Source organism: Nicotiana sylvestris, chromosome 11, assembly GCF_000393655.2.
Source record: "Nicotiana sylvestris chromosome 11, ASM39365v2, whole genome shotgun sequence".
Classification (NCBI taxonomy): domain Eukaryota; kingdom Viridiplantae; phylum Streptophyta; class Magnoliopsida; order Solanales; family Solanaceae; genus Nicotiana; species Nicotiana sylvestris.
The window spans coordinates 30,099,661-30,171,749 of NC_091067.1; the positions used below are offsets into that span (position 1 = coordinate 30,099,661).

The 72,089-nt window shown below is 37.9% G+C and overlaps 1 protein-coding gene across 3 annotated transcripts; it reads right to left on the reverse strand.

Annotated features, from left to right (window-relative positions):
* Positions 1-20,140: 20,140 nt before the first annotated feature.
* Positions 20,141-34,808, reverse strand: LOC104224514 (DEAD-box ATP-dependent RNA helicase 10). Of its 3 annotated transcripts, none has more exons than XM_009776189.2 (14): positions 34,686-34,808; positions 33,803-33,961; positions 32,737-32,860; positions 32,582-32,651; positions 32,295-32,357; positions 30,582-30,656; positions 26,114-26,233; positions 25,507-25,548; positions 25,345-25,419; positions 23,296-23,442; positions 23,076-23,213; positions 22,191-22,302; positions 21,993-22,081; positions 20,141-20,460 (listed from the first exon to the last, which is right to left on the reverse strand). In XM_009776189.2, exons 2-14 carry the CDS (start codon positions 33,936-33,938, stop codon positions 20,329-20,331), a joined length of 1,323 nt encoding a protein of 440 aa, XP_009774491.1. In that variant the 5' UTR covers positions 33,939-33,961; positions 34,686-34,808; the 3' UTR covers positions 20,141-20,328. The 3 variants fall into 3 exon arrangements, with proteins under 3 accessions (XP_009774491.1, XP_009774492.1, XP_070018959.1); XM_009776190.2 differs by having other exon boundaries at positions 34,690-34,798; XM_070162858.1 differs by having other exon boundaries at positions 33,803-33,976; positions 34,690-34,755.
* Between the last annotated feature and the right edge of the window lie 37,281 nt (positions 34,809-72,089).

Consider the following 72,089-nt stretch of genomic DNA (forward strand, 5'->3'; position numbering starts at 1 on the left):
ATTATTATTTAGGTATTATATTGATTTTTATGTTTAATTACTAAATTCGGTTAACCGTGAAAGTGTACATCAGTTAAACATTATTGTCAGACGACTAAAAAAATAACTATTACTATTTTTTACTAAGAAAATTATCTCATAAGAATATTTTAATATATAATATGTTTGTCAATTTTTATATTTTCACTAAACATATATATTTACTTATAAAAAATTTAACATAGTAAGATTGAAATAATATTTAAGTAACAAAAAACTCAAAAAACCCGTTCGTCAAAACCAAATCAATCCGAACCGATATAGTTGGTTTGGTTCGGTTTTTGAACCAACCCGGTTCATGTACACCCTTACCTAGAAACATGGGAAAAAGTTGGAAATCCATAAGAAGGGAGATGATGGATCAAGGAATGGGCCAACCTACTAAGCCCAAATCTCATAGTTTGTGGATCCGTGTACCTTCGGATGATTTTGACAATAAGCTGCATTTTCGGCCAATGATCAAAATATATCCACTATTTATAAAGTAACCGAAAATAGTCACTACTTAAAAATATAATAAAGTAATTGCAAAATAGTCACAGTTCATACTCCAATATTTTTTTCCCTGGAATTCGAACTTTACAAGTAGGGGTGTGAATGGATATTCGAAAACCGACTAAACCGATCGAACCGTACCGTATCGTACCGAACCGATTTTTAGGTTTCTTTTTAAGAAACCGTAGGTTTTTATATAAATCTATAACTACACCGATAATTAGGGTAGGTTTTTTATTTTATAAAAATAAACCGAAAAAATACCGAACCGTACAGAATAAATTTTACATGTGAAAAATATATTTATTTAGTAAGTTTAAGAATAATAATGCATTAAATTTTCTTTGGGCCATGGAATTATGAAAACTATTACAAGTCAACAAGTAATTAAACTCAAAATACTAATTCCTAAAACCTATTATGCTACTTCTACTTAAACTAAGTTATTTCAAGTATCTTTATTAGCAAGACACAGTATTCTAGCGATTATGAGCAAACTACAACGTATTGAATATGTTTCCTTTCATATAATTTAGATTTATCTTTTTGAATATTTAATCTTCTATAGACTCTATTCTTGAGTCCCAGCTTGGTATATCTTTCAACTCGTGTGATTATATTTTCTTTGCCTTTGTTTGATTTCTTTTACGTTGTTGCAGAATAGTTGATGGATCTATGCTCTAGCCATCTTTCTTTTTCTTTTTTTTTTAATTCATCACCTCTTAAACAGTAAAAATGTCTAGAGAATTTTTCTAAGTCCTATAAAAGAACGTATGTTATTGCATTCTACTTCTACTGGTAAATTTTACATGATATTAAAAAAAATACCGACAATTAACCGAACCGTACCGATACCGAAGAGAAACTAACATGATTGGGACGATTTCGTAAAGTATAATTTTGGTTATACATAATAGAATAACCGAAAAATTGGTATGGTACAAATTTTATAAAATAACCAGCCGAACCGAACCATTGACACCCCTATTTACATGTGAACACGTCATGAACTTCGAATTTCTTTTATATGAAATTTTACGTACTGTGCAGGAATTCAAACTTTAATACGTAAAACAACCTAACAAATAGAATCAAAGATAAAAGGTATGATAGTGAGAATGCATCCATGAAAATCATCCTATCACACTGGATGGGTTCAATTGAATCCATAACTTTTGACGCGGAATAAAAATTTATATGTAAAAATTTATTAAAATTACAAAATAGTAGATATGAACTCATAATTTTAAAAATATAATGGGTTCAATGTTAAAACCTCAATAATCGAACTCATACGTGCAAAAGCAAAGTAATGAAGTTGGTTCAGTCGATGCCACTCTATGAAAAAAAACATGGAACTTGGTTTTGTTTTAGATCCTTCTAACAGTATTTATTTTTCTAATTCAAATAACTGAAAAAAATTCAATGGGAAACATTTTACTCCCTTAATGAACTTATCCGAAAAGAAATTGAATTAGTTGCCAAGTTTGAATACTGGACGGTTGGAAAAAAAATTAAAAAATAGAAGCAAGCTCGAAAGCACACATTTGTCAAAATAAAATGCATTATCTAGCATCCCTTATAATACATAAATTTTAATTTTACGAAAACATAAATTTAAGTAAAGTTATGATTATAAATACCACCTACTAAACCCAAGCAAGAGTCTAACCTTTAGTCTATGTATAAAAGGTTGCATAACAACATGGAAAAAGAATATTGTATAGTCGCTCTTAAGATAATTGTTGAAAAATATATTTTTTTTATATAAATATACATTTATGTATATTATATACAAAAAATATATAAATTTTATACACGTTTACGATTACAACATATAAATAGTTTCGACCGCAGGCTATAAGTAATCTTTGCCCTAATAACACCGGGCCTAGTATTATATGACCCATTCTATTGTCATTCCCAGGTATTTGTTTGATTAGAAAAATAATAGAAGTTGAAGAGGTATCGCCATTTCTCAGTGCAATCTATAGGAATGGACTTCTTCGAAAGAAAACTAAAATTAAAGAGTTATTTGTATGATATACTAGCGAAGGTGAATCACGTACTGCGCACGAGCCCAATATTGAAAACCTAAAACTATGTTTGAGGTGCTCAGATATTTTGTATTTTGTATTTTTTATGAAGGTCTGGAAGAGAATGGTGGAAGCCAAGGTGAGGAGGAGCATGTCTATTTATGAAAACCAGTTCGGATTAATGTTAGGGCATTCGACGGCGGAAGCTATCTATTTGGTGAGGAGACTAGTGGAGCAGTATAGGGAGAGTAAGAAGGATTTGCATATGGTATTTTTTAACCTTAAAAATGCATACGATAAAGTCCCGATAAAGGTTCTATGGAGGTGCTTGGAGGTTAGCGGCGTCCCGGTGGCGTACACTAGGATGATTAAGGATATGTGTGTTGGTGCTAAGACTTGGGTGAGGACTATGGGAGGATAATCGAAACACTTTTCAGTTATAATGGGGTTGCACCAGGGATCGGCTTTTAGCCCGTTCTTGTTTGAAGTAGCGATGGACGTACTAACGCGGCACATCCGAGGGGATGTACCATGGTGTATATTGTTTGCAGATGATAAAGTATTGATAGACGAGATACGAGACGGGGTTAACGCGAGGTTGGAAGTTTGGAGACAAACCTTGGAGTCCAAAGGTTTCAAGATGAGCAGGACCAAAACTGAGTACTTGTAGTGCAAATTTAGCGACGGGACCCTTGAAGCAGACGTGGATGTGAAGCTCGATACTCTCGTTATCCCAAAGAGAAGTAGTTTCAAGTATCTCGGATCTATTATACATGGTAACGAGGATAACGACGAGAATATCACACATCGTATTGGAATAGGATGTATGAAGTGGAGGCTTGCATCCAGTATTCTATGTGATAAGAATATACCGCCAGAACTTAAGGGTAAATTTTACAGAGTGGTGGTTCGACTGACTGTGCTGTATGGGGCGGAGTGCTAGTCAGTCAAGAGCCCCCATGTGCAAAAGATGAAAGTAACTGAAATGAGGATGTTGAGATGGATGTGTGGGTGTACCAAGAGGGATAAGATTAGGAATAAATTTATTTGGGACAGAGTGGAAGTCGCCTTCGTGGAGGACAAGATGCGAGAGTCTAGGCTGAGATAGTTTGGGCATGTTAAGAGGAGAAGCATTGACACTCCAGTTACGAGGTGTGAGAGTTTGACCATGACGGATTTGAGGAGAGGACGAGGCAGACCTAAGAAGTACTGGAGGGAGGTTTAATTAGGCAGGACATAGCAAGGTTTCATCTCACTAAGGACATGACCCTTGATATGAGGGTGTGGAGGTCGAGGATTAGAGTAGAAGGTTAGTAGATAGTTGAGAGTTCCCCCTTTTCTTACCAGTTGTACTAGTACCACACATGTTCTTTCATATTTCTCAGATTCATACTACATATGTCACGACCCAAAAACCGACCCGGTCGTGATGGCGCCTATCGTGAAACTAGGTCAGCCGACGCAACTCCTGAATCGACCATTTTCCAATAAAAGTTATTTTTATACCATTTATAAATTAATAATCTCATAATAAAATTTAAAAAAGAAAAATGCAGAATAATTACACAAGCCCGACATCGGAGTGTCACTAATCATGAGCATCTACCAAGGTCTGAATACAACAAGAGTCTAAAAATGTACTAAATACAGTAATGAAAATGAGGGGAAGGAAGGAAATGATGCAAACATCGGGCAGCCACTTTGCTAACTCCGATGACTCCGCCTCTGAGGAATCAACGCCCGCTACCTGGTTCCAAAATACCTGAATCTGCACATGAGGTGCAGGGAGTAATGTGAGTACTCCAACCCAGTAAGTAATAAGAGTAAATAAAGACTGAGCAGTAGGAAACGATGAATCCACATTTATGATAAACTCAATAAGCACAATTGGCTTTCAAATCAGGATACGAGTCAATCGTCTCATTTAAAATCCAGCTTTTGGTAAAAATCATTTGAAAATGCTTTCCAACAGTTTTAGTAGGGGTTCAATACCATTTATAATAAAAGAGATGAAAACCATAATCGGCCCCTCGGGCGAAACATAGTTCGTATACAGCCCCTCAGGCAAAACTGGAATCATAAACACCTCATAACATAAAAATCTTAGTGGAAATAACAAAGCCAAATCAGTGATCGAATTCTGAACATCTCATAAAAACTCCAACTTAAATGAAAGTTGTTTAAAAGTATTTGTTCAACATTTTCAACAGATGTTTAGTATAAAGAGGAGTGGAAACAGCAATTACATAAAAACAAGCCCCTCGGGCAAAGCATCACTCACATATGTATACAGCCCCTCGGGCAAGTCTCTCAGTCACTCGAGACTCAACTCTCACCAATCAGCACTCACACTCAATAAGTACCATATAGTGACTGTTGCGGCATGCAGCCCGATCCATATATCGATGCGGCGTGCAGCCCGATCCATATATATATATAGTCGACTGTGCTCACCGGGGGTGTGCAGACTCCAGAGGGGATCCTATAGCCCAAACGTTATATCACTGCGGCGTGCAGTTCGATCCAACATATCGCTGCGGCATGCAGCCCGATCCATATACATATATACATTATATTGCTGCCATAATACCATAGTGAGGTTAAACTCAATCTTTCATAAGCTTGTGGAACACAGACCATCTGGTACTTTATATCTTCTGCAAATCTCGCATTCACTCTCGTAATAGTCGAGCCTACTCTCTTGAGCAACCCAAATTCAAATTGTAAAACATATATTTCCCTGGTAACAGAGATTTTCCAATAAATGAAATAAGGGATTACGCAAACTTCAGAACAATCCGCAGGAGATAACCCACCCGCGTCGCCTCAGCTAACATCTCTTTATACCCTTCCACCAATATAGACACTACACAGTCACTTAATCTTTCTGAGCCTGAACTCATACCGCAACATGAAATTTACTTCACTCCGAACTAGGACATCTGAAAAGATTCTTCACACACCCATAACTCGGGGCTATAAATCAAGATGGAAATCAAGCACCTAATAGTTTTTCTATCCTCCAGCAGACCCTTCTCGTCGCTTCCAAATCATATGAATACATCTCGCAGTCATAACATACTCATCGCATAGCCATCTAACCATCACTTCTACTAACAGGGACACTATCGAACATATAAGTTCAAAAATATGTGCTCACACAATCAGCACCTCGGTGCTCAAGCTGCAAGCAAAACCCGGCCTCAAGTCCTTCAGACTGGCCCAACATTAACGCACAGAAAATCACATCTCATCCCTTGATCAGGGAATCACAAGCCATCGATGCACATCTGATACTGAGCGCTCATGCGAGCATACAAATGCGTGGAAGGAATTCAAAGAGTTATATTTTAAGCTGAATCAATAATGTATGATAAGAATTCAAGAATGTGAAGTTTTTCCTAAAGGTTCTGCAGCCTCCCGAGGATAAGTACAGACGTCTCCGTACCGATCCGCGAGACTCTACTAAACCTGCTCATGACTTGTGAGACCTATATAACCTAGGCTCTGATACCAACTGTAACGACCCGGGCCCACATTGTGCATATATTGTCCACTTTGGGTCCCACCCGCACGGTTTTGTTCTCCCCCAGTCCCACTGGGAAAAAGGCCTATGCACATGTAAGTCCAAGTCTTACTAATATAGCCCAGGACTCCCCCTCTCTTTTCCGATGTGGGATTCCTGCGAGCTACAGTCTCACTGCACAGTTGGTATCAGAGCCGACACTCACCTAGTACGATGGGTGGGTACCCACAACGAGGACGTTGTTTCCTATTGGTGGGGGTGAGTGCAGTGGGACTGTAGCTCGCAGGAATCCCACATCGGAAAAGAGAGGGGGAGTCCTATGCTATATTAGTAAGACTTGGACTTACATGTGCATAGGCATTTTCCCCAGTGGGACTGGGGGAGAACAAAGCCGTGCGGATGGGACCCAAAACGGACAATATATGCACAATGTGGGCCCGGGTCATTACAACATGTTGTATAGTTTGTTTTATTTATTATATTCTCTTGTTGTTACTATTTTGGTACTACTGATTCTTTTCTCCCCTCCCCCTTTCTTCCCTTTCCTTTCTTTGTCTTCTTCTTTTCTCCCTCTGCTTCTTCTTGTTCTTATTCTTCTTTTTCTCCTCTTACCTATCTGAGTCGAGAGTCTATTAGAAACAAGCACTAGGTAGGGATAAGGCACGTGTACACACTATTTTTTTCAGACCCCATATGAGGGAATATACTGGGTGTATTGTTGTTGTTGTAATATATTCAAGTATCTTATGAGAATTTTGCAAAAATTTTAACTTCTTAAGTGTATTTTGTATATATTAGCTGATGAATATTTACTCCTTAATTCTCTATATCGTATGTCTTTTTTATTGAATACATATCATATACTAAATAGTGATTCAAAAATTTTATCCAGATTTTTTTGATAAAGTTATGCTACTTGAATTTCGGGTGCGATATTAAAAGTAGTTATCTATAGAAATTTGCTGATAGCAGCACAAATTTGCACTATTTCTTATTATTGAAGGATAGTGAAATCGGTTTTGAGCGCATGTAATACAAATAGACATATCACTTGCAACTCAAGAGGTAACTATACTAAAATACTGAACATTGTTGGATTTTTTTTCTATAGCGTAACTATTCTAATGGTCCATTGAATTTAGGGTTAAGTTTGATTATGGTGAATAATTTCATATCAAATATAATAATATATATTAAATCACTAATTGAATTAGTAAGTAAATTAAATATTACTATGTTAAAGTTAAACTAATTAAACTTATGACAGCGTAAGGATTAATAGGTTAGGAAACGAAGAAAAAAATAGATTGGAAATTTTATTTTATTTTTAAACTTTGTATTCAATGAAACATTATCACACAAGTTAGAACAAAGAAAATAATATACTTGAAATCATAAAATTTTATATATATTCAAAATTTTGAACAAATTATGCTGTATAAATTGAAACAAAAGGTGTAATATTAAAAATAAGAACAAAAGGCAATAATTTCAGTTGAATTTTCCTAAATTCATTTATGAAAAAATACAAATAATTGTATTTTTTTGAAAGCACTATCAACTACTTAACTTGCAAAATGTTATATACATTATTGTTACTAACTTTCATGAATTCATACTGTAAAATATTTTGATGAATATGAATGTAATTATTAACTTATTAATGTAGTTAAACTTTATCCTAGTATATATTTATATTCATATATTATTTTTTATTTAGTGTATTGTTTCTTCTATGCTTTAACTTGTTAATTTTCTTATACTCGAGCTCAATTGTTGGTTTAATATTTTTGCTGTTAAACTTAGAATTTTAGAAACTAGCTAGGACACTCTTCAAACTCTGAATGCATTAAAATTTCAATGAATGGTCTCAATTTTAAAAATAATAAGTCAGTAGGAATAAGACATTCAACAATCTAATCTTATTATCTCATTGCACGGTGGCATTATTCACAGAAAAATAATAAAATCCTAGTAAAATATTAAAGAATCAGTGCAACAACAACAACAACAACAACAACAACAAATCCAGCGTATTTCTATAAATATGGTCTAGGAGTGTAGCCTGTGCGCAGACTTTACCCCTACCTTTAAAAGATAGAGAGGCTATTTTCGGTAGAGCCTCGTATCACACCCCAACCTTGGGAGGTGTGGCTGGCACCCGATGCCCGAAGGCCCGAGCGAACCAACCATGAGATATGATCTGAAATATAATAACCTGCAGGCAGAAGAGCCCAACACGACATATATATATATATATATATATATATATATATATATATATATATAACCTAGGCCAACAAGGCTGCAACAACAATATAACAGCTATCCAGGAGGCCGATAGGGCCATACGAAAAATATATATATACAATGACCGCTAGTCTGCAAGCCTCTAAGAGTGTAAGACAATCTCAACAGGGCGGGACAAAGCCCCCGACATGCCCAAAACCACACATATACATCTGTAATAGTACCTATGGACTCAAAGTCAGCAACTCCGAAGAAGTGGAGTGCGAAACCCAACGCTGATCCTGGGGGTCCTACTGAGGAGGCACGCCGCTCTGTCTATCCGAACCTGTGGGCATGAACACAGCGCATAAAAATATGTCAGTACGAAATATGTGCTGAATATGTAGGGCGACAAGTGTAACATGAAAAATGTAATTAACAAGAGAAGAGATATAGAGACAATTTGAATTCTGAAACTAGCCTCGGTAGGAAACTAAAATTCAACATGGATATAAATGTATGCTCGTGAAATCGTCATTCACTATTGCTACTTATAATATATCACATTATATAATAATAAATCCCTCTGTGGGGCTATAATATCCATAACATACCCGGCCACGTGAAGCTCGGTAATCCCAACTAATCAGTGGTTACACAATATGTGTCATACCCGGCCGTCTATAGTGCGGCTCGGTAATGAAAGTAAATACATACATATACTAAATCATGAATTATATAGGTGCAATGCGAAACCAACCTTAAAAGACGTATTCTAAGAAGAGTCAAAGTAGCCTACCATCAATATTCCTCAACTATCATGGTTGTTGCTAAAATATTTAATTTTTTTTACTACGAGCCAACAAATACTAAGAACATGAGAGTTATGTATTATGAATACCTTTGAAGTAAGTGTTACTTATTCATGATTTATATGAACGTTGAAAGGAGAACGAGTAAAAAGGCTCTAGTTCTTTTTAAGCAAGGAACAAGGAAATCCGAGAATTCATAGATATCCTCTAGAGTAAGCAATCTATGAGAAAGGATCGGGTCTAAGCATCTTTATAAGTTGAAGGTGAAATAACTCGAATCCGACGAGACAATTCGATAAACGTTTATTCGAATTCTAGTCATGCCGAAAAGTATAGTGAAAGCCCTACATACCTTGTCGATGGAGTTATATACTGTTTCCAAAACCTCGAAAGCCTTAAGAATGATTTCCTATATAATACGAACCACTCAAAATCAAATTCAAGCTCATAGCTTATATAATTCTTCATTTAGACATTTACGCGAACAACTTGTGGCCATGAATTTATAGACTCTTTTGTAGATTAATTTTCCCCCAACACACCACCAAATTTTACTTTACTACATCTACTCATCGACAAGATTCCATCCATGTCTTCACAGTTCCAAACAACACAATAAAATCATATAGAACAGCCCCAACAATCAAGCCATATTAAGAGAGGTTTCTTAAAAATATCAAGAACATTTCTATAGAGGTTTCAACTATTTATTAGGAATTCTTATGGTAGAAGTTTACAAAGATCAAAGAGGAAGTTAAATCATACCTTATTTGACCAGAATTACTCAAAATTCGAAATTACTTCAAGGCGGAGTCTTGCTATGAAAAGTGAAACACCGAAGAATTCACGATTCCGAAGTTACCATGGTGTTCTCCATCTTGAGGATGACTAAATTGTTGTTATCATTTGCTAGATGGATGGGAGGAGTTTGAGAGGAAATTCCTAGGTGTTAGGTTCTATTTTGGAGAGGATAAAACGCAGGGGTTTCAGTTTTAAAGAATGACTTAAATAAATAAAAATTTAACTAAACCCTACTAAGCACATTGTTCCCGTAACAGTGTGCACCCCTGTACGAAAAGGTTAATATCTCTCTACACTGAAGTTGTATTAATGAACGGTTTGTTGCGTTGGAAACTAGACTCATAGACCTTCGATTCTGTAGGTAGAACACACCATAAATCCCAGTATATTGATAGAAAAGCTCATCAATATTTTATCCAAATTCCAGTGAAATTTAAACCCGTAACTTGTGGCGATCTTTGTCGAATTTTTAATCACAACTCAAATGACTTCCAATCTTAATGTATAACTATCGCATCATTTAAATATCTCATAGAAATTATCTTCCTATCGAATTAGCCCATTTACAGCATGATAACGCCGAATACACAAGGTGTAACATTCTCCCCTCCTTAAGAATATTCGTCCTCGAATGTTAACAGTTAACCTAACTTCTAAGTTTTTTTTTTAAAAAAAAAAATTCGCCAGAGTTTTCCCTATAAATAGGACTATCCAAAACCTGTCATCAGCCCAAACATACATATCTAAGGCCACACAGGGCTACACATCATCTTAATAACATCAACTTGGCCTCACACGACCATTTACTTATACAATAATGATAATAAGAAGGTTAGCCGTAACTTAATTACCTCAGTTGTCACTGGTTGATATCTGTGCAGCACCTGCCATATTTGTCTCAAGCATATCACCTGAAGACTCAAATAAATGAGGGTATCTGGACTTCATGTCCTTCTCGGCCTCCCATGTCATTTCCTCTACATTATTGCTCCTCCAAAGTACTTTTACTGAGGCTACCTCTTTAGTCCGTAGCTTAGGATTTGACGGTCAAGAATGGCAACAGGTATCTCTTCATATGACAAGTTCTCGAAAACTTCAATATCCTCAATACTGCTGATGCAAGAAGGATCACCTAAGAATTTGCGAAGCATGGAAATGTGAAATACCGGATGGATTGTTTCTAATTCCGGTGGCAGGTCAAGTTTGTAGACTACTCGCCCAATTCTCTGAACAATCTGATATGGCCCGACATATCTAGGGCTGAGTTTTCCCTTCTTGCCAAATCTCATTGCACCCTTCATAGGCGACACTTTCAAGAATACCCAGTCTCTCACAGCAAATTCCAAGTCTCGGCGTCGGTTATCTGAATATGATTTCTGTCGACTTTGAGCTGTACGCAACCTTTCCTGGATCAACTTTACCTTTTCTACAGCTTTTTGTACCAATTCGGGTCCTAGCAACTTTGTCTCGCAAACATCAAACCAGCCAATAGGAGATCTGCATTTCCTTCCATATAGTGCCTCATAAGGTGCCATCTGAATACCGGCGTGATAACTGTTATTGTAGGCGAACTCAATAAGCGGTAAATGATCTTCCCAACTTCCCTTGAAGTTTAAGACACAAGCTCGCAACATATCTTCGAGTGTCTGAATAGTGCGTTCGGCTTGTCCGTCGGTCTGCGGATGAAATGTTGTACTAAGGTTAACAAGAGTACCCAAACCTTCTTGAAAAGACCTCCAGAAATTAGCTGTAAATTGGCACCTCTGTCAGATATAATAGAAAACGGAACTTCAATGTAGCCGAACTATTTCCTTGATATACAGGCTCGCATAGTCTTCAGCTGAATAGGTGGTCCTAATTGGGAGAAAGTGAGATGATTTCGTCAGCCTATCCACAATGACCAAAATAGAATTGAACTTATGGCGAGAATTGGGCAATCCTGTAATGAAATCCATATTAATCGATTCCCATTTCCAAGCTGGAATCTCAATATCTTGAAGTAGCCCTCCAGGTTTCTGGTGTTCAGCTTTAACCTGCTGGCAGTTAGGACACTGAGCCACAAATATGGCTATATCTTTCTTCATGTCGTTCCACCAGTAAAGCTGACGAAGATCATGATACATTTTGGTTGAACCAGGATGAACTGAGTACCGAGACTGGTGCATCTCTGTCATAATTTGCTTACGAAACTCCCCAACATTAGGTACACACCATCGACCTTAATATTTTAGAATTCCATTATCAGATTGCTCAAACAACTGCTTCTTCTGAAAAGGGATGCTCTCTTTAATCTTGACTAGCTTCGGATCCTCAAATTGACGCATTTCTACCTCAGCTACCAGTGATGACCCCGCAATATTTTGGACTACTACACCCTGGTCACCTGTATCATGTAGCCGCACACTCAGGTTAGCCAATCGATATATCTCCTTAGTCATTTCTAATTTTCCAACTTCTACTTGTTTCAAGCTGCCCATGGATTTGCGACTAACGCATCAGCTACCACATTCGCTTTGCCCGGATGGTACAAAATATCCACATCATAGTCCTTCAGCAATTCAAGCCATCTTCTTTGTCTCAAGTTCAAGTCTTTCTGCTTAAATATATATTGTAAACTTTTGTGATCTGTATAGATATCCACATGAACACCATAAAGATAATGACGCCATATTTTCAAGGCAAATATAACGGCTGCTAACTCAATATCGTGAGTCGGATAATTGTATTCGTGCTTCCGCAACTGCCTCGAAGCATATGCAATAAATTTTCCATGCTGCATTAGAACACATCCCAATCCCACCCAGGATGCATCACAATATACCACATAACCTTCAGATCCTTCCGGAAGTGCTAGAACAGGTGCTGATGTTAAGCGTTTCTTCAACTCATGAAAGCTCCTTTCACATGCATCAGACCATTGGAACTTAACGGCTTTGTGTGTCAATTTTGTCATGGGAGCAGCAATAGAAGAGAAGTTCTCAACAAATCTCCGATAATAACCAGCTAAGCCCAAGAAACTACGAACTTCCGTAGGAGTTGTGGGTCTAGGCCAGTTTTGTACTGCTTCAATTTTCTGACCATCTACCTTAATACCTTTATCGGAAACGATATGCCCAAGGAAAGCCACTGAATTCAACCAAAATTCACATTTGGAGAATTTAGCATATAATTTCTGATTTTTCAAAGTCTGCAACACCACACGCAAATGATCCTCATGTTCTGCTTCTGATCAAGAATATACCAGAATATCATCAATGAAAACAATTACAAATATATCTAGAAATGGCTTGAAAACCCGATTCATTAAATCCATGAAAGTTGTTGGCGCATTAGTAAGACCAAAAGACATCACAAGGAATTCATAATGGCCATATCTAGTCCGGAAAGCCGTTTTCGGAATATCTCTCTCCTTAACTCGCAACTGGTGATAGCCAGATCGAAGGTCAATCTTTGAGAAATATTTGGCACCTTGCAACTGATCAAACAAATCATCAATTCTGGGTAAGGGGTACTTGTTCTTGATAGTCACTTTGTTGAGCTGACGATAGTCAATACACATTCTTAACGAACCATCCTTCTTACGAACAAACAACACTGGTGCACCACAGGGAGATGTGTTGGGCCGGATAAAGCCCTTATTCAGAAGATCCTTCAACTGGGCTTTCAATTCTTTTAACTCAGCAGGAGCCATTCTGTATAGAGGAATAGATATTGGCTGAGTATCTGGAAGCATATCAACAGCAAAGTCGATTTCTCTTTCTGGAGGAAGACCAGGAAGTTCATCAGGAAATACATCGAGAAATTCATTCATGACGGGAACCGATTGAAGAGTTGGAGATTTCACCTCCATATCATGCACTCATACCAAATGATAGATGTACCCTTTCAAAATCATCCTTCAAGCTTTAAGGTAAGAAATAAACTTTCCCTTAGGCGCTGCAGCATCACCTTTCCATTCAATAATAGGATCACCCAGAAAATTAAAACGAACAATCTTTGTCCAGCAATCTACATTGGCATAACAAGAAGCCAACCAATCCATACCCATAATGATATCAAAATCAACCATTTCTAGCTCATGCAAATCAGCTAACGTATGGCGGTCATGAATCTTCACGTCACAACTTCGATATACCCGTCTAACTATAACAGACTCACCCATTGGTGTAGATACCTCAAATGACTTATGCAACAATTCAGGCTCTCTATCCCATTTACTAGAAACAAAGGGGGAGACATACGACAATGTAGAACCAGGATCTATCAAGGCATACATATCGATAGAAAAGACGGATAGTATACCTGTAACCACGTTCGGAGATGACTCTAAATCCTGACGACTCGATAAAGCATATATGCGATTCTACTGACCTCCTGAACCAGAAGCGCCAAATCTTCCCCTACCCCTGACAGTTGATGTCTGTATACTCTGCCTAGGAGGACGTACCGAAGAAGAAGAAGAAGCCCCTGCATATGCCGTCGGCTGAGCCATACCCCCTCCACCTGTCATCGGACAATGTCTCATAATATGACCTGGCTGTCCACATGCATAACATGCATCAGAACCCTGGCGACATGGTCCAAAATGATTTCGGCCACATCGATCACATCTAGGAAACTGAGGCCTCATCTGACTGAACTCGCCTCTAAATTGTGAACCTGGGGTACGTGAACTCTGACCTAGACCAGAATAAGTGGTCTGATCATGTCGTTGTCCCTGAAACTGTGGCAGCGCACTGGCTACCGAATAAGATTAACGTCGGGGAAACTGTGGCCTAAATCCACCTCGAAACTCTCATGTGTTACCTGCGAACCGCGCCCTCTTCTGCTGACCTCTATCATGCTCTCAATTGGCTCATTGTTGCCTCTTGCGATCCTCTAGACCCTGTGAATATGCTTGAATACGGGCAATATCCATTCCTTGGTTTAGAGAAGCTGTAGTGCACTCATTTATCAATTGTACCCCCAAACCACTAACAAACTAGTGTACCCGATCACTCATATCAGCAACAATCGTAGGAGCATACCTAGCCAAAGAGTTGAACCGCATGCTATATTCCCGAACGCTCATATTACCCTGTTCTAAGTGTAAGAACCTATCTCGTCGGGCTCTTCGAATCTCGATTGGCTAATATTGCTGTAAAAATGCCTCAGAGAACTCCTTCCATGTCACTGGTGACACATTAGGCCCCCGAGTCTACTTCCAAGTCTCATACCATGTCACAGCAACATCACGTAGTCTATAAGAAGTAAACTCCACTGACTCAATATCCGTGGCATGTATAATTTGTAAGGTCTGTTGCATAAGATCCAGAAAATCCTGTGGGTCAGCATTAGGATCAACCCCTGTAAATACTGGAGGATCCAAGTTGATAAAGTCCTGAACTCTCGCACTCACGGACCTATCAACAATACCGAGGGTCTGGTGTTGGGCCTGGGAGGCCACTATTCGAGTCAGCAATTGTACAACACTCCGCATGTCTAGGTCCTGATCAGGAACAACTGGGAGAGGGACTGGAGGTATGTTAGCTCCTCTACGCCCTTCCGGGGGTGGTGGGGGTGCTGCCCCGGAAGCCTGAGAATCAGCCTCATTCTGTGGCTCATGTTGATCTACATTAGCAAGTGGCACCTGACTTGTGCCCTCTCCCGCCTCCTCATCCAACCTTTGAATAAATTTCATAGCCACTTGTCGTCTCGTAGTATTAGGCATCACTGAGAAGGTAAACAAAAAGAGAATTAGGAATGAACACTTATGATTAGGCTCTATTGCACGATCTAGATCAAGAAGAAAGTAATAATCCTAAATGCCCAAAAGCCTCATGTTTATAAGTGTGGTGCACAACACACCATAAATAAGACTCTACTAGACACGGCTTGCAGACTCCCTAGGATTGACCTGCTCTGATACCAAGTTTGTCACACCCCAACCTTGGGAGGTGTGGCTAGCACCCGATGCCCGAAGGCCCGAGCGAACCAACCATGAGATATGATCTGAAATATAATAACCTGCAGGCAGAAGAGCCCAACACGATATATATATATATAACCTGGCCAACAAGGCTGCAACAACAGTATAACAGCTATCCAGGAGGCCGATAGGGCCATACGAAAAATATATATATACAATGACCGCTAGTCTGCAAGCCTCTAAGAGTGTAAGACAATCTCAACAGCGCGGGACAAATCCCCCGACATGCCCAAAACCACACATATACATCTGTAATAGTACCTATGGACTCAAAGTCAGCAACTCCGAAGAAGTGGAGTGCGAAACCCAACGCTGATCCTGGGGGTCCTACTGAGGAGGCACGCCGCTCTGTCTATCCGAACCTGTGGGCATGAACACAACGCATAAAAATGCGTCAGTACGAAATATGTGTTGAATATGTAGGGCGACAAGTGTAACATGAAAAATGTAATTAACAAGAGAAGAGATATAGAGACAATTTGAATTATGAAACTAGCCTCGGTAGGAAACTAAAATTCAACATGGATATAAATGTATGCTCGTGAAATCGTCATTCAATATTGCTACTTATAATATATCACATTATATAATAATAAATCCCTCTGTGGGGCTATAATATCCATAACATACCCGGCCACGTGAAGCCGGTAATCCCAACTAATTAGTGGTTACACAATATGTGTCATACCCGGCCGTCTATAGTGCGGCTCGGTAATGAAAGTAAATACATACATATACTAAATCATGAATTATATAGGTGCAATGCGAAACCAACCTTAAAAGACGTATTCTAAGAAGAGTCAAAGTGGCCTACCATCATTATTCCTCGAACTATCATGGTTGTTGCTAAAATATTTAATTTTTTTTACTACGAGCCAACAAGTACTAAGAACATGAGAGTTATGTATTATGAATACCTTTGAAGTAAGTGTTACTTATTCATGATTTATATGAACGTCGAAAGGAGAACGAGTAAAAAGGCTCTAGTTCTTTTTAAGCAAGGAACAAGGAAATCCGAGAATTCATAGATATCCTCTAGAGTAAGCAATCTATGAGAAAGGATCAGGTCTAAGCATCTTTATAAGTTGAAGGTGAAATAACTCGAATCCGACGAGACAATTCGATAAACGTTTATTCGAATTCTAGTCATGCCGAAAAGTATAGTGAAAGCCCTACATACCTTGTCGATGGAGTTATATACTGTTTCCAAGACCTCGAAAGCCTTAGGAATGATTTCCTACATAATACGAACCACTCAAAATCAAATTCAAGCTCATAGCTTATATAATTCTTCATTTAGACATTTATGCGAACAACTTGTGGCCATGAATTTATACTCTTTTGTAGATTAATTTCCCCCCAACACACCACCAAATTTTACTTTACTACATCTCCTCATCGACAAGATTCCATCCATGTCTTCACTGATCCAAACAACACAATAAAACCATATAGAACAGCCCCAACAATCAAGCCATATTAAGAGAGGTTTCTTAAAAAAATCAACATTTCTATAGAGGTTTCAACTATTTATTAGGAATTCTTATGGTAGAAGTTTACAAAGATCAAAGAGGAAGTTAAATCATACCTTATGTGACCAGAATTACTCAAAATTCGAAATTACTTCAAGGCGGAGTCTTGCTATGAAAAGTGAAACACCGAAGAATTCACGATTCTGAAGTTACCATGGTGTTCTCCATCTTGAGGATGACTAAATTGTTGTTATCATTGGCTAGATAGATGGGAGGAGTTTGAGAGGAAATCCCTAGGTGTTAGGTTCTGTTTTGGAGAGGATAAAATGCAGGGGTTTCTGTTTTAAAGAATGACTTAAATAAATTTTTTTTAACTAAACCCTACTAAGCACACTGTTCCAGTAACAGTGTGCACCCCTGTACGAAAAGGTTAATATCTCTCTACTCCAAAGTTTTATTAATGAACGGTTTATTGCGTTGGAAACTAGACTCATAGACCTTCGATTCGGTAGGTAGAACACACCATAACTCCCAGTATATTGAGAGAAAAGCTCATCAACAATTTATCCAAATTCCAGTAAAATTTAAACTCGTAACTTGCGGCGATCTTTGTCGAATTTTTAATCACAACTCAAATGACTTCCAATCTTAACGTATAACTATCGCATCATTTAATTATCTCATAGAAATTATCTTCCTATCGAATTAGCCCATTTACAGCATGATAACGCCGAATACACAAGGTGTAACACCTCAGCTCAGAAAAGATAATAGGGGAGGGGAAATGGCAAGCAAACAAATTAGAAAACCAAGCCAAAACACAAAACTAACAGTAGGTACTGCAATTAGAAAACCAAAATGAAGGCAACATCACGTAATAGGAGAAGTCTAGGAAGACGAAAACACACGAAAGACACTAAGTGGTGTACTAAAGTTGTTGTAACAAAACAAAGACAAAGCTCGACTACCTAACTCTCTACCTTAATTCTCAACCTCCACACTTTTTTATCCATAGTCATGTCCTTTGTAAATTGGAGCAATGCTATATCTTGCCTAATCACCTCCCCTAATACTTTTTCGGTCTGGCCCTACCTCTCTGTTGGCCCTCTAAGGCCAACCTCTCACACCTTCTCGGTAGTGCATCTGTGCCTCTCCTCTTCACATGCCCGAACCATCTTAGCCTCGCCTACCGCATCTTATCCTCCATCGAGGTCATGCCCATCTTGTCCTGGATAACTTCATTTCTAATTCTGTCTAACCTGGTATGCCCGCATATCCATCTCAACATCCTCATTTCAGTCATCTTTATCTTCTAGACATGGGAGTTCTTGACTGGCCAACACTCTGCCCCATACAACATAGTCGGTCTGATCACTGCTCTATAAAATTTTCCTAAGTCTTGGGGGCACATTCTTATCACACAAGACACCAGAAGCGAACCTCTATTTCATTCACACCGTCCCAATACGATGTGTGACATCCTTTTCGATCTCCCCATTCCCTTGAATAACTGACCCAAGATACTTGAAACTCTCTCTCTTATGGATGACTTGAGAGTCGCGCCAACTGAACTTGCACTCCAAGTATTCTGTTTTGGTCCTACTCAACTTGAAACCTTTAGACTCCAGGGTTTGCCTCCAAACATCTAACCTCTCATTAACACCTCAGGCGCGTCTCGTCAATCATCACAATGTTATCTGCAAATAACATGCATCACGACACCTCCCCCTGAATATGGCGCGTCAGTTCGTCGATCGCCACGTCAAATAGAAATATGCTGAAGGCTGACCCCTGGTGCAACCCAATCATAACTAGAAAGTGTTCTAAGTCCCCACCCACTGTCCTCACTCGCTTCACTCGTACATTTCCTTAATATCTCTAATATAAGCAATAGGCACACCTCTAGGCTCTAGCCTCCAAACATCCCCACAAAACCTTCCTCGGCACTTTATCGTAAGCCTTCTCTAAGTCGATGAATACTATGTGTAAATCCCTCTTTCTCTCCATATATTCCTCCATCAACCTCCTAACAAGGTGAATGGCTTCCGTGGTTGAATGTCCCAGCATAAATCCGAATTGGTTCTTAGAAATAGACACAATCCTCCCCTTTCAGCTCCACCATCTCTCTCAAACTTTCATGGTATGGCTTAATAACTTGATATCTTATAGTTGTTATAATTTGGATATTACCCTTGTTCTTATACAATGGGATCATTGTGCTCTATCTCCATTCTTCAGGCATCTTCTTCAAAACTGATTTTGTTCGAGAACAAATTGATTCATATAAAATTACCCAAATCAAACATGCAATAAATCTCACTGAGATCTGATTTATGGCTTGTTTGGCCAAGCTTCTCCAAGGCGAAAAGCATTTTCTTTTTTTCAAAGTTAAAGTGTTTGGCCAAAGTTTTAAAAGAAAAAATATATTTTTGAATAGAAACAGAAGCTATTTTAGAGAGACAAAAAAAAGTAATTTCTCCAAAAATATAGTATTATTTTTGAAAAACACTATTGAGAAAAATATATTTAAAAGTTTGACCAAACACTAATTACTGCTAAGAAGAGCTTTTCGAATTAATTAGTCAAAACACAAATTGTTTCTCACCAAAAATACTTTTGAGAAACACTCTTGAAAAAAAGCAATTTTAGAAGCTTGGTTAATAGTCGTCCAGAGCTAATTGGACTCGCCACATTGCTAAAAGATCATTTACTATTTTCCCCATTTTGGTGTGCACGTATATTAGTATTAGGAGGCAAGGATCTTCACAAGAAAAGGAAAATAATAGTCCCTAAGATCAAAACCATCCCAGCAGAATTGCAGAAATGTCAAATTACAGCCCAACAAGCAATAATGAAAGAACTAATTAAGTTAAAAATTGAACTAAATAGCTTAATTATATATTCCTCAATTAAGTCAAAATTGGACTAATATAGCTTAATTATATATTCCTCATTTTCTCTTTGGCTTCTTTGATAGCTTCCCAGATAGTTTCCCGTTCTTAACTCCCATGTATCTGTCAATCTCCTCGTCACCATCATCTCCCCCTCTGCGTTTCTTTTTGCCACCACTTTCTTTGATTTTCTGTATCAACACAGATTGGATGTTAATTATCCAAAAACTCCATTAAGCAATGTATGACCATGAAAACATGCAGAGAAAATCCTCCATAAACTACTAATAACCTATACAATAATAATGTATCAGGAGACTGCCACTGGTTGCATGGGACATGTGTTCCAAAACGATTTGAGGCGCTAGATATAAATAGTAGAAAATGGAATATGGCATCAATGGAGAAGCTGCTACGGAAACTAGCAATGAAGCAGGATATTCTATGGGTGAGATGGGTGCATGAGTTGTATATGAAAAATGATGTGAATATATGGGATCTTCAACCACCTCTTGACTGCAGCTGGTACTGGGAGAAACCCCATTCACTCAAGCTGGAAATGAAGCACTGGTACCTTGACGGCAGATATCTGCTGACATCAAATGGAGCTTACTCTGTATCTATGAGTTATAATGCTTTACAGGGGGACATGGTGAAACTGACAAAAGTTTATTTAATATGGACAAGGCTTATGCAACCAAAGCAAAGATTCATAGTTTGGTTAGCAAGCCAAGAGAGGCTACTGAAAAAGGAAAGACTCGAGAGAACACAAGTGCCAGTGACTGAAGATGCATGTTGTTAATGTGAGGGGCTGACTGAAACTCAAAATCATTTACTTTCTGAATGTTCATGGGTTACTCGTTACTGAAGTAAGGAGAGAGTTGTTAGTCTGGTTAGGAATTCAGATACAGAAGCATGGGGTAAGACGAACAATAAGATGGATCAAAATAAGGCATTGGAGACAATTGAAAAAGGAGTTGATCATGGCAGTCTGGGCGCAATGATATACTACACCTGCCAGGCTAGGAATTGGAAGCAGTTTAGGAACATCAATGCAAATACAAGTTTTGTTAAAGAACAGATACAGAAGGAAACTAAGCATAGACTAGATATGATACAAGGTACAAAAAGAGCTCGAGGATGTCAAGTGTTGATACGGAGATTATGTAACTAGTTTTCCAGTTGAGGCCTAGATGACCCCAGCAACCTTCCTAGAAGGTGGTTTGAGCTTTAGAGCATATCAATTTGGTTGTTATGGTAATATTTCACATTTATTACCAAAAAAAATAATGTATCAGCATGCAAACATCAGGAAATATGAGCAACTTCAACATTTCATGGAATAAGTTGTATACATGTCACCTCTCACAACATTCCACAGCCTCTCCAACCGAGAAATGCACATAACACGAATAACAGCTCTACATCCAAACCACACTCGAAGAATCAAAATATGCTCGCACTATCTCTACCTTATTACCTCTCTAACATTAACACCTGAGCCTAATGAAAATGGTGAAAGAGGTGAATTCAACTATAATATTAAGTCCTAAAAAGGGAAACTAATAATAAAAATTAGGGCTCATTTCACTTGATTTAATTGACTAAATTTAAACAGTCTTTAACCCGTGCATTCAGAAGCTGACCACCTAGTGATTGCCGCCCACTGAAGTACACCCTCCCCCTCCCGCAAAGGGAAAAAACACAAGGAGACGAAGATTACCATCTGTGAGATCCTCTTGGCTTCTGTTACACGCTCCAAGAGTAGCAAAACCTCCTCTTCCTCCGCAGGATACTCAGGTAGTTTCTTCCCTGAAGATTATCAGTTTTTAGTTTGGAAAACATGTACCAGATAGACTAGAAGTGCTAGAAGAAGAATATATTAGAATCTCGGAAATATAATACTTCTGTATTTTCATACCAATAAGCTTTTCTATCTGTATATACCACTCCAACTCATACTGATTCACTAACGATATGGCAACCCCAGAACGTCCTGCTCGTGCAGTTCTTCCCACCCTATGTATATAATCCTGCAGGCCATGCATACAGTGATAAGCTAATATCGCATCAACAACAACAACAGTCCAATGTAATCCCACAAGTGGGTCTGGGGAGGGTAGGATGTACGCAATTGGAAGGGCAGAGAGACTGTTTAAAAATCGCATCAGAAAATAAATTAAGATTATTCAAATTGAAATGATGAGTATGAAGTCAAGTTTCATTGATCTTATTGCATAAACAAAGGACCGACATATTCTTTTAATTTTTTTTGACTGTGGTGTCCGGGCCAGCTTGCTAGCACCTCGACAATTCCATCGGGTACCAACTACCTCTCACACCAGCACAGGTACTGGGTAGCTCTACCTACCAAGGGTTGGAAATATGGAAAGAAATCACTTAATATTCGATTTTTTCAAATTCCAAACAAGCTGAACTACATAATTAAGGTTCAGCTAAAGAGTTTTTATCTAGCGTTTGGACAACTTTTAAAAAGTTTGTTTTGAAATAACTTTTTGGAAGTAAAAGTTTGTGCAAAAGAAAACTTGTCTGGATAGCTGCAGTTTTTTGGAAGATTTGTGGGTGTTCTGGGAGTGGAAAAGTTTTTTTTAATTAAGGGAGAGTGGAAGAAGTTTTAGGTATTATTTTTTGAAAGCCAAAAAACAAACCAACACCTTCGAAAAGTTTTTCAAAAACTTCCTAACCAAAAAAGGTCCATGCCTCGCCATAGATAAATCCAGGACCACCCCAATGAACAGAAAAATCAGTATACAACTTTACAAGCAGTAAGAAAAAAAAGATCCACCTTTGAGTTTGTTGGAATATCATAGTTGATAACCATATCAACAGATGGGATATCAAGTCCTCGACTGGCTACATCAGTGCAGATAAGGATATTGCACTCTCCAGCCTTAAATTTGTTTAGAGCCCCAAGCCTTTTTGTCTGTCCAATAAAACATGATATTTTTGAGGGGGAATGATAACCAGCAAACTGAAAAGATGCATGCCTTGAAGTTCATATATACCTGAGTCATCTGACCACTAATTGGTATAGCTCTCAAGCCAAGATTTCGAAGCATCAGAGCCAGCAGACGAGTTGCATCACACGTACGAGTGAAAACCATTGATGTACTGCCAGACATCTCAGTCAGAATATAGACAAGATAGCAGTCCTGTGGGCACATAATAATATAGTCAGACAACAAATCATTATTCGATAATTAAAGTGGGACCAGAAATCATTATTCAGCAAACAAAAGGAATTACATCCTTAACCCCTCAACTTCTGGGGTCTTTTACGTTTATTCCTCGTATACTATCTCTAGCATCCAGTTCCACAATTATCGGGCACAGTGGCACAGCTACTTTTGTCCCAAGGGTGGTCACCCGAAAAATTTTATTGTGTATATAGGTCGAATACCAATTCACATGATCATATATTATATTTTGAACACTCTTAACTTAGGTGTAAGAGTTAGCCCAATGGTCAAGGGCGTTCAAAATGAGGAGGAGTTCATGTTCTCCAAATTAAACAGACACCATCACACCACCATGTTTGGTATAATTGGCTCTTCTCTTTTAATCCACAAATTTCTTGATAAATAACTGTTGAAGGTTAAATTTGTGTAAAAACAAACAACTAATCAAGTAATTTTATTAATTAAAAGTGCTTATTAAATAAATTGTAAAATTTAAAAGTCAAGCTCTACAAAAATTTCTTTAACAAAAAGCTCTTTACAGGGTAAAAACCCTCTCAACTCTATCTTTCCTTTGGTTGCTTACTAGAATTTTTTTGGTTCACTTTTTATGTTAGTTTTGATTTATAAAATTGTATTTCTATTATAGTAATTGTTTTTATGGTTTATTAGTTAAATATTAGTTTGATTTAAAATTTTCGGTGCATCCGTCAATCGAAAAAAAATTATAAACTTCTTTAAAGTTTGAACACCCTTAGCGAGATTCCTAGCTACGACGCCTGCTCGGGCACTAGCTAAACTAGTCGTCCTTTTTGAGAAGGAATTAGATAAACTAGTCCTTTTGATAATTTTTAATTTCAAATAAACTGGATTTGCCAATACCGAGCTTTAAAGATGCTATTTTACATATTGCTATTAAGGCCACCCTTCGCAACCTACCTCTCCACCTTAGCAGGTTCTGAATTCCCTGCTGCCTCCCCCTCCCAAGAGCCTTCCATGCTCTATCATCTGACCCCACACCCTTTTCCATCACTCATCTCTTGTTCACCATGCCTAATCTAACACCTTGCACCCCATCACTGTAGCACAGCTCCTAATGCTAGATCCCTCCCCTTTGCAGAAGCTTCCAACCTGCAGTGCCCCGTGTCCTATAGTGAAACTCACCAGAATTCTTCCCTGCCAACTCCGTGCCGTCACTTTCCCCTTCGCCCTACCCCTATCTCATGCAGAAACCCTAATGTTTTGTTTTGAATTCAACAAAACTTCTTCACTTAATTTTCCTCTCAGTTCCAATGTTGTAAGCCATACATTAAATCTCAAAAAAGGTCTGCTCACCAGGGAAAGAGGAGGTAAAGCCTGGCCAAATATGAATCAAGAGATGCAACTACTTAAACTTTCATGATTAATACTTTCACTTCAAATAATCAAGAGATGCAACTACTTAAACTTTCATGATTAATACTTTTGGGAAAGCTACAAATATGAATCTTGTAAAGAGTGACTGGTCATCCTAGTTATTATTTTGTAAAACTAAGTTAGCAGCACAATCATAATGATCATGTCTCTTCCCTCTTTTATCCACGTGATTGTATCTTATTCTAGTGGTGCCACAATGTCAAAACTCCCACATCCTTTAGCCACATAATGATGATTACTATGAGAGCACAGCAACACATATAGTGTTCTGTAGTAGGAATACACTTTCTCTGAACACCTTCGGCGCTTAAGCAGATAAATTCAAGCACATCGATTGTCATCAACAAGATGTAATTTACATGGAACATCATTATTAAGCCAATTGCTGGATACAATGCTTGCCACTTGGCTTGCTTTCTCCCAAACAAACCTATAAGAGAAACTTTTCACTAAAGAACAAACCTTATACTTGGCAGGAAGAAAACGAAACTGCTGCTTTAGTGTATCAACTGTGGAATACTTAGATGCAGCTTCAATCTGAAACAAATTATAAGCAAAGTTACGCAAAATACTCTTGACCACCTACAAATTATACTGTGAAAATTGGCATCGTTATATTTGTACCTTAACAGGATTTCTCAAACAAGCCCTCTGAAGTTTCTTTACCTGTAGTTCAATGTACAGATATATTTAGAATCAGACTTCCCATGCAACAAAGTTCACTCCTCTAAGGTTTCATCAAGAGTGACACAGCAGAAACTATTAAGCATGGAAATAAATTCCTTGAGGAGGAAAGCAGAACAGGAGCAAATTAACTTGCCAATTGCCATTCACAAGAACCCCACTTTCTCATTTTTCTTTCCTAGACAATTTCATGTAATAATCATATTGCTATTATGATATAGAGAATACGTGCATCTACTGCCATAAAAATGATTACTGATCATTAGCTGCATGGCAATATGAGAAAAAGTTCAAAAACAAGTCAAAAGCTCCTCCATTTTATGGTATCTTCTCATAAATGGCAGACCGAGCATGATATTTGGAAAATAAAAAAAGGAAATTTTAATGAAAGCACTTTTCCTACCCAAGTACTCAGGAAAAGATACCTATCCAGCCATCAGAGAAGGGAATTTCTCTTAAGAACGGAACCTAGAAAGAGAATTGTCCACACAGAGAATAGACTATTTATAATTAACAACGGATTCATATAAACCACGTGAAAACAAACCTTCTTGGTCATTGTAGCAGAAAATAGATAAGTCCTTCGATCATGAGGGATCGCATGCAAAATCTGATCAAGGGCCTTTTCAAAATCCTCATTTAGCAGCCTGTCTGCCTCATCCAATACCTGTTGCATGGACAAATTCATGACTCAGAATATGCATGCATGCTCTTATCCAGCTAAAATAATCTGTTGTGAAACACATATTTATATTTTTTTTAAACCTAGACTTGGTTACGAATAGAAATCAAGATATTAAAATATGGAATTCTAATACAAGTCTGAATACCAATCGAATCACATATAATGAACTGCATTTTATTTTTGGATAAATATTGCTTCAATTAATGAATTTCTTGCTTGGTCCAATTGTCCGCAGCTAAGGCGATGAAGCGATTGTGCCTCATGCTGTAGTTGGGGGAAAAGCATTTAACTGTCAACCCACATGGAGACAAGCAAGTTTCAGAGGAACATATCAAGTAAAGTAGTCAAATGCTTTCTGCGGCTCAATATGTTGGAAAGTTAAAAAGTAAAGACCAACAAAATTTGCCAATGCAGCCAGGAAAAAATGACAAGCAGCTTCTCCACTGACAAGAGATATAGAGCCCGTTTGGATGGGCTTGTTTTAAGTGACTTTTAAGCCAAAAGCCATAAGTTAGGAATTCTAGTTTTTGGCTTATTTTTGTCATTTTAGCTTAAAACTAATAGTCGTACCCGCGAGATGCGCGGTCAATATTAAAAAAATATTAATTAAATTAAATTATGATCGGGCTTGTTTGATCCTATTAGACGGTATTGCTTTAACAAATTTCAATTGTCATCTTATTTGTCAATACAATATACCCAATAATAAAATCTCTATTAAATTAAAGGTACTTATATATTTAGTGAATAACTTTTTTGTTCTATATTTTTCTTTATTACATTATCCATTGTTTAGTATTATTACATTGTTAATAGAAATTTTTGTTTGTATATTACTTTGTTTACTATTTTTGTCTGCTTGCTTTCTTTTTGTAATATAAGAGAAGATATATAATTTATTACTGTTGAAATATTTTTTTATTTTGAATTTTATTCTATTTTTTGTTTTGTATTTTTCTTTATTATATCATCCAATATTTAGTATTATTACATTGTTAATAGAAATTTTTATTAGCATATTACTTTATTTAATATTTTTCTCTGCTACTTTGTTTTTGTAATATAATAGAAGATATATATTTTATTACTTTTGAAATAATTTTTTTTTAAAATTTTATTCTATTGTTCTCAATAATATTGTCTAAATTTTAATGAACAAATTCTCGATTAAATTAAAGGAACTTATGTAGTCATCGAATCATTTTTTTTTTTTTTGTGCATTTATCTGTATTATATCACCCATGTTTGAGTAGTTAATTTTAGGTAGTTAATTTTGTTGTGTCTGTTTTATCATTTTTTTTTTGTATATAATTTTTCAATCTCCAAATTTGTTGGAGCTTTGTCCTAAAATTTGTCACTTTGTTAATTTTTTGACGTTACATTTGGAATTATCACAATGATTTGCTTCTCCTATTCTATATAAATAGAATAAATATTGTCTGAATTTAATGAATAAAATCTCTATTAAATTAAAGGGGACTTATATAGTCATCAAATAACTTTTTTGTTATGTATTTTTATTTATTATATTATCCAATATTTAGCATAATTATATTGTTAATATAAATTATTAGCATATTACTTGTTTAATATTTTTGTCGGCTAATATTGTAATATAATAAAAGATATATATTTTATTACTCTTGAAAATATTTTTTTATTTTAAATTTTATTATATTTTTCTCAAAAATATTGTTTGAATTTAAATGAAAAAATATATTTTTTATTTCAAAAAAGAAAAACAAAAATGATTTTAAAAAATAAAATAAAGAAATTAACTAACTTAAACCAACCCTCACCCATGTTTGAGAAATTAATTTAGGTAGTTAATTTCTTTATTAATTTTCAATAAATAATTTTGTTAGTATTAACTAATTATGCCATGCGACTTTTTTCTAGGCAACCACTTGAATTAATGTGGTGCCTTTTTCTTTGGCTTTTAATAATATATAGATAGATTATTAGCATATTACTTGTTTAATATTTCTGTCTGCTAATTTTTTTTGTAATATAATAGTAGATATATATTTTATTACTCTTGAAAATATATTTTTTATTTTAAATGTTATTGTACTTTTCTCAATAATATTGTTAGAATTTTAATGAATAAATACACTTTTTATTTCAAAAAAGGAAAACGAAAATGATTTTAAAAAATGAAATAAAGAAATTAACTAACCTAAACCAACCCTCACCTTGGGTAGTTAGTTTAGGTAGTTAATTTCTTTGTTAATTTTCAATAGATAATTTCTTTGTTATTAACTAATTTTGCCATGTGGATTTTTTCTAGGCTACCACTTGGATTAATGTGGTGTCTTTTTTTTTTGGCTTTTAATAACATATAGATATAGATTTGAATTAGCAATTTTTAATTTTTTTTATTTCAATTTTATTATAAAATAATTTTAAGAGTTCCAACTTTGTTGGAGCTTTGTCACTTGTTGTCTTATGGTTATACCACTTGGCATCATATAATTATTTACTTCTCTTTATATATATATATTCACACACACACACTACAATATTAGAAAGAAACTATTCCACAATTTGAATCAAAGGGTTTTTGTATTGCTTTATTTTCGTTTTCTTATTTTAAAATAATTTTAAAACTCCAACTTGAAACTACTCCAACCCAATTTGAATGGGTAGTTATTTGAAAGAATTACAGAAAATACACATGACTTCACACCATAACAAAAAATGGCCCATGTTTTTAAGTTTTACCCTACCTAGCCCATATTGTACATATTTTGAAAGCCCTAGAAAATTCAAAATTTGTGTTCTTATAATCATTGTTTCTAAAAGCTATAGAGTTAAATATGTATTCTCACAACCATTGTTTTCACTCTCTCTTCTTCTCACATCTTCTACATATGCTTCAAGGGGCTGAGTAATTTCTGTTTCTCCCCATGTGTCACCTGGTTGCAATGTAAGAAAATTGAAAAGTAGAAGTCCACCACTGAAGGCCATTCAAAGCTTTGCTTTCGAAAATATGATTTTTTGAGTTTGTTAGTTGTTTTGGATTGGGTGTTGTTCCAATTGATTGCAAATATCAAAAGGAGTTCAAGATTTAAATTTGAAGCGATTTGGAGTAGATTTGAGCAAGATTTGAGTTAAATTTCAGAAAAGATGCAAGGAAGAAAACGAAGTCAGTTTTTTGTATAATCTTGTATAATAGTGTATATGAGTGTATAAACACATCTTATACACTATGATACACTTTTATACACCTTTATACAAACGTCTGTAGACGAACTTCTTCCACGATTTTCAGTTGCAATTCTTGTTCAAAACTAGTCCAAATCTCCATTAAATTACTTCAATTTTTTATACAACCTCCTTATACTATTTCTAACAAGTTTAAACAATACCCACTCCAAAATTCTCACGAAATCAAATTTAGAATTTAAACCCACATATTTAAGCTTGTTAAAAATCTAATTTTCACTACCCAAGTGGATTTGGTTTGTTGAACTAATATTTGAGTCACAGTTATTGATTCGAAAGTTAACTTAAAAGCTTGAGCAATCTTTTTTAAAAATTAAATAATAATTTTGAGAACCTATTGGAGTTGAATGTTGAGTATTAGCCTATTATTTTGGGGCTAGTTGATTGTAAATTGAAATATGGGCTATAAAACTGAAAAGTAGGGAGCCCAGTTGTTCTTATGTGAAATTTTCCCTAGTTATTTTTATATATATTTATATTTTCGTTTTTTTAATTATAACTAATTATAAGATATTTATATTTATTAATTTAAATAAAGTAACCAATTAACATATATATATATATATATATATGGTAGTTTTTTTATTTTTTATTATTTTCATTTTTTATAGATATTTAAATTCAAAAATAATAACTAATTAGTAATTAATTATGCCATGTGGCTTTTTTTTAGGCTGCCACTTGGCTTAAGGAGACGGCTTTATCCTCTCCTTTTAATAATATATAGACAAGTGCTTAAAAGCACTTTTTTACTTTTTTATCCAAACACTACAAAATGGCTTAAAAGCTATTTTGACTTAAAAGCACTTAAAACAAGCCAATCCAAACGGGCGTATGCACGCTGTGGGGAATATGGACCAGACAGCATTCGAAAATCATATCACTTGCCAGACATCAAAAGGCCTAGCCTTGAACATGCAGCAAATATCACTTTTAATGTCAACAGTGACATAATAACATATGATATCCTTCAACCAAATTTCGTGAATCAACATTGCACTTTAGGGTTTTTATCCAAAAGAAAACAAAAAAAGTGCATAAACAGGCAGAACGAGAACACCTCTGGAACATTTTCAGCATAAGACTCAATGGACAAACTTACCAAGTACTTTATCGTACGAAGAGAAAACCCTTTAGTATTGGAAAGATGATCCAGTAGCCGACCAGGAGTTGCCACCTACATCAGACAGCATGCAAATGCGCACTCAAATAAATGTCAGAGATTAAGCATATTAAAAAATCTGTAATAACATACAATAGCTTTAGCAAATCTGGTGTAACAACTCGTCCACATGGCTTACTAAACTGACAAGGCAACAGAATAGATGTTTGGATGTTGAAAATAAACCAGCAAAATATTTGACTGAGTACACTTAGAAGTTTTCTTTTTTAGGTAAGCAAGACTGCAAGAGTTGTATCAGTAAGTTGCATCAAGATGATGCATAATGATACCTAAGGAACCCTACAAAAACACGGCCTCTGACTGCACAAACATGTCTGCTGGTTGAAGAAATCTAGTAAACTATCAATATCGTGTACATGTTTTAACTTGAACCAAAAAGCTGACAGAAAAGGCTGTTGCAATTTGTAAATATTCTCCTTTTTGTTCAAAAAACATCTCTGATTTCTTTCCCTCCAAATAGTCCACAGATACAAGTAGGGATGGTTGCCCATCTCAGTACGCTTAATAGCTGATATTATATTAATTCCACTCACTTAATAGTTGATAATCTATTACTTCCACTAAAGACTTCTATAACATGAGCTTTCGGATAGATAATCTTAATAGTCTTTTGTAGAGAATCGTGTTCTGATGTAAATTCTCTACTCTTTGGTATACTTCATGTATACGGGAGTTCTCTCCCTTTTGATTAATACAATTTACCTTATCAAAAAAAACCTGAGCTTTCGGATAGATACTTTTGAGCCTCTCATAAGGAAAAAGGTCACTGATCTTACAATCCTAGGATGTGGCATGGTGCTGAATGAACATGGTTTAAACTGAACAAATAGATTTGCCAAGGCAAGGCCAATGGTACACCAATTTTGTTTTTGCTTAGATTGCTAAAAGGATTCATCATCAACCTTTTACAACCATCAACTACCTCTTCCAAAAGAGGTATGGATATTAATCATTCATGAGGACTTCTGTATAAGCCAAGGCATTTTGCAAAGTCAACACAGAAGCACATTTCCTATCAGATAATCTAAGAACACATCTCCTATCAGATAATCTAAGAAGAAAAGGCAGCTAACATCCAGTAAAGGCCTAGCAGGATTAGGATCCCTTCTCGCAAAATATAGGCAACAACTTTAACAAAAAGCTGAGAAGAGAATGCAGTTTCAAACAACGGGGGCAAGGTAAGTGACTTTTTTTGGATAGGTGGGTAACTAACTATTTGACATCTAGTCTGGAATATTTTATACATCTATAGAAAAACAGATGACCCCCAAAATTATTTAAAGGAGACATCACAAACTTATGGAGCTAACTGCACAGTCCAAATAATAGCATGCGGCTACAGTGACCTGACATGCTTAGTCAAGGCTGGGATGGTATACTGAAGCAACAGCATCAGAGGTAAACTGCAGCTGGTGCTCCTCTGTCCCCTAAACATGCACTGCCATATGAATACTGCACCACCAACTCTTTTTAAAAAGGTCAAGTTTATATTACACCACCAACTCTGCCTGACATAGTAGTATTGCCTTATAATAAATCTTTCGAAAGAGATTTTACCATCTGTAGCTCCATTTCTACTTGCTTCATCTTAACAAGAGACACAAATATGTGGTAGTAAATGTTAGTACTTACAACAATGTGAGGCCGTTTCCCAAGGTTGATGCTCTGCTGTACTTGATCTACCCCTCCAACCAGCTGTGAAACAATTATCAGCAATCTTTTAACAAAAAAAAATGTCTAGCTGAATGCCAATGTCAACCATCATATATGACTGTTTCAATTCTGACATGCTCTACCCTGTCTACAGACATGTTGCTACAAATACCTATTGTCTAACAAGTGGTTATCAACCCTTTGGACTACATTTGAAGGGGAAAATGAATTGTTCATGCATGTAAATATGACTTAGTCAAGCTCACCACTGCACATTTTACTCCAACACCGGATCCTAAAGCTTCAAACTGTTCAGCAATTTGAATCGCGAGCTCTCTGGAATACACAAAGAAAAAAGTTGGAAATTAAATCACTAAAGAGCTTCGACAAAATAAGACAAGTAATCAGACAAATAAGCGACCTTGTTGGAGAGAGAACGCAGGCAAAAAAGGCATGCGGAGAATCTAATAGGGCTTGCAGTATAGGAATTGCAAAAGCTCCAGTCTTTCCAGAACCCGTTTGAGCCAGACCAATTAAGTCTTTGCCTAGAACAGAACCCAATCAAACAGTTTATAAGAAAAAATACTTTCACCAAATAGAGGATGATATACAAAAGGTTTAAACAATAAAAAAGGATCAAAATACAAATAATGTTCTTTAGAAAAGTCTTCCAATCTACTATACAAATTGGAACACTTTTGAGTGCTTTGAAGTCCAATGACAGATAAGAAAATGTGATGCCAGCAATTTAGAAAATGAACTCTCTCTCTCTCTCTCTCCAAATTTTCAACTTCAATATATGTGGACTTCAAAGCTCACCCCCTACTAGTTTATTAGCAGCACTCACATTACTTGCTTGACTGAATTTTGCATGGTCCACCAAACGTCCCTCAAATGCAACATTATATTCCATAACTTAGTGGAAAATTTGCATTGCACAGACATGATTTCTGACCAGCTAGCAGTCATATAAGGATCTTACAGGAAACCCACATTACCTTTCCCTTGTCATTTCAAATTTTCAAGTTCCTAAAGAATTTCTAGTTCAAAAATATTCTGTTCCATTACACTGGATTGTATCAAATACTATCACTTGAGGCAATTGCATAAAGCTGCTTTATCCAGATTTCTACAATAAAATGTTACGTCTCTATTTCGCACTTCTCTATTATTCATAAAGCTAAGATTTTCCTGTACTTCTCAAACAATGGCTTCCACAAAATCACGTCTTCAGACGATTTGCTACCACGGGCAAAATAGGATAGTGGAAGTTTCAACCCCACAACCCAAAACAGACCTAAAACACACCAGCAATCTAGCATAATCAGCGTAGAACTTTAAACCTATTTGAATTATTAGCACAAATCTTAAAACCACTCGAAATATCATATTTATAAGGAGAAAAAAAGTAAAAGATAAGCAAAAAAGAGTAGAACGTGTGGTAAAGGCAGAGATGAAAAAACATAAAGAAGGGAAGAAGAAAAGACCTTCAAAGGCATGAGGAATAGCTTCAGCTTGTATTTTAGAAGGGGTTTTCCAACCCAAACTATCACAAGCCTCAATCAGTTGATCAGAAACACCCAATTCTTTGAAAGACTTCACTTCTTCTTTGGATTCTTCCATTTAGCGGTTCTCCACAGTTGGTTCTATTAAGACAGTAACTTCAAATCAACAAACGTTACTGAAAAGGGACTATAAGCAAACAGAAAAGTAATTTTTCTCCGAATTCTTTCTTTTTGTTCCAGTATTTAATAATCCTCTTTATTTTCCAAAGACAAATAAATAATCTCTCACAAATATCGACTCTGGATATTTCCCTTCAACTTTTCAATACTCAAAGCAGCAAATTTATCGGGATGATAAAAAAAGACGTATGAAGCAAAACATATTTAATATTAACTTATTGAGGAAGTTTGTTACTCTCATACTTTAAGGGCCTTGTCATAAATGGTAAAGTTGTTTTTATGTGACCACGAGGTCACGGGTTCGAGCCGTGAAAACAGTTGTTTGGAGAAATGCATGGTAAAAGTGCGTACAATAGACCCTTATGGTCTGACACTACCCGACCTCACACATAACCGGATTGTCAAATAATTCATTCAAAGGCATTTACAATCCAATGTAACGTTACTTTTTTAATTACAGAGAAAAAAAATCCAATTTGAAGCCATTTAAAATTGTGTAAGAAAAGAAAGACGAATTATACCATTTAAAGGACAAAAATTTATAACTCAACAACATATTAACAAATAACAAATCACTGTAAGTCTTCATTAATCATACTCCAATTGAAAAACCATAACAGCAGAAGTTAGACGACTCACGGCCATAAACTGCACGAAAAAAAAACACAAAAGGAGAAGAAGATACCTACGTCTGAAGACGGAATGGAGGCAAAAGGCCGCAGGCAGTGACTTTCGGCGGTGGCGGTGAACAAGGAGAGGCGGCAGTGGTGTTCTTCAGGTTGTGTAATGCCCTCTTTTCTAGTTTTGCCCTTTGAAGTTGGAAAATATTGGAAAGAAAAGAAAAAATAAATAGAAATTTATTTTTTATTATAAAAGTGTATAATAGTGTATAAGATGTGTTTATACACTCATATACACTATTATACAAGATTATACATAATTATAAAATAAATAAAAAAGTGACTTCATCTTTTTCTTTACATCTTTTCTGAAATTTAACTCAAATCTTGCTTAAAACTACTCAAAATCACTTCAAATTTAAATTTTGAACTCCTTTTGATATTTTCAATCAATTGGAACAACACACAATCCAAACAACTAACAAACTCAAAAAATCAGAATTTCGAAAACAAAGCTTTGAATGGCCTTCAATGATGGACTTCTACTCTTCAATTTTCTTACATTGCAACCAGATGACATAAGGGGAGAAGCAGTAATGGCAGACGGCCCTTGAAGCATATGTAGAAGATGTGAGAAAATAGAGAGTGAAAGCAATAGTTGTGAGAACACAAATTTAACTCCATAGCTTTTAGAAGCACTGGTTGTAAGAACACAAATTTTGAATTTTAGTGCTTTCAAAATATGTACAATATGAGCTAGGTCAGGTAAAACTTAAAAACATGGGCCATTTTTTGTTATGGTGTGAAGTCAAGTGTATTTTCTTGTAATTCTTTCATAATTTTATTGGAAGTCTATTTTTCTAGCTATTTGAGATGTAAAATTATTAATAATTTCTTTTTAATTGATAATACTATCAATCCATTTAATTGTTTTTGACACATTATTGATTTTAGGTAAGATTTTATCAATTATAATTTTGAAAAAAAAAATCTTTAAGGCAGCGGTTATAAGAAAACTCTACTTTTGTACTAAAAATACTAAATATTATTTTTTAAATACATATAAATTTATTATATTTTAAAAATGGGGCCCCCAAATTTGCGGGCTAAGGCGCAGATAATCTAGAGCCAGCGCGAACAATAGCAACCCCTGAAAAACTATTTTCAGTTTGGATAAAGTAGTAATTTAAGTTATTTTCCTAATATGTAGGTATAGTTATTTAATTAATTTTCTAATATTTAGAATTTAGAAATTAACTACAATATGCATAATAAATTTTTTCTTATTTGAACTATTTATATATGTAAGAAAATTCTAATATTTAAGGTTTAAAATTAATTAAAAATTTACCTATATAATTCTTTTTATATAGCTAATTTTGAGGGACATTTAAGGGGCAAATAGCTAAATTTGGACGTTACCTTCTAGTGATGTGAATAACATTTTACGGGGATGTTATTGATTTATGAAACAAAATATAGACCATATTGAGATGTAATTCGAACTTTAGGAGACAAATTATTTTCGATAGTAGAGAGGTAAATATGGCCCTTTTCTGTTTTTAAGATTAGCAATATATTTAACATCTGAAAGTAAATTAATTATCATATTTATCATATTACTAATTACTCAGATTTAGAGATTTATAATAATTACTTTATTATAAATAGTATTCATGAGCAAGTGAAACTCTACAACTCCTCGTCCTTCTCTTACCCTTACCCTCCCTATTAATTCTTTTGCTGATTTTTCTAACATGAGTTGTGAAATATAAGAAGACTAAATACATTGTTTTTGTTTAAACAATAAATTTCAAAGATCTGAAAATTTGCTGAATTCATAAGGAGACAAAAATACTTGACTCATCAGTACTAGTAATTCCCTTCCAATTTTCGTTATCTGAGAAAAGAAGGACCATGATAGCACGTACTTGAGTGATAACCTGCCGTCATTATTTAGCAACTTACCATCTATAGAGCTATAAGAGTAGAGGCGGATTCAAAATTTTAATTTTATATATTCATGACTCAAATTCTAACAATTGAATCTATTGCCTTGTTTGAGTTATTGATTCATAGTTTAGTGTTTTTAGAAATTTCAGTAAATTTTACATAGATAAATACAAGTATATACTAAGCTAAAAGTTAGGAATTCAAATGAATCCACGCCTAAAAAAGTAGATTCGCCCCTGCATTAGAGAAGGATAATCACACTTTTCTCGAAATGTTTTCTTTCTTTCGTGTTTTAATTAGATTAAATATTACTTCTAAAGACATAGTTAAAGTTAATAGTATATATTCCAACAACTATCACGATTTCTTTCTTTCCCGTTTTAACTGAGTAGATGCAATCGGTGCCGGAGCATTCTACATTGTCGTCGTTTTATTAGCTTCATCAAAATAGTAGCAACCACAAATTAGATTCATTAGTGCTTCTCACTTATACCAATTAAAATCCATTACAAACAGCATTATTCTTCACTCCATTTAAATCGCTTTGCTTATTTTTAACTTCATTAGAGTCACAAAGGTTTTTTATTGTTATTATTTAATTTTACATATATCTTAGCAATTGCTAGACTTTTCGGGAGGACATTCTTGGCGGCGAAAAAATCAGAGAGTTCAGCTATTGCATCAGTTGCTTCTCCTAAGTGTGAACATTTTTCGTATAAAAAAAGTGGCTAAATAGTATTAACTTTTAAAATAGTGACGCTAAGTATATAAAATAAAATAGTGACTATGTTGGTTACAAGTGTTAAAAGTTTCTATTTGCCAATTTTATCCTTAATAATTAATATATTTGGTCAAATTTCGTGAGGTCCAGATTATATTATTTTCAATAGGGAAATTATCTAGATATGCAAAATTGGTACCCTAATTACCACTATTAGGAACATTTGCACATAATTACCTAATATAGCAAGATTTTTAAAACATAGCAACTTAGAAATTTTAAGCTCCGATCTTCTTGATTTTCTCTTCCTCTTCTCTTTCTCATGCCTCTCTCCCTAACTTCCATCCACCACTCAACCCCTTGGACTTTCATTTAGTTCTCTCTAATTTGATTTATAGTATTATAGGTAGGTTGGGTGGCAAACTGGCGGGTCAGGTCGGATATGAGCGGGTTGAAAACGGGTAATTAAAAAAAGAGGTAAATTATCTGACCTGACCGACCCATATTTAATACGGATAAAAAATGGGTTATCCAGCGGATAATATGGATATCCATATTATTCATGGCTTCTTGAATATGGTCACTTTTAAGAGAATTCATAGTCTCCCAAACTTGAGGAATCCCCCAATTTGAGGCTTTACAAATGTTAAAAGTTAAGCCTATTAGTTATACATTGATTATCCATTTGACTATCCATTTCTAAGTGGATGATATGGTTCGTATCCATATTCGATCCATTTTTAAATAGTTCATTATCCAACCCATTTTTTTATGGATAATATGGGTGGATAACTGTTTTCTTTTAACTATTTTGCCACCTTTACCGACAAGCAATATTTTGAGTGAACATTCTTCTCTAAATAAAATTACTTTTTAAAAATTATCCTTGAGGTGGAGGGGAGTTTGGCATGACCCTTACCCTTCTACTAGAATCACCAAAAAAGTCATCAGAGAGAGGCCTTAGTATATATCCTTTGTATCCAAATTGAGTAATGACATATCCATTCCTTTATATATGTGCTTTCTCAGTTATAAATGCTTAAGCAAGGACTAAACAAAAGGAAAGTGCTAAGGGGTCATTTGGTACAAATATGGGATAAAATATGATATTCATGGGGAAATATCCGTAGGATCAACTATCCCACCTTTTATATGGGACAATTGTTTGACCAAAAAGTATAAACTTTTGGTAAAACTATTAAATTTTATGTAATGGAGGGTTAAACTTAGTTAATGATAATATTCTCTAGATACGAAGCTTGACAATACAGATAACGTAAGATAGCATCAGTTTGAGATCAAAAGTAATACACATTTGATATTCAGAAAAGGTGTGAGCAATAATGAGGGAATAATAAGCAATAAATAGCAATAATTGGCATTTAAGTGAATATAGAGAACGATTCACCCAATAATGAATGAGATAGATAATTGTTCCCTCTGACAATGATGAGTGACAGACAAATCCTAAAATATTTGAACTAAAGATCTGATGGAAAAGTATGAAATAATGTGAGTGTGAATATTGGAGAAAAGGTAAAGCTTGTATCTTTGCTAGAGAGAGAGAATGTTCCTCTGAAAATTGTTCTTATCAAGTGAATATTACATGTCGTATCCCCTTCTCTTTTTTTCTATCTATACAAGTCATGTCTCTAACAAACCCTAATAGTACAAGTGAAGAGAATATCCAATGGAATATTCTCTTCAATGTCTTACTTCAAATAATGACCGTTACAGCCATTTACACAATAATCGACCTCGGTTATGGTTGACTCCTCGGTCATGAACCTTGCTGCTTCCTGGTCAACCTCGACCGATTCTTTCCTTAAGACCATATCACGCCAAGTATCCTTAGGGCAAATTTTGGCCTATACAATTGGCCCCTCCGCTTATTGAGGCCGGCCCAATACAGCCTTGATGAGAAGACTTTGTCTATCGTGGTTGACAAAATTGGACGAGCAAGTTGAGTAGTGGCATTTCAGACGAGGTGTCAACATGACCTTTCCTGAGCCGCAACCTTTGGGGTCACATCGTTTCAGAATGACATCATGACATCATGCGTTATTATGGCGCATTTTTTCGATGCTATGCGTTGTTTCCCGCGCCTCTGCCATTTTGATACTTGTGTTGGGTAATGATGGCTTGATTTCTTGGCCATGACTTGAGTTCTTATAAATAGGGGCATGAGACCAGTTGTTTGTGTTTTGTATATTATTAACATTGAATCTTTGCGTCTTCTTCTCTTCTCTTCATATTGGATCTTTGCTTTCTATTTGCTTCATTAGTGCGTACTTGTTCCCTTGATTCTGATGATTCTAGTTGCTTCCAGCCCCATTGTGTTTAAAAACATTTTCTCTTTAAAAACATGGTTAGCACATCCTCTAGTTCTAGCATGGCAATCGACCCTGTTCCTTTGGTGGTGCGTATGCCTCCTAATGATGCCACTAAATCTGTTGCCGTTGAAGACGAGAATTCTCATACGGTGGAGAAAATAATTCCTCGTAGTGAAAAAAGTAGGTCTGACTTTTCGAAGGTGCCTGAGAATGACCCTGAGATATCGGAGTCGGCGATGAAAGAGGTCGACCTTATTGACCTTAGGGTAAAGTTCAAAATCCCTGCCCATATTGATCTGATCATGGCGGGGCGCAACGTGGTACAAATACACCGCCTTGGGTATTGCACGTTCTATGTATACCCTTTCTACATCGACTAATCCTTTCCTCTTCTCCTATTGGCGGAGGAGTTTTGCCATTATTACGGCATCTGCCCGACCCAGCTATTTTCATACATCTACAAACTTATCCGTATGCTCATGAAATATGTAGAGTTTGCCAGAGTCAGGGTCTCACTTCGCCACTTGATGCGTCTCTTCGCCCCCAGTTTCTATATGGGGACGATGTTGCACCTTCGCCACTGAGGAAGTAAATGTTTGGTGGTGAAGATGGAAAATAAGGTAAATCATTAGTTTTGGCTAAATTACTTATTCATCAAAACCGAGGACGTGGTGGCCAATGCGAGCGGATTCCCTGGAATCTGGAATTATGCTTGTAAGTCTCCCTTCCTCTTTTGTCAAGCATTTGTTTTGCCAGTTTTAGTCATGGTTTGACATTCTGTTCTCTTTTTGTGTAGCCGATATTGTACCCCCTCCTTTGGGTCGGAGACATTCATGACGGGTTAGCCGGGTTGTGCCTCGAACAATGGGGATTCGTGAATGGCCAGCCTTTCACAAGAAGTTCGGGCATGCGTCTTCCATGCCCAGTAAGTTCACCCATTTACATCTATACTGTTTCAACCTCATGGTTGCTTGCTTGTTATTGTCTTTTGTGGGGAGTGATGACCTTTTAATCTTCTTTTTTCAGCCCGAGGATCTTCTAGGGCTCCTCCTCCTGCATTTCGTAAGAGGAAAACTGCTTCTTCAGAGTCCGCTCCTGTCGTGACTGCGACCACCTGCCCGATTGGCTGCTTTCATTCCACCTTCTACTGCGATTAGGCCAGCTCGGTCGTCAACTGCATTAGCAATAGAACTCCCGACTTCTCCCTTGCATTATTTAATAAATAAAGAAGAGGAATCATCGCCAAGAGAGGAGGGTTTGATTTCTCGTAAAAGGAGATCGGTGGACGTCAACGATGGGACCATCCGAGCCGTGGATTCAGTAAGGGGTGGTTGTGAGCCGATGACCGCCATGCTTGAAGAGGACTTTGAGTTGCCATTTGAGGTCTCGCTATCTACGGAAGCCGTAGAAGGTGTACCCTTTCACGATGTCGAGGCTGGAACTGGGGGCATCTATGGAAATTCCGGCTGATGTACGACGAGATGAGCCATCATCCTTGCGAGCGGCTGAAGTTCCTTCATCGTCTACCAATGGGAGAGATAAGTGTGTTGTAGATGACGGCTATGAAACAAGCTCTGGTCTTGATGTCGGCGAGGTGCGGATGATGAGCGAGGGGTTTACCCGAGTTGAAGTTGGGTTGGAAGGGTCCACGCGGACCATTGTGATCCCCATGGATCGGGGCTTACTAGTGAATATGGAGAACGTGGTCCCTTCCTTAGGTCCCTTTTGCTCTGATGTGGAGGGTAGAACTCTCGAGGAACTGGAGGATACTACCCTATCAAGGAGTATAGCCCGCCTCGCCCTTAGGGTAATCTTTTTGACTTTCCTTTCAAATTCCATGCTTCGTACTTCGTTCTTACTTGTTGTTTGCCCTTGATTTTTTTAGACTATGATTTCAAAAATCAAGGGTGCCCGCCGATAGGAGAGGCACAAGGCCATTTTCCATAAGATGGAGCGGAAGTATAATGAGTTCCGTAATAAGCATCGCGAGATCTGCAGGACGGTTTCGTGAGAGTGGCAACTTCCAAGCTCTCTGAGACTAGCTGAAAGAGAAAGATGATGAGTTGGTAAGAGTCATCGGAAAATGTAGTGTCCTTGAGGGGGGTGTTGAGGGATAAAGAAGAAGAGCTCGAGGTGAGCAAGGGGGTTGAGGCCCAATGTGCCGATTTTCAAGCCCAAGTGGTCTCGTTGCGTGCCAAGCTCGAGGAGTGTCAAATCAAGATGAACACTCTGAGTGGCGAGGTCGCCGAGAAGATAGCGGACTTAGAGAAGGCAGAATTGGCTCGGTTAGGGGCTGCAAGGAAAATAGAGACTTTGAAGGTCATGATCTGCGTTCTTCGTTCTGAGCGGAAGAGTGCTCTAGAGACGTCTAGGCTCAGAGAGAAGCGACTCGATGAGTGGATAGGAGAGCTGGAGAAAAAGGCTTCATGCCTTAGTGACCGAGTTGGTGCTCTCGAGGTCGAGAAGGCACAGTTAGTGGCTCAGCCGTCTTCCTCTCCTACTTTTGCTTTTCCTGATGTTCTGCGGGATTTGTACAAAGTATGGATCCATGACGAGGCCCAACTAGATATATTTAGAGTTCTGATGGGGACGGGCACTATTTCAGAGGCTGACTTCGAGGATGCTCGTGCTAATGCACGTGAAGCTCAGGTTGCTTTTATCTATGATCCTGCTACCCCGGAGGCCGGCAATGATGAGGAAGATGCGGGGGTAGATCGGATCGAACAGGATGCCTATTATGAGGACGAGTATCCTGATGGTGATGGTGGTGGCGGAGAGGCAAACGGAGATGGCTTGGGTGATCAGGCTAATGATGCTACTGGGTCAGGCGACGATTAGTTGTTTTTCCTTTTCTTTTAGTCGCAAACTTGTGTATATATTTTTTTTGGGCGTCTTTTTTAGCCTCTGTAAAAAATAATATTTTGAGTATGAAATGATGATTTTGTTTGTACCTAATTCTTTGTTTTATTTTCTTCTGTTCGAGTTTGCATGCCTTTTTTCTCTTTGTTGGTTGGTTGCCTTAGTCATAAAAACTTAGTTTAAGTAGGTTAGATGAAGTTAAGACAAAACCCAGTTTTGATCATGTCCGAGGGCCGAATAAGTGTTAACTCGAATGAGGTCGAATATAACCAATGTATAGTTAAGGCCGATGGCTGGTGTCATGACCCAAACCGATAGGTCGCGACGGGTGCCCGAGTCTTACATATCGAACACCTCTAAGCATACGTATAAGATATAAACATGAACAACATCTACTGAATTACGAGAATAACATACATGATGGAAGTCTGCCCAAAAGACATATGTACATATACGTGCATCATACGTAGGGCGAGCCGACAATGCTGTTATAGACAACTATATACCTTAAAACTAGAAGTCGGCAAGGCCACATAAAATCCAACTATACATATTGTCTATAGACCTCTAACAGAATATACAATTGTACAAGGACGGGACTGGGCCCCGTCATACCATATGTATACAAATATATCATACCAAAATATAAGGCAGCTCTGGGTCAAATGGAGCACACTAACTCTCGTTGATCCAAGATCATAAGAAGAGGGACCGTCAACTTGTCTACCTGCACCTGCGGGCATGAAACGCAGGACCCGAGAAATAGGGCGTCAGTACGAATAATGTACTGAGTATGTAAAGCATAAAAATCAGTACATAACAAATATAAATGAAACATAGAATAAGGAATTCCACCTGTAAGTCTAAATCACTTTGTAAATCCTGAAACATTTATAATGTCATGCACGTACGTATATATGTCGTGTCATGCATGGGTATAGATGTACATAACATAATCAAGCCTCTAAGGGCATCCCATTATATCATCTCAACCACTGTGGGCAAAATCATCAACATATACCAGCTGATCAGGTAGTGATGCGTATATAACGCCGTAACCTTTTTTCATATCCCAAATACATACATACATACATACATACATATATATACATATATATAACGTCATCTGGTTATGGTTCAATGTACATACATAAATGAATGCAATGCATGAGAAGTACGTCAATAAAATCTTTCGGAATGTCATAAGACCATTATGCCTTTGATATATATATATATATATACATACATATATAAATACATACATACGCATATATAACGTCATTTATTCATGGGTCAATGTACATGCATAAATGAATGCAATGCATGAGAAGTACGTCAATAAAATCTTTCGAAATATCATAAGACCATTATGTCTTTGATTAATATCATGAAGTAAACTTTATCAACTTACGTATTTTTTGAGACCCATGAACAGATGATAGAATAATTAGACACATGGGGAATCAAGAACATAAGCATCTCTAGCATTTCTATGAATAGTCATTTATGGAAGTTATGAATTTGCTCGTTTTGTTTGTATCGTATGGATCATGCCAAAAAGAAAGAAGGGATAGCCTTAACATACCTGAGTCGATTCTCTCGACAATCCTCTAACGCACGTTAATTGCGACAAAACACGGAACAAATCGTATGAAAATCCCAAAGCAATCACGTTGATATGCAAAGAAAATCTTAGCTGAACTTTCTTCTTAAGATGCGAGTAGTAACGTTGCTTGTGCACAATAATATTTGCTGAAACTATTTCTTAAGAGAAGAGTATTAACCTTGCTATGCAAAGTAAGCTTTTGCTGAAACTATTTCTTAAGAGATTGCAATTGATTTTGAACTAGGGATGTTACTTTAGATGGGCCCCACTTAGGATGACTAATCCTTTGCTAAGGGCTTCTAATTTGGCCACCTAAATGTAATGAATCCTATTCATTTTTTGGGCTGCCACATTTTTGGGCCTCTTAGGCCTTATCCTAACATCTTAATTAATCACTAATGTCTTATTTAACTAATTAATATCCCATTAGCCAATAATCAATTAATTATCCACATAATTAAAAATTATCTCAAATTACTTAAAATACTATTCACTTTTAACACACTTTATGTACTCTACTATGGTGGTTATGAGGTACATTGTATGACACTAGTCCATAAATACCGGGCATTGTAGCTCGGACCGTATTTTATCCCAAATCGACAACCTTTAATGAAACTCACTTTCTTTGATTCGTTTACCCTTTAACCTTCACGGCACTTACTTATCGCTTATTAGGAATAGCACAAATGCTTATAACCTCAAGATAATCTCATCCCCGAGTCTATGTTGCTTAACTGAAGGCGAAACTTTAACGTACAAAAATGCGAGATGTAACATCCTTCCCCCTAGAAAAATTCGTCCTCGAATATTTAACTTCCTGGGATCTATATAAACTTTGGCAGAGGCACCTTTGTAATAATACTACTACCAGCTCTTCCCGTAGAAACTCAATAATTCAACGCCACATAGGACCACAATCATCAATAACAACAATAGCCTCACACGACCAATGTCAATAACTAACACAGGAATCCATGCATGTACCTTAAGGTTGTGATGTCTCAGTCGGACCCTTCTTTGGAAGAGGAAATAAGTGAGGATATCTAGACTTCATGTCTTCTTTGGTCTCCCAAGTCATTTCTTCCACATTGTTATTTCTCCAAAGTACTTTCACCGAAGCTACGTCTTTAGTCCTCAATCTTCGAACCTATCTATCTAGTATAACAATGGGAGTTTCCTCATATGATAGATGTTCTGTGACCAGGACATCGTCAACTGACACGATTCTGGAAGGATCTCCGATGCACTTATGGAGCATAGACACATAAAAGACTTGATGTACAGACTCCAAGTCCGAAGGCAAGTCTAACTCATATACTACCTGGTCTACCTTGCGTATGATCCTATATGGTTCAATGTACTGAGGGCTAAGTTTTCCTTTCTTACCGAACCTCATGACACCTTTCATCGGTGATACCTTTAGGAATACCTAGTCGTCAACCTGAAACTCCAAGTCTCGCCTTCGATTATTCGCATAAGACTTTTGACGGCTTTCAGCTGCTAATAGCCTTTCCTATATAAGCTTAATTTTCTCAATTGCTTGTTGTACCAATTCTGGTCCTACTAATGTAACTTCCCCAACATCAAACCACCCTATAGGCTACCTATACTTCTGTCTATAAAGATCTTCGTATTGAGCTATCTGAATACTGGAATTATAGCTATTATTATGTGCGAACTCAATAAGAGACAGATGATCCTCCCAGCTACCCTTGAAGTCTATCACACAAGCCCGTAACATATCCTCAAGTTTTTGAATAGTGCGCTCAACATGTCCGTCTTTTTGGGGAGGAAATGTTGTACTAAGACTTACCTGAGTCCCCAATCCTTTCTGGAAGGACCTCCAGAAATTAGTTGTAAACTGATCTCCTCTATCCGAGATAATAGATATAGGTATACCATGCAGTCGTACTATCTCTTTAATATAAAGCCTTGCATAATCCTCTGCGGAATATGTAGTCCTAACGGGCAGAAAATGGGCTGATTTTGTAAGTCTATCAACAATCACCCATATAGAATCGAACTTTCGCTGGGTACGAGACAAGACTACAATGAAATCGATATTGATTACTTCCCATTTCCAAGTCGGAATCTCCATAGCCTGCAATAATCCACCGGGCTTTTGATGCGCAATCTTAACCTGCTATCAGTTAGGGCACTAAGCAACAAACTCCGCTATATCCTCTTTCATTCCATCCCACCAATATACTTCTCTGATGTCATGATACATCTTTGTTGCTCCTGGATGGATAGAATAATGAGAATAATGAGTTTCTCCCATAACTTACCAACGTAGCCCTACAACATTAGGGACACATAATCGTCCTCGATATCTGAGGACCCTATCTTCTGTAATCTCAAATGGTGTCTTCTCTTTCTGAGGGGTGGTATCCCTATAATAAACTAACATAGAATCCTCGTACTGGCGTTCCTTCACTTCAGTTACTAAAGAGGATGTTGTCATATCCTGAATAGTAATTGCAATATCACCTGAGTCCAGTAACCGAACTCCAAGACTAGCTAGCTGATGAATCTCATGGGCTATTCCCCTCTTCTTTGGTTGTAAATATGACAGGCTACCCATAGATCTACGGCTAAGGGCGTCGGCTACCACGTTCACCTTTCCCATATGGTATAAAATATCAACGTCATAATCTTTAAGTAGCTCCAACCATCTCCTTTGACTTAAATTCAATTCCTTTTGCTTGAAGATATACTGGAGGCTCTTATGATCCATATAGATATCAACATGAATGCTATACAAGTAGTGCCTCCACATTTTTAGTGCATGAATCACTATGGCTAACTCTAAATCATGGGTCAAGTAATTCTTCTCGTGCTTTCTTAGTTGTCTAGAAGCATAAGCTACAAACTTACCATATTGCATTAGTACACAACCTAATCCGACGCTTGAAGTGTCAACATAACCATCGGTCCCTTCTAGGAGCGTTAGAATCGGCGCTGGAGTTAATCTGTTCTTCAATGCCTGGAAACTTTATTCGCAAGCATCAGTCCATTGAAACTTTGCTCCCTTCTGAGTCAACTTTGTCAAAGGTGCTGAAAGGGAAGAAAATCCCTCCACAAATCTTCTGTAATAACCTGCCAAACTGAGAAAGCTACGAACCTCCATCAGTGTCGTGGGTCTAGGTCAAGTCTTTACTGCCTCAATCTTTTGTGTATCAACCCGGATACCTTCACCCAAAATGATATGCCCAATGAAAGCTATAGAGTTCAACCAGAACTCACATTTAGAGAAATTTGCATACAACTTCCCTTTTTGTAGAACTTTGAGCACAGTACGCAAATGATCTGCATGCTCAGCCTTTGAACAAGAATATACCAATATATCGTCAATAAATACAATTATGAACAAATCTAAAAAAGGGTCTAAAAACATGGTTCATCAAATCCATGAATACTGCTGGGGCATTGGTCAAATCGAACGACATAACACGAAACTCAAAGTGCCCATATCTGGTCCTGAATGATATCTTCGGAATATCCTTCTCCTTAACCCTTACCTAATGGTACTCGAACCTCAATTCTATTTTTGAGAAACACTTGGCACCTTGCAACTGATCAAATAAATCATCAATCCTCGGGAGCGGGTACTTATTCTTGATCGTCACCTTATTTAACTGTCTATAATCTATGTACATCCGCAAGAAACCATATTTTTTCCTCACAAATAACACAGGTGCTCCCCACGGTGATGTACTAGGTCTGATAAAGCCTTTTTCAAGCAAGTCCTTTAGTTGTTCCTTTAACTCTTTTAGCTCTACGGGGGCCATTCTATAGGGATGAATAGATACTGGGTGCGTATCTGGTAGTAGGTCAATAGCAAACTCAATTTCTCGCTCTGGCAGAAGTCTCGGAAGCTCATCGGGAAACTCATTAACCACAGGGATAGATTGAATGGTTGGTGACTCTACTTTCACATCCTGAACCCGAACTAAGGTGATAAATATAGCCTTTTCTGATCACCTTCCTTGCCTTGAGATAGGAAATAAATGTACCTCTCGGCGATGCCATATCACCTTTCCACTCCAAAACAGACTCCCCTAAAAATTGAAATCGGGTCGTCTTTGATCTACAATCAACATTGGCATGACAAGAAGCCAACCAATCCATACTCATTATAACATCAAATTCTACCATATCTAACTCAATTAGGCCCGCTACTATAGATCGACTATGAGCTACTATTATACAACCTCTTTATACTCGCTTAGCTATCACCGATTCCCCAACAGGTGTAGACACCTCAAAAGGTTTAACCAATTCAAGTTTTATTCCAAACTTACTAGCAACCAACGGAGTAACATATGATAAGGTGGAACTTGGGTCAATCAGTGTATATACGTCATATAAGGAGATTGATAATATACATGTAACAACATCAGGCGATTGACTCCTAATCCTGTCGTCCGACCAATGCGTAAATACAATTTTGAGGACCGCTCGAGCTAGATGCTCCGCCTTTGCCTCTACCATGACTCATTGGTGCTTGTGAACCTTGCCTAGGAGGGCATACTAATAATGATGAACCAACTATAGATCCCGCTGGATGAGCTATGCTTGCATCACCTCTCGTCGGACAATCCCTCATAACGTGGCCCAGATAACCACAAGTATAACAAACACCCAACCCCATACGACACTACCCGACATGCTTCTTACCACACTGAGCATATCATGGCAAGGGCAACCTCATCTGACTTGACTCACCCTTATATTGAGAACCTGAGGCCCTGGAATTCTGACCAGGCCCTAAATATATAGAACGATCAAATCTCTTACTACCAAACTGAGGGGGCACATTAGCCGATAGATGGGCTGGATACCTCGGGTATACTGGTCTCTGAACACCTCGAAACTCACCAGAAGGACCCAAAAACCTTGCTCTCTTATTTTAGGCCCTATCATGTTCACGATCGGCCCTCTACTTACGCTCTTCTACACCCCGAGTGTATGCCTGAATACGAGAAATATCCATGTCTGCCTAAAGTGAGACCGACATACAATCGTTAAGCAAGTGCGGCTCTAACCCCATCATGAACCGGTGAACCCGATCCTCCATCTTAAATACAATAGTGGCAGCATACCTAGCCAACAAATCAAACTAAAGACTGTACTCCCGAACACTCATGTTATCCTGCCGAAAGGTCAAGAACCTATCAACTCTAGCTCGTCTAAGATCTGGTGGCAGAAAATGATGAAGAAAAGCCTCTGTAAACTCTTGTCATACTGATGGAGGGGAATCCTTACCTCTGGACAACTCCCAAGACTCGTACCAATTAACTGCAACATCTTGAAGTCTATAAATAACTATCTCAACCGACTCAGTCGTAGTGGCCTTTATTACTCTCAAAGTCCTCTGCATCCTATCGATAAATACCAGAGGGTCCTCATTTGGATCTACTCTAGTAAATACCAGAGGGTCCAAATTAATAAAATCACGAACCCTCGCACTGACAGACCTATCTGCATGACCAATACCTACTTTCTGACACCGAGCTTGTGTAACTACTAATCGAGTTAATAGCCGAATAACATCTCTCATCTCCTGACCCGGTGCATATGGCTAAGGGGCTGAACATACAGGGGCAGGCGCTGGAGCTGATGCCCCTCGGAGCTCTTCTACAGAGGGCGGGGTATGTGAAGTCTAAGATGGAATCTCACTATGAGACTCTCCCTGAGCCATAGTAACTCATGGCGCTCGACTAGTAGTCTCACCAGCCACGAACTTTCCCTTCTGGGCAGCTGTAGTCTTCGAAGGCATCGCTGAAAACGTAACATACCATTAAGAACATGAATTCTTATATCGCACGATCTAAGATAAGAAGGAAGGATAACATCCTATATGTCTCGTAACCTCCTGTCTATAAGTGTGGTACGCAATATACCCATAAATAAGACTCTACTAGCACGGTCTGTAAACAACCCTAGGATAGAACTGCTCTGATACCACTTTTGTCACAACCCAAACCAATGGGTCGCGACGGGTGCCAGAGTCCTACATGTCGAACACCTGATCATACGTATAAGATATAAACATGAATAACATCTGCTGAATTATGAGAATAATATACATGAGGGAAATCTACCCAAAAGACATATGTATATATACGTGCAGCATACGTAGGTCGAGCCGATAAGGCTGCTATAGACAATTATATACCTCAAAACTGGCAGCCTGCAAGGCCACATACTATCAACTTATACATACTGTATACATACCTCTAATAAAATATACAATTGTACAAGGACGGGACTGGGCCTCATCATACCCATATATGTATACAAACATATCATACCAAAATGCAAGGCACCTCCGGGTCAAATGGAGCACACTAACTCTCGCTGATCCAGGATCCTAAGAAGGGGACCGTCAACTTGTCTACCGGCACCTGCGGACATGAAATGCAGGCCCTGGAAAATAGGGCGTCAGTACAAATAATGTACTGAGTATGTAAGGCATAAAAATCAGTACATAACAAACATATTTTCTATGAATAGTCAACTTACGTATTTTCTATGAATACAAATAATGTACTGAGTATGTCATAAGACCATTATACCTTTGATTAATATCATGAAGTAAACTTTATCAACTTACGTATTTTCTGAGATCCATGAATAGATGATAGAATAATAGAACACATGGGGAATCAAGAACATAAGCATCTCTAGCATTTTTATGAATAGTCATTTATGAAAGTCGTGCATTTGCTCGTTTCGTTTGTATCGCATGGATCATGCCAAAAAGAAAGAAGGGATAACCTTAACATACCTGAGTTAATTCTCTTGACAATCCTCTAACGCACGTTAATTGAGATAAAATACGGAACAAATATATGAAAAGCCCGAAGCAATCACGTTGCTATGCAAAGAAAATCTTGGTTGAAACTTTCTTCTTAAGATGTGAGTAGTAACGTTGCTTATGCATAATAATTTTTTGCTTAAACTCTTTCTTAAGAGAGGAGTATTAACCTTGCTATACAAAGTAAGCTTTTGCTTAAACTCTTTCTTAAGAGATTGCAAATGATTTTGAACTAGGGATGTTACTTTAGGTGGGCCCCACTTAGGATGACTAATCCTTTGCTAAGAGATTCTAATTTGGCCACCTAAATGTAATTAATCCTATTCATTTTTTGGGTTGCCACATTTTTGGGCCTCTTAGGCCTTATCCCAACATCTTAATTAATCACTAATGTCTTATTTAACTAATTAATCTTCAATTAGCCAATAATCAACTAATTATCCACATAATTAAGAATTATCTCAAGTTACTTAAAATACTACTCACTTTTAACACACTTTATGTACCCTACTAACGTAGTTATGAGGTACCTTATATGGCACTAGTCCATAAATACGGGGTATTATAGCTCGTACCGTATTTTATTTCAAATCGACAACCTTCAAAGAAACTCACTTTCTTTTATTCGTTTACCCTTTAACCTTCACGACACTCGCTTATCGCTTGTTAGCAATATCATAAATGCTTATAACCTCAAGATAATCTCATCCCCGAGTCTACGTTGATTAACTAAAGACGAAACTTTAACGTACAAAAACGCGAGATGTAACAACCGGATAGGTGTTAATTCGAACAGGTTTGAATGTAACCTTTGTTTAGTTAAGGCCAAGGGCCGAATAGGTGTTAAATTTGAAACGGGTCAAATGTAACCTTTGTTTATTTATTAGTCGAGGGCCGAATAGGTGTTGATTCAAACGGGGTTGAATGTATCCTTCGTTTATTTAATGGCCGAGGGTCGAATAGGTGTTGATTCGAACAAGATCGAATATAACGTATGTTTAGCTAAGGCCAAGGGCCGAATAGGTGTTAAATTCGAACGGGGCCAAATGTAACCTTTGTTTATTTATTGGCCGATGGCCGAATAGGTGTTGATTCGAACGGGGTAGAATATAACCTATGTTTATTTATGGTCGAGGGCCGAATAAGTGCTGAGGCAATATTGCTTTGGCTATATGTTTGGCAAAATGTGGTTAAACTTCATGTATTTGTGCTTTGTTCATACACTTGGAGAAATTTACATATTTTTCGGGATGGTATTCCAGTCCCAGTCTATCTTGAGAAATGTACATGTTTTTCGGGCTGGCATTCCAGTCCTAGTCTATCTAGTCCCTTCATTGGTCGACCTGGAGAAGTATATCGAGAGGTTGAGCAATGAACTAGCCATCTTGTGCCTCCTTCTCTCACTTCAACTTGAAGTGTCCTCTTCATCGCCTCGTTAAAAACATCCTTGAGAAAACTCAATAGGGATAAAACTCAAGTAAAGGAAAAAAAAAGTACGACTTTGAGGACTCTTTTTCTTAAAAGTTGAAGTACTTGAGGTGGGAGATATTCTAGTTGTTTGGTAGTAGTTTTCCTTCAATTGTTTCTAATTGGATTGACTCTTTGTTTGTTGTTGCTGTGATTATGTATGGGTCGTCCCAATTCGTTCCTAGTTTACCCTCCCGTAGGTCCTTACTCGCTTGTGTTTTAGCTTTGAGCATGTAGTCTCCGACTTTGAGTGGTCTAACTTTTGCCCTTTTGTTGTAATAGCGTTCTGCTTGTTGCTTTTGGGCGATTATCCTTATGTAGGCCATATCCCTTCATTCTTCGACTTCTTCAAGCTCTTGTCTTCTGCTTTAGTCGTTCCCCTTAATGAATAAAGCATATCTCGTGTGCTCGTCTTAGGCGTTGTCCGGTAGGCCCAAAGCAGTTTTGGTAGTAATTCCGACCATAGTCCCTTAGTGTCTTTAAGTTTTTTCTTCATGATGTTTAGTATTAATTTGTTGGAGGACTCTGCTTACCCATTACCTGCGGGGTGATAGGGTGTTGAGAGTACTCTTTTGATATGCCATTTCTCAAAAAACTCGACGAGCTTTCTTCCTGTAAACTGGGGTCCGTTGTCGCAACTGATTTGGGAGGCGGAAACGACATATGATGTTTCTCCATATGAAGGCGATCACTTCTTGTTCGCGTATTTTGGTGAATGCTCCTTCTTCTACCCATTTAGGAAAATAGTCAATTAAAACCAAAAGAAATCGTACGTTACCTCGCCCCTGCCGGGAGGGGGCCCACGATGTCCATTCCCCATTTAATGAACGACTAAGGGGAAGTGATTGAGTGGAGGTGATCGCTTGCTTGGTGGATCATTGGGGAGTACATTTGGCATTGCTCGCACTTTTTTACAAAATTTGCGGCCTCTTTTGTCATGGTGGGCCAGTAGTATCCTGCCCATATGAGGTGTATAAGCAAAGCTCGATTGCTGGAATGAGCTACACAATGGCCTTAGTGGACTTCTTTAAGGTCACGCCGCGTCTGATTTGGGCCTAAGCATTTCGCTAGGGGGCCACCATACGTCCTCTTGTATAGGTCGTTACAAATGATATTGTACCTTACTGCTTGCATTCAAAGTTTCTTAGCTTCTTTTTTATTGTCTGGGAGTACGCTATCCTGCAAATATGTAATAATATGGTTGCGCCAGTCCCAAGTCAGGTTTATGGTTCTCGCCTCGATTTGATCTATCGATGAGTAGAGAAGGTGGACCACATTTCTTTCTCCGGTTGTAATGTTTTTGGTGGCTTCTGCCAATTTGGCGAGGCCATGCTCAGATGATCTAGTCGAGTTGACATTCATCAAACTCGGGCATCAGTTTATGGATCTCGGTCTTGTATTTTTTCAATCTTTGCTTTTTAATCTTGAAAGTCCTTGTGACTTGATTGATGATGAGTTGAGAATTACAGCGCAGTCTTACCCGTCTTGCCCCATATTTGAGTGCCACCTTAAACCCTGAAATCATGGCCTTATACTCAGCCTCATTATTAGTCATGTCCGGGCCTCTTATGGACTGGCGAATTACTTTGCCAGTCGAAACTTTGAGTACGAGTCCCAGTCCCTATCCCGACACATTAGAAGCGCCATCGATGTACAGGACCCTAAGATTCCATGCTTGGGGAGAAGTTTAGGCGGCCTCTTTCCCGACTTCGGGCATTATTTTTGCGTTGAAGTTGGCGACGAAGTCAGCAAGAACCCGTATCTTTATCGCTGTTCACGGTTGATATATGATATCATGCTCGCTTAGTTTTATGGCCCATTTAGACAACCTGCCCGATATCTCGAGTTTATGCAAAATGCTCCTTAAGGGGGAGTAGCGACTACCGAGATGGGGTGGTACTGGAAGTAAGGTCTAAGCTTTCGTGAAGCTACGACCAAAGACAGTGCCAATTTTTCGAGGTGAGGGTATCTCGTCTCGGCATCGACTAATGTTTTGCTAATGTAATAAATGGGAGACTGCGTACCTTTATTTTTTCGGACCAGGACTGCATTCACAGCTACTTCAGATATGGCTAGGTAGACGAGGAGACGCTCTCCGGGTTCTCGTTTTGAAAGCTGTGGTGGTGATGATAAGTAAGCTTTCAATTCCTTCAGGGCTTGGGCGCACTTAGAGGTCCATTGGAGGTTGTTATCCCTTTTAAGTACGCTGAAAAATTTGTGGCACCTATCGGATGATTGTGAAATCAACCTTGAAAGGGTGGCGATACATCCAGTCAACCTCTGAACCTGTTCTTTGGTAATCAAATGCTCCGGTATCCCTTTGATGGCTTTGATTTGGTTGGTGTTAACCTCAATGCCTCGTTGTGACAATAGGAAGCCCAAAATATTTCCTAAAGCCACCCCGAATGCACATTTTTCGGGATTTAGTTTCATTCCGTATTGCTTGAGTATTTCGAAGATTTCTCTCAAGTGATCGATGTGGATTTGACTAACATGTCGTCTATGTAGACTTCCATTGTTATTCCGAGTTGGTCTTTGAACATCTTTGTTACCAACCTTTGGTATGTAGAATTCTCTTAAGGTTGTTACCAACCTTCAGTCCGAAAGGCATAACTCTATAGCAGTACGTCCCCTGATAGGTGATGAAATTGGTTTTCTTCTGATCCTCCTATTCCATGAGGATCTGATTATAACTTGAATAGGCGTCCAGAAAACTCTGTAGTTCATGACCAGACGTCACATCGATGAGTTGCTAGATATGGGGCAAGGGAAATGAATATTTGGGGCACGCTTTGTTCAAATCCGTAAAGTTCACACACATTTGCCACTTCTCGTTCTTCTTTTTTACCATAACCACATTGGCGACCCATTGGGGTATTTTGTATGGGTGTTAATCGGGCCGGGCTGACCCGTTTTTAGCCCGTTTCAACCCGTGTCATCCCGGGTCAACTATTCACATTGGGACGGGTTGGGACGGGTTAGGACAGGGGACGGGTTGTGTACATTCACGTTTAGACTAACGATTCCCTGAACCCGTTAAACTCGAATTCCCTTAACGGGCTGAACACGGACTACAACCCGATTTCCATTTGAATTTTTTTTTAAAATTAAATTGGACCGTTCCCAACGGTCAAATTCAGAAATGACCGTTGGGGAACGGCCAGAAATTGCAGAAATGTCCAATTTCTCCCCCCCCCAATTAATAATATAGCCCTCCCACCCCAAATCTATAAATAGCCCCCCTCCTTCTTCATTTTTTCTCACAAATTCACTCTCTTACTACTCTAATTCTCTCTCAAGTATCAAACTCTAAATTCTCTCTTGATATTATAGTTCTTAACTTCTCAAATATCAAATTCTCAATTATTTATTATTTCAAGTTTCATCAATTATTTAGTTTAGCCATTACAAAATTATTATTATCAAATATCAATTATTCAAGTGAAGTGTGGTATCAATTATCAAGTATTCAAGTATTATCAACTATCAAGTTTCGGTCTATCAATTGAAGTTTGAATTTTGATATCAAAAATTCAAAATTAGTGCGGCATAAGGAATCCTGGTACACTCGTTCCATCTCTTTCTCTTATTTGGTATACACTTATTTTATTAATTAGTTTTTTAATTTAATTTCTTACCTTAATTTATATAATGGATTTACTTAGAGCGGCCAAAAAAGCATGCACTAGAGGTGGTAGTAAGAAAACTTCAAAAAGAACAAGAGGTGGTGTTGGTTCTTCTAGTAGCTTTACACATATTTCTGAAAGTTCACCTGAAAATTTAAATGTAGATTATGAGCGAATGAAAGAAAATTATGGTGTAGATGATGATTTAGATGCTTTGTTAGATGATATTCAATCACCCGATAATCTTGACACACCACCACCTACACCTGGTAATGCTAGTCAAACTCAAAATGTTAGGGGTGCAACAAGTAGGCCTCCTCTCCCTATTAAGAAGAATCGACGATTAAGAAGTAAGTGTAGGATATTTTTTGAAAGATTAGAAGATCAAAAAAATTATGTAAAATGTAAAATTTGTAGTTAACATTATAAACATGAGCCCGGTAAAAGAGGGGAACGGGTCAACTTCGTAGGCATATGGAAGAGAAACACCCTCTTGATTGGGGAGTAGATGAGTTATCTGGGCAACAAAGACTTAACCCGAGTACTGGTGGGTTATTTGGGAAATACGATATTAAGAAAGATCGGGAAGAATTAGCTAAAATGATTGTTTTAGATTGTTTACCTTTTAGTTTTGCTTCTTCACCGTATCTTGTTACTTATATTCAAAGAATTTATAACCCTATGTTTAAAGGTATTCCTAGAAGTACTTGTAGAGCTGATATCTTTAGGCTTTTTGGACAATATCAGACATATATACGTTATTTGTTCGCAAGTCTTCCTTGTAAAGTTTCTCTTACTTCTGATATTGGTCGTGCTGTGAATGGAAATGATTATTTGACTGTTACATGCCATTGGATAGATGATAATTTTTGTATGCAAAAACGTATTATTGCTTTTAAATATGATGAAGATCAAAGTCATACTGGTGCATTTATAAGTAATACTATACATGAAGTTGCTATATTTTATAATCTTGCAGAAAAAGTTTTGTGTATGTCATTTGATAATGCTTCTAACAACACTGCTGCTATTACAATATTAAAATTGCATCTACACCCACCAATTCCTGAAATATTTCATGTTAGATGTGCATGTCATATTTATAACTTGATTGTGAAGAGTGGCCTTGAATTATTTAGAGATGAAATTACTTTAATTAGGAGAGCTGTTGGTGTAATTCAAGGAAATAATAGAAGTGCTAGATTAAATGCATTTAAGGAAAAATGTGTACACTGTGGACTAAAACCAAGACTCATGCCTGAAGAAATAGTTACTAGGTGGAATTATACTTATTTGTTCTTAAGATGTTGTTCTAAATATAGAATGCCTATAACTGAAGTTGCTAATTCTCATTGTACCGATCCTAACCGTTTGTTAACATCTAGAACTTGGAAAGTCATTCATGATGTTATACAATTTTTACAAAAATTTTATGTGGCTACACTTGAGTTTTTTGGAGCTTATTATCCTACCATTTCAAATGGTTTAATTCATATTGCTGAAATTTCTCTTTTACTACACAATTTGAAGCAGAAAGAAGGATATGCTACTATTGTTGAATCTATTCTAGATAAGTTTAAAAAGTATTTCTACCCAATTCCCTATATTTATCTAATTGGTGCTATTTTAAACCCTACTGTCAAAATGATAAAGTGTCGCCAATTAATTAGAGCTTTATATACTTATATGGATACTGGCCCAATTGAAACTCCTGATATTGACACTTGTATTTCTGAGCTATACACACATTTACAAACTTTATATAATTATTATGCTAACATTGTTGATGCTTCTTCGGTTGTAGATGTAAATATTCCTTCAACTAATCCTTCAACATCTAGAACAACTATGGATGATGATGATTGTGTTCAAGATTATCAGATTGGGTCTACACTAGGAGAGCATCAACAAACCAGTAGCAAGAATATTGATGAACTATAATTCTACTTGCAAAAGTCACCAGAGCCCCTCACAAAGGATTTTCTACCGCTGAGTTGGTGGAGGAGCAACTCAAATTAATTTCCTGTTCTTTCGGCCATGGCTCGAGACGTGCTAAATGTGCCAATTTCAACAGTCGCATCAGAGAGAGCATTTAGCCAAGCAAGGCAGCAACTAGGAGATACCCGTCATTCATTGGGCAGCAACGCTTTGGAAATTCTAGTGTGCTTCAGAGATTGGATAAGATCAGAACGGCGAAATCAAGGGCGTGACGAGGTAGACGAAGAGGAGGACCAAGAAATTGGAGATATAATGGTTTATGGTTCCGATTCAACCAATCCCAGAAACCAAGAACCTCATGTTGACATGGAAGAACTTACAAAAATGATGCAAAGCATGTGATGTACTATTTCTTATTTTTTATAAATATTGTAAACTTTTAAGTTTTAATTTGCAAGTTCAAAAATAAAAATAAAATAAAAAAAGAACTTGCAAATTAATTTGAAATATTAAAAATATAAATGAAAGCCTTCGGAGTTTGTTCCTTACATTTGCCTATTGGTCTTATACTCTTATTAAATAATTTTTTGTAGCCACTTACTTTCTAATTTCAATTTTATAATTATAAAATACAAATTCAAATTTAAAACTTTAAACTTTAAACATCAAAGTTTAATTCTAACCCTTAAAAGTTTGCAAATACATAACTTTCAATAACATTGAATAAGAAAAACAAAATTAAAATTTAAAAAAAATTGAGCCCAGCCCGCCAGAGCCCGTGTGAGCCCTAACCCATACGGGCCCACGAAAACCCAAAAAATCTCAGCCCTATAATAGCCCGTTATCCCCAGCCCGCTAACAGCCCGCCCGCTAACCGAACGGGCTGGGTTTTTCCCGTTCACCCCATCCCAGCCCGCCCGATAAACACCCTTGGTATTTTGACTCCTTGATGGAGTTGTTTTCCAATAATTTTCCAACCTCTTCGTGTACTACACCGTTGATTGCAGAATTGAACCTACATCGGACCTGTCTCACCGGGGGGTGGAGTGGGTCGATGTTCAGCTTGTGCATGGCGATTTCCTTCGGTATACATGGCATATCTGCATGGCTAAAAACAAACAAGTCCACATTAGTGGTTAAAAATTGACGAAATTTACCTAGTTCTTGGAGCTTGGATCTGATGTAGGCTTTCTTTCTGTAATCGTTGCCATCTAATTGGACGGGGTCGAGGTCTTCTACGGCCGATTATGCGGCTTCGACCGTATCAGGATCTTTGATGACGTCCTCGTCAGACCTCGACCCAGTTGATTGCAATACCTCTTTTTCTTTGTACCTCATTTCTTGAGTGGTCGTACTGTCTAGAGTGATGCGATAACATTCCTGGGATCTCCGATATTCTCTCGTATGCTAAATATTCCCCATGGAGTTGGGAATTTGATGACTCGATACAAATTGGAGGGGATAGCCCTCATGGTGTGTATCTATGGTCGCCCTATTATGGCGTTGTATGTTGTGTCTTAGTCCATGATATGGAATGTGGTCTCTAGAGTGACTCCACCGGCTAGGACGGGGAGCGTGATATCGTCAGATGTCTACTCAACTACATTATTAAAACCTGTTAGCATGATGCAACGCGACACTATCTTATCCTCAAGTTTCATTTGTGTAAGCACTCGAGGATGGATAATGCACGCGCCGCTTACATCATCTACCATAATGCATCTCACATCAGTATCTAAAATTCGTAAAGTGATAACAAGATCATCATAGTGGGGGAAAGCCAAATCGTTTATCCAACTTATCAAAGATGATACTTTCTTCAAGTTCTTCATACTATTCATGGGTGATTGAGCATTTGAGCTTGTGGTTTGTGGTGAATTTCACGTTGTTGATAGAAGCATCGTGGCTGCCTCCAGTGATCATGTGGATGGTGCAGGTTGGCGAGTCTAGCTTTGGTAGTCCTTGAGGTTTTACGACCTCATGCATTAGAGCGATACAATCCTCGGTTTTGTGTCCTCGTTCTTGGTAATTCACACAGGGCATCTCATTTTTGGTATTCGGATCTGATCTCATCTTTTGCGGCCACTTCACCGTAGGTCCGAGCTTCTCCAAAGCGTGTTGATACCCAAATTTTTCCTATATATTTTTAATATATAAAATAACTTCAAAATAGCATATGTATGCATATATAAGTACGTCCAAATGTTTTATTATTTTTTCTTAATTTTTAAAGGTTTTTAAATTAATTTATTCCCCTATTTTATCCATAAAAACCCAATAATTATTTTCAAAAATTATTATTTTTGGTAATTCATTTATTGGACTTTTATATTTGTGCTAAAATATAGCTAAGGTAATTTTTTCATATTTTACAAATTTATTTAGTATTTTTAAAGCTAAATTGCATATAATTGCAATATTATCCTCTTTTAGGATTTAATTGCGTTTATATTCATAAAAATTAAGTCCAGTATTTTTAAATTGATAATTATATATTATAAATTATTTTAGTACTATTTATTTCCTGAAATTAATTTACTATGTTTATAATTTTAAAAGAGGGATAACTGGCTATTTAAATGATAGACCAATTTCATTTCAATTGTAGCCTAATTTGAACCCCAAATCAGACCCAATTTCCCCGGCCCAATTTCGTTTAAACCCGACCCCTAACCCAACTAAATCGACCCAACCCGGATCCCCACCTAACCCCTTTAATCCTAGCTGTTGATTATTTAAATCAACGGCCACTATACGCCCTTTCCATTTTTAACCTTAAACGACCCCTTACCCTACCTCATTCTTTAACAAACGCCGCCTCTGAATCCCTTTCCCTCCCAATTCTCTCTGCAACCTCTTATGAACCCTAGTTGCCGCCCTCTAACCCCAACCTAATCCACCCTAATACCTTCCTAATTCATGGCCCCTCGTGGTCATTTGAGACATGTATCAGCCTCTCATGGCTCTTGGGTGTTTATTTCTATGGTTTCATGGCCAGTCCTCGAAGGAATCTGGTCCAATCTTTGCTCGACTTCAGTTCATGGCCTTTCTCTAGCCATCCACGACCTTTCTCCGGCCATTCATGGCCTTTAAAGGCAGATCCTTGACTTTCCTGGTTAGATCGGAATCTTTCAAGGTCTTTCTCACCTTTTCTAGATTTTTCGAAACCCTAATCTTTAAAATCTTTTGATTTTCGTTCAGATCTACTTTAGATATGTACTTGCTATGAAAGTTTTAAGTATTTTTCTCGAAAGTTCTTCAGCTTTTCTTTCAAAACGACTTTTCGTTAAGGTTTTCCTTTAAGTTTTTCAAAAGATCTCTTCTCTGATTCTCGATGTTGTTTGTGATTTTGTTATGTTTTGCTCATGTTGTTCTTCTATCCGAGTCAGCATGTTAAAACCCTAGTTCCCTTTTTGTCTCATCCGAGTTCTGAACTGTATGTTTAAATGTGTACGGGTTTGATTAAGTTCTTCGTTCTTGTTTGACTTACTTGATTCTGAGTTTTACCATCTTTTAAACTCATTTATTGTGGAAAACCCTAGGTCTTTTGGTCTGAGACTGTTTGTTTGAAAATATACTTGACTCGATTAAAGGTTCCTTGTTTCAAACCCTCTTTTCTTTATGTGACTTATCTGATTCCGAGTTTTACTCGACTATGGTTGAAACCCTAATTTCTCAAAAGGTTTCCTCACTTGTTGTTGTGAGACCTTTATTTATTTCCGATTCTCTTTACCTATTGCTATGATTTCTTCACTGTTGATTCTATGTAACTACCTGTCATACTTGACTACTATGCTTCGAATATTTTTCTTACTACTGAATCCTATGCTTATTTCTGCTACTCTTGCATGTTGTTTTTTCTGCCAATGTGCTTGGCCTCGCATGTCTGATGCTTCTATTCACTCTATTTATATACTGATTGATCTTCCTTGATTGATCTTGATATTGAGACTGATTGCAAAAAAAGTTTTCTTACGAGCCCTAATTTCTACTCATCTATTTAAAGTTAATTGATTCCTTTCCTTTACTATGATATTTTACCTTACTGAATTTTTTCCAAAATAAGCATTGTGAGCAAGTGATTTTTGCCCTACAAGAACTACTCCCAAAAATTCAAAATAAAATGGTTTTGTGTTGTTTGTGATTTATTTGTATTTTTGTCTGTGCATGTTTATTTCTACTTTAATTAAGAAAAATACAAAAATATGTGTTGCATGTGCATTTAGGATTTAATTTTACAATTAGGAATTAATTAAACAATATTTGAATTTGCGAGAATGAAAATCACAAAAATATGTACTTTGCATTTTTTAGCGTTTAATATCAAATTGTGTGATTATCTTTGTATTTAATTTTGTGTGATAATTATCATTGAGGGTTAATTAGTATTTTTCTAAGTTAATTTTGGCTTTACAATTTATTTTGGAATTTTGGTAATTACGAATTAAAAAGAAAATAAAAGGAAAAAAAGAAACAAGAGAAGAAGGGTAAAAATCGGACTGGGCCAGTTTTAAAAAGGAAATGTTCAAGCCCAATGTCACACCCCATGTCCAGGCCCAACCGGCCGGTCCAAGAGACCATACCAAACGACGTTGTTTCATCGCCAATCAATCTCGACCGTTCAACCATCCAATCCAACGGTCCAGATCACCCCTCTCATAACCCGTGTTGACCCATTCCCCATATCCGTTCCAATACCCGAACCGCCCCAGTACTACTCCAAATGACACCCTTCCTCCTTAATGAAGTGATCAAGGCCGTTGATCGTGAATGATCCAACGACCAAGATCAAATCCCCACCCCACTATATATTCATAAACCATACCCCGCCCCCTAAGCCATACCCCCCCTTCGCCTTCGTCTCTAACCTAGAGACATGCCCCAACACCCGCCGCCTTCAACCACCGCCCTCCGCCTACCGGAAATCGCCTTACGGCGGTTCCGGTGGTCCAAACAGCCCCAAAATTACACCATAGCCTCCCCACAACGTCCTCTTTCCAAATCCCATATCAGCTTTCCTCGAATCAGTACCCAACGATTCGAATCTTAGATCGAAGAATCGAACCAAACCCTAATCCGTCCAATGACCACCAAAATTACACCATAGCTTCCCCTCGACCTCCCCAACCTAACCCCTCTAACTATCACCCTCGAATCGTGGACGACTGCTTCGAATTTCAAATCGAAGGCAAACCCTAGAGGAACCAGCTTCAGACTGTGTACGAAGTTAAAGGTTTGAGGTCTTAACCGACTTTAGTCGAGTGTTCTCAGTCGAGAACACTCGATTAAGGTCCGTTTTGGCTTCAAAAGCTTCAAGACGAAGTTCAGACTGAAACGGATTGGGTTTGGTCTAAAGTTTCGAGGTATTTCTTTTTGTTTGCCTTTTTCTTTTGTTGTTGTCTTATTTCTGACTGATTAGTTCGTCATTTAGGTCAACTAATCCTCCTCCTCTTCCGGACCTTTTTTTTGGTCCAGTTTTTCTCATCTTGGTCGATTGGTATATGTTGAATCAATTGAATGGTCTGTATATAAACTGTTACGAAACTTTTCTCTTCTCATCATCGGGGATGTGCTCGCTGGTCGAGACTCCCTATTCTGTTAGTGTCATACCTTGAAATTAGAAAGAGGCTCGGACAATTTACTAAGCCGGATGACCTTTTGGTTCCCGGTACGTAACCCCCTCCTCGACTCGAGTTGTCCGCTCGGGTACACAGGCTAGAACAAATACCTAGGTTATAAACCTAAAATAACTCAGCTTCATGCCGGATCCCTAGTAGGAACGTTTGTTTGCATCACGTGCATTTGACTTTGGAGGCTCAACACAGGGGTTGGGTCTGTCTAGGACAGGTGTACCGAAATGGCAAAAGACCATCCTGATGCATCTTACTTGCTACTTGTGCATCTGTTTGCTTCGGACTTGCATGCTGACCGGCTTTTGAATATTTTGAGGAAAGAGAGATAGGGGTACGAGGGTTAAGGAGAGTTAATCGCCTATTTTGAAAAAAACCAATGTCCAAATAGTGTCGAAACTTTGCCGAATTTTTGAGAAAATGAAAAAAAAAAAGAAAAAAAAAAGAGAAAAATAGTTTTATTTGCCAATGAAAAGAAGTCTTGTTTTATCAGCCCGAACTACGCTAGTTTGATTCTCACAGGGTGTGAGAACGTAGGCAACCCTCATCGGCTCCAACTTCCCTTTTGCAAAAATAGCCGGAAAAAAAAATGTCAAATTTTTAAATCTTTCGTCATAAACAAGTCAGGTGATGCCATTCTTGTAAAAATAGCCGAATGTCCCTAAAAAGACGCTAGAAGGCTGTTTTTGCGAGAACAGCCACCTTTGGTCATTTTCAAGGTTTTTGTTCGACACAGCCTTTAAATCTTCTTCGAAGTACTGAAAGGCCGTATTATCAATACCGGAGTTTTATTTAATGGTGTGTCAATTTTAGTTTATTCTTTCTTTGAGTCCAATGAGTCTTAATCACCCCAAACAAACATGCAGAATGAGCACGGGTCCAAGACTGCCGGTAACAGTTAGGAGCAAGATCCCTTTAGAGTTGCGCTTGTGGTGGAAGGATTTGGAAAAATCAGAGCGAGATAAGATCAAACTACATCTGGGAGGTCTCACCAGTTTGTTAAATGTTAGACCCAGATGTGACATCATAAAGGCTTTGGTTACATTTTGAGACCCGACCCACAACGTATTCCACTTCTCAGATTTTGAATTCACCCCAACCTTAGAAGAGGTAGCAGGTTATATGGACATTGCTGAGGGGCTAAGGCACAAATATCTGATTGCTCCAAGAGCCGTCAATGCGCACAAGTTCATGGATCTACTGAAGATAAGCAAGGGAGGCACGTACTCTGAGTTGGATAGGGGTTTTTCTACTCTGCAGTTCATATACCAGAGGTATGAGCAAATAGGAGGGATTCGACGATCCAAAAAGTGGGGTTTGCAGCAAAGGGAATCAGACAAAATGGGATGAACATAGGCGGTTCGCCTTCATGGTAGCATTCTTGGACATTGTGGTGTTTCCCCAGAAAGATAGAAACATTGATTTAAAGGTGGCGGGAGTCGTCAAAACCCTGATTACCAACAACAAAAGCACGCTTGCCCCTATGATAGTATCCGAGATATACCGAGCTCTCATAGTTTGTAAAGCGGGGGCAGATTTCTTCGAGGGGTGCAAATTGTCATTGCAGATGTGTATGATCGAGCACTTGTGTCATCATCCTCAGTACATGAGCTATAGATCTACAGACAAAAGCTGCAGTGAAGAATATAACAAGAGGGTTTCAGGGCTCAGATTGTCGGAAGGGTTTGAAGACTGGGTATCCTATCTCCGTGCCGTCACCACGGTACAAATAGATTGGACATTGGATTGGCTTCATGTTGAAGAAATTGTGTATATGCCCGCCACTGGTCCTTACTTCCTCTTAATGGGATTCCGAGGTATTCAACCTTATGCGCCTTACCGGGTGATGAGACAATTGGGAAGATGTCAGGTGGTACACCCAGATGAAGATCTCAGTATTTATGCAGTCGAGGTTAGCAACGACGGCCAATTTCATGAAAAGACCGTTCATTATATATGGAGAAAATGCCAGTATTTGCCGGTAAATACTCGAGCGTGGGACCTATCCAGAGGCGAAGTCTCACCTGCTTATCTCGCCTGGTATAGGAAGAAGAGCATTGCAAGAGACGAACCAGAACGGCCAACCAAAAGACCTCACCTCCAAGATTTTGCCGAGTCATCGCAAGAACAGTGGGGTTGGCTTGCAAAAGAAGAAAACTACAGGATAGAAATAGGCAAGCTGAAACAATAGATTAGGGACCTGGAGTTTGAAAACAGTGTGCAAGCTGCTGCCGAAAAAGGGGAAAAGAACAAATTGGCCCAGAAAATGGGGCGTCGAAGGCCCAAACCCGACAAATAAGAAAAGATGCTGACAACCAACAAAGGAGTCGGTCGGACGAAAGGTTGATAAATGGGCTAAAAAATCAAATCACCGAATGTCAAAAAGGTTTAAAGAGATCGGAAGATAGCGTGACGAGAATCCGAGCTAGATGGGCAAAGGGTACAGAAGCGCAAGCAAAGCATATGCGGCAAATAAAGAGGGATTACGAAGGGAACATCGCTATATTAAGACAAACAATATCCACTCTCAAAGAGCGGATCTTCAGACAAGCCCAAGATGCCAGAACAAATAGGAAGTGCTGCTATGATTTGATGGCCCGAATGGAGAAACAGGTGAATGAGTCAACTCTTTTACAACGCTCAAGTGCTGGGGACGCGGAATCAACAAATAGAGCGATTGCTTATGGAAAGGGACAGAATCAAGGGAAGAATCGACGATATCGGGCACTACATCACCATAAAGTGCCTAGCTTGTGAGGATATGTCTCGTACCACCTTCTTTGCTTTAATAATGATTTATGTCCACCAGATCATGGAAGATTTGAAAGATCTGCAGAGGGGCCTTACACCAAAGCCCGTGGCGAGGCCGAATGACGCCCCGCGAGCGCCAAAATTCAAAACTCTGAGACATTCATAGTTTGAGTCTGTATTTTCCTTGTCTTCACAGTCTGTTATCTGTTGGAGTTTGCATTTCCCTTTTTGCATAAAGTCTATAGTCTGTATCAAGTCTGTCAGTTTCCTTTCAAAAATGTTTTGCCTTGTAATAGAACGTTTTGCTAATGAAGATTGAAAAATCCAAAAATGGTGTCTTTATTTTTCGCACTTGTGGTCAGAACTACGCACGGTCTGATTCATGCGGGGACATGATACGTATGCAATCCACATAAGATTCGACCACCATCAAAAAGAAAAAATGTATATATATATATAGAAAAGAGAAAAAAGGAGAAAACAAAGAAAATAAAGGAAGGCGTTCAAAAGGAGCACAATTATAAGAAGCCGGAATGACGCACGTAACTGAAGCAAATGCATGATAGAAAGGGTTAACTGCCTAGTTGCATTACATCCACAATGTGTGTTTTCCTATCTGTTGAAAACCCTAACGCTAACAGGTTGCTCCCATTTTGTTCTCTTTCAATTACCAGAAAGGTGGTTGGTTGTGGTTCTAAAGTAACGCTTCCCTGCAACACAAAGGCAAAAAACAATAGCAGAGAACAACAGAACTAAGTGGGTTGGTACCGATGCCCGAAAATAGTTGGTTGAACAGGACTACGGATTGGTAGAAGAGGTAAAAATATTGAGACATCATGTGGCAGATATGTATCGGGCATGGATGACTGGGAAAGCACCACCCCTGCCACCGCCTAGCTTCCTGAACTCTGTCCTTACCCAAACACCTAACACAATAACGGATGATCCTCCATACTCTCCATATCTACCCACTTATGACAGCTTTCCCAGCCACCCGAGTAGCTCCATCACTCGTCGTCCAACTATATTTTTTCAACGCTACTCCCCTCCCCAATGCTACTTCTCTCCACGGGACTCCCAAAGACATGTTTCACTTTCCAAGTACCCAGCTCCACAAAATGCCTATCCACCCCCACGAGCACAACAGAAACCCCCTGGATCAGGTTTTAGGCCAAATCAGGCATTTAGGAACGAGAGGTTGCTGAAACGAGAAAAGACTCTTACCCCTATCGGAGAACCTTATGCAAGTCTGTTTGAAAAGCTAAAGCATGCTGGCCTAATTGAGCCGTTCCCCGGATATACTCCAGATCCACTTGCAAGAAGCTTTGATCCTACTGCACGATGCGCATACCACTCTAATGTCCCAGGGCATAGCATTGAGAGTTGTCATTCGTTGAAAAGGGAAATAGAAAGAATGATTCACGAAGGAGTGATTGCGATCGACGACAGTAATAAAGAGCATATGAATCCTCTTAGGATATTGACTAAAGTTGAAGATGTTGAAGCGAATAGTGGTCTTGATGCGATACTCAGTGGCTAAGATGATGTGCTTGGTAATTGGGAAGACACTCCCTTTCTTGGTCAGTCAGAGCGGAGCTTTGGTGGTTCATTTTGTTGTCATTTCTGTTGTCCAGGTTATTTGCAGGGTTGTAATCCGGACATTGTCTTGTGTCAAACCCTCTTATCCTTCCATTTTTGTCATAGTGGTTTGTTTGGTGTTGTCTAGGTTTGTTTAGGTTTGTTCCAAGGTTGTACCCCAGTTGTTTTGCTTGTTTTGTTATACGAACCGTTTCACCGCTTGTCTAATGCAAATTCCGGTCTTGTGTTATTTCCAGTCATCTTCTTTGTTTAGTTCTTTTTATCCTTTTGTTTTGTCTTTGTTCAACGCCGATTCTAGTGACATGACATGCGCGCACAGTTTGGGCCTAATCTTAAAAGTTAATTATAAAGCCATTGGGAGATGATCGTGACACTTAAGGGAAATAGGAACAGCTTGAGGTCATTCGAAGCCCGAGCCACGTGAAACTGGGGAAAGTAAAACATAAAGAAAACCATAAAAGCAAGTTATCCATATTGGCAAGGGGGTCGTTCATGGTAACGGAAGTGAGAGTGTTGCCCAACGGTGCTTTAAAAATGACAAATGAAAAGGCGAATGTGTGGATATGGTTATCAAGTCTGGCACAATCAGAAGATGTGGCGAATGTTTAATTGTGTTGTTTGTGCTTGGCATGTTTTGAAGATTGGAATGACGAAGGCATTTTATTCTTCTATCTAAACACTTTATCCTTCGTTAACCCTTTGAGCCTTATTGGTTTTCTTTCATACCCCTCGTTCGGAATGAGTAGCAAAGATTAGAAAACACAAGCATGGAAGATAAAGAAAAATAAAAAGAAAGAGGAAAAGAAAACAACAGAAACAACAAAACAACAAAAGAGAAAGGAGAAATGAGAAAAGAGAAAGAAAAAGAAAAAGAAAAGAAAATAATAAATAAGTGAAAAGGAAAACAAAAAAGGAATTGGGAACTACGTTTGACCTGATTCCTCAAAGAGGATATGTAGGCGCTTCACGGCTCGGTCATAGTGTAACAAAATCAAAAATCCCCAAGCAAGAAACTGGGACAGAAGTTGTGTTTTATGTAAAGAAATCTGGTTCCGAAGGTTGTAAATTTTGAACCCAAATTGATTCATTTTGAGTTGCTAATACCATTTCTTTCTAGCCCTATCCAAAATCCCACATTACGGTCCAAAGAAAGACCTTTTGACCAGTCTTCGTAAGATGCCAAGTCATGCAAATGGAGGTCGAGAATAACACTCTGATCCCTGGCAGAAAAGTAATAAAATGAAAGAGTCTTATCGGTGAAAACCTTCACGGGCACCTTGAGGCGGCTATAAGTTGAGAGAAAAACCAAAATGAGAGAGGCTTGATAGTGAAAACCCTTCGGGCACTACAAGTCGAATAAAGATTGAGAATCAGATAGGAAAGCACCAGACGAAGATTGTAAAAGGCGATTAACGACGGAGGATAGGCCACATGTGCATGTCATGGCCAATAGAGTTGGTATCCACATCTAGTAGGTTTTTCTTGTTAGGAGTCATCTCTTTCTTTTGTCTTTTACTCCGTTCCTTTTACCTTTGTCATTTACTCTTCTTGAGTCTCTTTGGTCAGATCAAGTGAGAAATGACTTCAAAATTTGCTATCAGCTTTCCAATTACGCAAGACGAAATCTGACTAGTACATCAAAGTGGTATAAGTCAAGAAAGAACAAGCGCAATGAGCTGGTAATAGTCAACATGCTTTGAGGTTCGCGCAAAATACCCAAGATTGGTCCATATCAATTCATGGACAATGCAACAAAAGAAGGTCCAGGGTGATTGAACTAAGGGTATATTCACTGATGAGATTGACAAAAGGGTGGATCAGTGTCAAGAAGGATATCTCCAGCAGAAATCGAAGGTTATAAGGCCAAGGCCAGCGGAAAAATCAAGAAATAACAACGCGGAGAGCAATGGACATAATTTGGAAATTCATAGGAGACTCAAAGGTTGGGGAAATGCCAGTTCACGAACAGTACCACAAAAGAAGATATTGGGGCTGCATGGGAAAAAAGGTATTTCAGTAACACAGACGATGGAGAAAGTGGTTAATCAATAAACATGCAAGATCTTCAAGTGAAATCAGCTGTCATGAAAAATACATGGGGTCAGATAAGAAGACTGGGAAAATGGTTGAGAGGTTTGTGAATAAGGAATCGTCAAGAAGGTCGGAAGGTATCAGCCAAGGCATAGCATGAAAAAAAAAGGAAAACCATCCCCAGCAGGAGTATCACAACCAACCACCACGTTTTAAACTGACCAAATTCTTTCTTTGATTTGAAATAGGGGCAGGAAATGCTATTGATGACGGAAAGGTATGATATAAGGAAAGTTATCAAATTGGGGCAGAAAAATTTTCGTTCATTTTTTGAAAATTTTCCTGAAGTCAGGTACCCACTTGAGGAAGAAGGAAGATAACACAAGTTTTAAGGGAGGTAGTCTTTGAAGGAAGAAGATAACAGGAAAAAAGAGGGAAACAATTTGTAGAGGAATGAAACACCAGTCTTAAGGGAAGTAGTCTTTGAAGGAGGAAGATAACATATTTTGAAAAGAAAAAAAAAAGTGTTATCCCCAGCAGTTTTGCGGAGGAATGAAACACCAGTTTTGAGGGAAGTAGTTTTGAAGAAGGAAGACAATACAAGTTTTGAGGGAAGCAGTTCTGAAGAAAGATAATTCAAGTTAGAAGGAAAATGGTTCAGGAGGCAAGGGGGAACAATGGCAATGCGTTTTATTTTGAAGTTGTTGTTGAAGTCAGGAGCCCGCCTGAAGAAAGGAATGGCGTTTTATTTTCAAAGTTGTTGTTGAAGTCAGGAGCCCGCCTGAAGAGAGGAATGGCGCTTTATTTTTGAAGTTGTTATTGAAGTCAGGAGCCCGCCTGAAGAGAGGAATGATGTTTTATTTTTGAAGTTGTTGTTGAAGTCAGGATCCCGCCTGAAGAGAGGAATGACGTTTTATTTTCGAAGTTGTTGTTGAAGTCAGGAGCCCGCCTGAAGAGAGGAATGACGTTTTATTTTCTAAAGTTGTTGTTGAAGTCAGGAGCCCGCCTGAAGAGAGGAATGACGTTTTATTTTCTAAAGTTGTTGTTGAAGTCAGGCCCGCCTGAAGAGAGGAATGGCATTTTATTTTCTAAATTGTTGTTGAAGTCAGGAGCCCGCCTGAAGAGAGGAATGGCATTTTATTTTCCAAGTTGTTGTTGAAGTCAGGAGCCCGCCTGAAGAGAGGAATGGCGTTTTATTTTCGAAGTTGTTGTTGAAGTCAGGAGCCCGCCTGAAGAGAGGAATGACATTTTATTTTCGAAGTTGTTGTTGAAGTCAGGAGCCCGCCTGAAGAGAGGAATGTCATTTTATTTTCTAAGTTGTTGTTGAAGTCAGGGGCCCGGATGAAGAGAGGAATGGCGTTTTATTTTCGAAGTTGTTGTTGAAGTCAGGAGCCCGCCTGAAGAGAGGAATGACGTTTTATTTTTTAAGTTGTTGTTGAAGTCAGGAGCCCACCTGAAGAGAGGAATGACGTTTTATTTTTAAGTTGTTGTTGAAGTCAGGAGCCCGCCTGAAGAGAGGAATGACGTTTTACATTTCAAGTCTTGAAGTTGGGAGCCCGCCCATATAACAGAGGAATACATTTCAGTCTTTACGTTTCAAGTTTTGAAGTCGGGAGCCCGCCCGTATAACAGAGGAATACATTGAAGTTTGAAGTCAGTAAAGCGGAGGGTTACAACAAAGATCCCCAGCATAAATTAAAGTTCAGAAGTCGGAAGGAAGGCAACACTAGTCAGAAGAAGGCAGTTTAAGATTCGAAGGAAAATAATGCGAAGCTCACAAAAAGGAAATAAGAAGTTCAAGTTCGGCAATTAAGAGAGAATACAAGTCAAGTCAGAAGTAAAGAAACATTGGAGGAAACACAAGGCAACAAGGCAACAACAGTCACATGACCAAGTTTGAGAATAAATCTTTGTAATTCATAGACCATAGCTTAGTATAACTTCTTTATTTTTATCAAGGTGTAACAAGGAGGTCAGTAAGCAGGTAGCAGCAGCAGCAATAGCAATGACAACAAAACCACAACTTCATGGTAGTCCCAGCTACCGAAACTTCCCGAACTACATTGACTTGATTCCCTCTTAGTCAGGGATATGTAGGAAACCTTTGAAGCAGAGGTTCAATCAAATCT

Excerpts from the sequence above, each read along its gene's own strand:
- LOC104224514 (XM_009776189.2), bottom strand. The coding sequence starts at position 33,938 with ATGGAAGAATCCAAAGAAGAAGTGAAGTCTTTCAAAGAATTGGGTGTT. Across the intron at positions 23,214-23,295 it reads TTAGTGGTCAGATGACTCAG|ACAAAAAGGCTTGGGGCTCT; the intron begins GTATATATGAAC and ends TTTATTGGACAG. Across the intron at positions 20,461-21,992 it reads CCAAGAGGATCTCACAGATG|AAAATCAAAGAAAGTGGTGG; the intron begins GTAATCTTCGTC and ends GTGTTGATACAG.